The sequence below is a fragment of the Mytilus edulis genome, chromosome 11, assembly GCF_963676685.1.
Source record: "Mytilus edulis chromosome 11, xbMytEdul2.2, whole genome shotgun sequence".
Classification (NCBI taxonomy): Eukaryota; Metazoa; Mollusca; class Bivalvia; order Mytilida; family Mytilidae; genus Mytilus; species Mytilus edulis.
Genome location: NC_092354.1, coordinates 54,152,417 through 54,216,485, shown reverse-complemented (window position 1 = coordinate 54,216,485; position 64,069 = coordinate 54,152,417). Strand labels below are relative to the sequence as shown.

Here is a 64,069-nt window from a genome sequence, read left to right as displayed (position 1 = left end):
ATAAAAAGTAAGTTTATTCAAATTCACACATTTAAATCACATTCTTATCATAATCGATATTCCGTAACCAAGGTTTATAACATACATGCCATACATATATGAAGGATTGTGCCTGATATTCATACGATGAAGACATAATCTTTCAATCAGTTTAATTGAAGTCTGGAGCAAGCTGGCATGTCAGTTAAGGGAGCTACCATTTGATTTTTAAGGGGGGGGGGGGGGGGGGGGGGGGGGGGGGCTAGGATGAAATTTGAAAAAAATAGGCAGGACAGGAGTTTTGAGTAAAAAAAAAGGGCAGGATGTGTCACTTGCAAAAAAAAAAAGAAGTCAGGACGAAAATTTAGGTAAAAAAGTCAGGATATAATTAAAAAAAAAGGCAGGACCGATTAGAGTGAAAAATAAAAAGGCAGGACAGTAATACAGCTAAAACAAAATGCAGGACGAAATTTTTCATCTTAGTCCCCCCCCCCCCCCCCATCAAATGGTAGCTCCATAACTGCTAGTAGTCTGTTGTTATTTATGTATTGTTGAAATTTTGTGTACGTATTGTTATGCGTTTACTTTTCTACGTCTTCTACATTGGCTACAGGTATATGGCCATTGGGGAGGGTTGAGATCCCATAAACATGTTTAACCCCGCCGCATTTTTGCGCCTGTCCAAAGTCAGGAGCCTCTGGCCTTGTTAGTCTTGTATTATTTTTAATTTTAGTTTCTTTTGTTTAATTAGGAGTTTAGTATGGAGTTCATTATCACTGAACTAGTATATATATTTGTTTAGGAGCCAGCTGAAGGACGCATCCGGGTGCTGGGATTTCTCGCTGCATTATAGACCTGTTGGATTTGGTGACCTATACTGCTGTTGTCTGTTCTATGGTCGGGTTGTTGTCTCTTTGACATATTCCCCATTTCCATTCTCAATTTTACCATAACCAATAAATAAAAAAAACAATGCCAAATGTATAAAATTAAGGATTATATGTACCCTTGTACGTGTTGATTCAATGCTTAACATGTGGACTTTTTATAGAAAATCCACAGCTTTTTATCCTTGTACTTTCATATTTGTCAATTTGATGACTGATAGATATAGGAGACACGAAGATTAAGAAACTAGTCTCTTTGAGAACCTCTATACTTGCATTATTTTCAACAAAATAAATACTAAAAACGATGTATTATTTATACAAGAGTGTATACGCACTGACATGTAGCGACTGCCAATCTAATTAAAATATTGATCTCTGATTACGTTATACTACATATTATACTACATATGTAGTATAACGTAATCAGAGATCAATATTTTAATTAGATTGAGCGACTGCTTGAATGTTCGTAATTTTGAATCTATTTTGAAGATTTGTATGATAAATATTTTAATAAAAGTATCACATAAACTTTATATTGTTCATGGTCTCATGGAACCATAAAAAAAAGTCAAGGACTAACGAAACCTGACAGACGGACATGCACACAAATAAATACAATTATTAAAACCTACAAAAAAGTAAAAACTTAACATTTATCAAAGAATCATTAAAATAAGTTTTAGGTCACATAATAATCGTCTGGCCATATGAGCTAATGCAGTTGACCCATTATTTATGGTATTAGAGATACGGATTTGTGTTACATATTTATTTTTCTCGTTTGAATTGTTTTACATTTCAGATTTCGGGGCCCTTTATAGCTGAATATGCGGTATGTGCTTTGCTCATTGTTGAAGGCCGTATGGTGACCTGTATCTGTAAATTTCTGTGTTATTTGGTCTGTTGTGGAGAGTTGTCTGATTGCCTATCATACCACATCTACTTTTTTTCTGTATTGAACACGAACTATTAACCTTGATCATGGATATCAATCATTAGGGAACGATCATTTAACTTCCAGGAAAGGGGGGAGGGGGGGGGGGGGTACATGTATGTTTTATTGGTGTCTTTTTTAAATTCTGATCCCCAATTTGATGGGAAAAACATGTTTTGGTTAAGCAGATTACAAAACAAAAATATTCTGAAAGCAGATTTCACCCCTAACTTAAAGGGTTAAATTTAATATTAAAAATAAATAGTGTGATTGATAAATGTATTGTACGAATGATCCAGTTGTATCTTCCCAGCATAAAGGTGTAGTACAGAAAATTTATGTATCGCATTAGCGACGACATAAAAAGATCAATGTAGGATAAAAAAAATTAATTCATATAGCTGAATCACTGAAACCCCTACCCCTTCTTATCTTAATTTGGGGAAAAAATGATTGACCAATCAGCAATTTTGACCACCTCTCCCTTGATGTCGTCTCTTGTCTCATCTTATACATGATTCCTACATAAGAGTGTGCCGAAATAGAACGGCGATTCAGTATAAAAAAAGAAAATCATGATAACGTTAGTTTCATTTCCTCGACGTATATATTCTCCTGTCAGACGAAAAAGTAAGTTTATTCAAATTGACAAAACACATTATATACGATAGACGGGGGCAGAGCAAGCGTTTAGATCGTGCTAAATATCACAATACTTAAATTGTACTCGTTCAATAAAAATAGCAGCTGGAATCCTACAAGTTTACACATCTGTATCTCCTTTTCTGTTTTCAAGATTTGTTATTCTCAAAGTTAATCTCATGATTTGTTGAATTTATGATTTAAATATTATATTTAGGTCACATTCATATCCATAAAAGACATAGTTTTTTTACAAAAAAATTATTATGGGTAGTCCAAATAATTATGACGTCTTGCAAGGCTATTTTTTATTTGTTGGGACACCTACAACATCGTGTAAAACATTTTTGTAAAAGAGAAGAATATAGATGAGAATGAATGAACGCTTTGTTATATTGTAGCTGTAAACGCCTTTTATTATACATTTTATGAAGCTTATCTATAGTATTTAGTGTAAAACATGTTGTTGTAATGATAATGCATATAAATGTAGTAAGGCCTCACTGTAGTTCTGTTTATTTTACCCTTTTACAAAACTATATACTAGTACCGTTTTACGTCACTAGCACACAATGTAACACATTCATCTTACGGGCTATTTTAACGTGTGAAATTAAGACTAGTGACCTATCAAAATGAGCAAGTCTTCAATACTGTTAGCCTTAAGAAACTACTTCAAATGATCCTTCAACAACAGATGCCAACAATAAGAACTTGTTAGGTTTAAAATGTTAAATGTGTTTTATGAATTTATTTCAATCTTAATCATCAATTTCCTCGTCTGTTGAACCCTTTAAGATTTTTCTTTTCCCCGGGCGCTTTTAATCACCGGTGTCAACGTGATATCATGATCGTAACTGCCATATTGGGATGATCGTAACTGCAGTTACGATCATCCCAATATGGCGGACACAAATATACGGACATTTTATAAGGCTTATTTCTACACATTAACGGCTTATTTTCAGATTTGTTTTATATTTGTGTCCGCCATATTGGGATGATCGTAATTGCAGTTACGATCATCACGCTGACGCCATAAAGGGACGTAACACTACTACTAACCGTGTATGAAATAAGTCCCGCCTTCTTTTTAACCTAATATGGTACATACAGGGACGTAACACCACTACTAACAGTGCATAAAATAAGTCCCGACTCCCTACTACCCTAATATGAAATATACACGGTCTTCACGCGGACGCTTAAAATCCAATCCATATTCCTATAAATGTGTAGGAGGTAAGATAAAGTGTGTTACACCATTAACAACATAGACAGTTACAGTGATTTACACAGAGGTGCCTACAGTCTGCAGATTAAGTTTTAGTCTTAAATTTATTTGCTTTTAATTACAGAGTTGAAACCGGACTCAATTAATGGAGTTGAACCTTATTGAAAATGTTGAAAGGATGAATGTTTTGGAGGATTAATTGACGAATAATTGATAGACCAGTTAAGCAAGTCATTAACAAGAAGGTATGAAAACGCAAGCAGACGATATACATGATAAATCTCATGTCTGTGTCTGTGGTGTATGTGGTAAAGGGTTTAGACAGCCTGGTAATTATTTAAAGACTCACATGAGAACAAATACAGGTGAAAAACCTTATCACTGTGATTTATGTGGTAAAGGGTTTAGTCAGCGTCGTTATTTACAGAGGCACATGAGAACACATACAGGCGAACAACCTCATGAATGTGATTTATGTGGTAAAGGTTTTAGTCAGCGTCCTTATTTACAGAGGCATATGAGAACACATACAGGCGAACAACCTCATGAATGTGATTTATGTGGTAAAGGTTTTAGTCAGCGTCCTTATTTACAGAGGCATATGAGAACACATACAGGCGAACAACCTCATGAATGTGATTTATGTGGTAAAGGGTTTAGTCAGCGTCGTTATTTACAGAGGCACATGAGAACACATACAGGCGAACAATTAACTTCATGAATGTGATTTATGTGGTAAAGGGTTTAGTCAGCGTCGTTATTTACAGAGGCACATGAAAACACATACAGGCGAACAACCTCATGACTGTGATGTATGTGGTAAAGGGTTTAGTCAGCGTCCTTATTTACAGAGGCACATGAGAATACATACAGGTGAACAACCTCATGACTGTGATGTATGTGGTAAAGGGTTTAGTCAGCGTCGTTATTTACAGAGGCATATAAAAATACATACGGACGATAAACCACATGTCTGTGATGTATGTGGTAAAGGCTTTTGTCAGCGTCGTAATTTACAGAGACACATGAGAATACATACAGGTGAAAAACCTCATGACTGTGATGTATGTAGTAAAGGGTTTAGTCAGCGTCGTTATTTACAGAGGCATATAAAAATACATACGGACGATAAACCACATGTCTGTGATGTATGTGGTAAAGGCTTTTGTCAGCGTCGTAATTTACAGAGACACATGAGAATACATACAGGTGAAAAACCTCATGACTGTGATGTATGTAGTAAAGGGTTTAGTCAGCGTCGTAATTTACAGAGGCACATGAGAACACATACAGGTGAAAAAACCCATGACTGTGCCGTATGTGGTAAAAACTTTAGTCGGCTGGATGGTTTAAAGAGTCACATGAAAACACATACGGACGATAAACCTCATGCCTGTGATGTATGTGGTAAAGGCTTTAGTCAGCGTCGTGATTTACAGAGGCACATGAGAACACATACAGGTGAAAAACCTCATGGCAGTGTACATGTACCTCATGACTGTGACGTATGTTGCAAAAAGTTTATTCACCTTCATGATTTACAGAGACACATGAGAACACATACAGGTGATAAACCTCATGACTGTGACGTATGCGGTAAAAAGTTTAGTCGTCTTTGTAATTTACAGACACACATGAGAATACATACCGGTGATTACCCTCATGAATGTGGTGTATGCGGTAAAGGATTTGGTCGGCTTGATCATTTACAGAATCACACAAAAACACATAATGGCGATAAACCTCATATCGGTGATGTATCCGTTAAAAACTTTAATTAGCTTGGTATTTTACATGATACTAGTAATACATAATAGCGATAAAACTTATATCGGTGATGTATGCGTTATAAAGTTTAATGAGCCTGGTATTTTACATGAGAACAAATACAGGTGATAAACCTCTTGAAAGCGATATAATTATATAAGTGGTCAAGTGTTTAGCCACGGTAGTTTACAGATTAACATGAGAACTCATACCTATAGTAAGATCTGTGACGTATACATATATGGTAAAGAATTTATGCATTTTATTGATTTGCACATAATCATAATTGAAGCATATGAAAATATATATAGCAGATACACCTTATGTTTGTGATGTACGCGATAAAGGAGTTACCAATCCTAGTAGTTAACAGTTTCGCATGAAAACACATACAGTCGATAAATCTCATTATTGTGATATTGATAGTAAAATGTTTAGTTATCTTAGAAATGTACAGAGATACATGAGAACACATATACAGCCGATAAATCTCATTATTGTGATGTTGATGGTAAAATGTTTAGTTATCTTAGAAATGTACAGAGACACATGAGAACACATATAGGAAAATTACTGTGATGTTGGAAGTAAAGGCTTTATTTATATTTAAAAATGTGCAGAGACACATGAGAACACATACAGGAGATAAATCTTATTACTTTGATTTTAGTGGTAAACGTTTTAGTTATATAAAAAATGTGCAGAGACACATGCAAACCCATATGTGAGATACGTTTTATGTATGTGGTAAAAGTTTTAATCGGCTTTGTAATTTACAGAAACACATTACAAGACTTGTATACATTGTATACAGCCTGTAAAATCACAGGAATGTATTTACTGCATGTGTGTCAGAATTCATTGAAATTTGTGACTTACAAAGACACTTTAGAATACAAACTTGGGTAAAACTCGTTCAAAGGATTTTTGTGTTAACGAATTAATCCATTAAACATTGATAAAGATTGTGTAGATGTAAGAACATTTAAGCACATGTATATATCCATATATCTGTTTATTGAGATAAACCTTGAATTTTTCATTTATGTGGTGGGATGTTTAGAGCGAGTTGTAATTTTTAATTATATATATATATATATATATATTTATAGAAAGACACATTAGAACACAAAAGAAGATGTGGTATGCTTGCCAATGAGACAACTGTCCACAAGAGAACACATAGGAACACACGTAGGAGATAAACCCTCATATATATGATATTTGCTAAAGGGTTTAGTCGGCTTAGTTATTTTCAATGACACAAGTGAATACCTGCATGAGATACATGTAAACATTTATGTGATACATGTATTGCTAACGGGTTTAGTCGGCTTTCTAATTTGCCGAGAACACACATATTACATTAGAACACATTATGTATGATAATGTGATGTTTGGTGAAGGGTTTAGTCGGCTTTCTTATTTGCAGACACATTAGACAGTGGCGTAGCTAGGTCATTTTTAAATGTACGCCCGAACCTCGGTCCTATTTGATCCAGGCCAATGAACCAGCTGGTAGTAGATGAGCGGGTGCTAAGCCTCCGGAAGTTTTTAAGTTATCGAGAATGACATACCATTCCTGTCATTGAAAAATCATATCAATAACAACATTCTTTAGATTCAAAATGCTTATTTTTTATGTTTAATCTATTCATTGTTTATTTAGGGACGACATCAAAAGTTCAATGAAGGATAAAAAACTTAATTCAAATAGTTTTTTCACTGACCCCCCTACCCCCTATTAACTTAATTTGGGAAAAATTGATTGACCCATATGGATATATGTAAAAATCAATGTCGGATAACCAAATCTTGCAGCAGTTCAACCCCCCCCCCCACCCCCAAACTATTTGAATTAAGTTTTTTATCTTACATTGATCTTTTGATGTCGTCCCTTAGAATCGTAAAAAAACATGAAATGATTAATTTTCTGAGTTGTTCAGGTGCAATATTAAAATGTGTAAATAGAACCCTGGTTTTCGCCTGAAATTTCTCCCCGTAAAAGTTTATTCATTTATCAGTCCATTAAAGGATTTAAACAAATCAAATATTTTCATTTAATTTCTGCTCAAGTTTCATAACAAAATATGGAGGTTTATATCATGTAAATTAACTCGACATCATAGATACCAGGATGGAAATTTATTCTTGCGCTATACGCGTTTTCCTTCAAGAAAGTTTCATTAACTTTGACCACGGTTTTATAAATAATTTATATGTACCAAATGTTAACCTCAGAATGTAACTTCTTCGAGAAAAAATCCATAAATTACGGGAAAATTCATCATATATAATTTCGTCATGTCAGATGCGCTGGATACTCTTTTGACCATAAACAGTTTTTGTCCAGATATCGTAAAATCATACGACGGTTTGACAAAGTTATTTAAAATATATAAAAACTTTAACCACATACTGAACCTACATCGAGGGGGGATAGGAGGGGTCTTGATCCCGAAATCCCGGACTTGAAAAAACGAAATCCCGAGGTCCCGAATTTAAATAAAGCAAATCCCGACATCCCGAAATCCGAAAAAAAGGATTCCCGGATCCCGAAAGGGTCAATCCCGAAATCCCGAGCTTAAAAACACCCGATCCCGGAGTCCCGATAAAGGTCCTATTCCCCCTCTACATCTACACAGTTCAACAATGAACAAAGCCCATACCGCATAGTCAGCTATAAAAGGCCCCGATAAGACGATGTAAAACAATTCAAACGAGAAAACTAACGGCCTTATTTATTTAAAAAAAAATAAACGAAAAACAAATATGTAACACACAAACAAACGACACATATCCAGAAATCAACGCCACTTTGCTCATTTGAATATTATACTAATAAAATCGGATACGGGTCCGGTCACGGAAATTATATTGAAATGATAGGGATTTTTAAAACACAATGTCTATTTTAACTTTAATTTAAGTGATAGACAGGTTGCCGGGACAGAAAATAAATATACACAACAATATACACCATTTAAACGAAACATAATGACTGTCGTTGCAAAAATCAAGGTTCCTGAGCTATTTTGAAAATCGAAGCGAGAGGCTTTTAACATTGCAATATAAAATACAGGCTAAAATGACTGAAACGTCAAATTTGCAAACTTCATGTTGAAAATTGGCTTACAAGGTCACTAGACAAACAAGTTGCCGGGGTGAAACTTGAAACTTGGATGTCCAAAGAATAAGCAAGTCCAAACCTTGTATGTGTAGTCGTTGAACTCTAGGTTCCCACGTAAAGTTAAAATACCAATATTTTAAGAAGAATAAACTCACGAGAACACGAAAAATTCCGCGTTCATTGTTTTGATTTTGACCGCCTAGCAACTTTACGGAAATATCAGAATGATTATAAACAAGGACTTTGTGACGGGCAACTTATAATATCCGTGTTTTAAAGATTTTAACGATGTCAAGCCAGTCTAGTTCAAACTATAATCACGTGGTACAATTCTCATTTACATATTATGAATATTAATTAGCAAAAGCCCTACTAATTTCTGGCTATGAACCACTGAAATACAGGCTCCTGACATGGTACAGGCACATACATAATGTGGCGGGGTTAAACATGTTAGCGGGATCCCAACCCTCCCTCTAACCTGGGACTGTGGTGTAACAGTACAACATAAGAACGAACTATAAAAATCAGTTGAAAAAGGCTTAACTCATCAGATGGACAAAATTACAAGTGGACGTGGCCAAGTACTTAAACATCCCAACACAAAAAGACACAATGAACAGTTCTGAGAGTACTTGCAGTTATCTGACAGCTAGTTCAAAGCCACTAACAACTAATAAAAAAATCATACATCTAAGACTAAACTATCAATCCGTACACATCCAACAACCAATGGATTTAGTGTAAAGACGTCATAAACAGCCAGAGAAAAGCATGACCTTGTGCAATGCGAAGTTACAGGTATCGACAGATTGTAGATCCATGAATATGTGTATGTATATAACATACTAGTAATATTTAGTTGGCTTTTAATTTACTGATAACAAAATCAATGTTTATACCAATAAAGTATAACAGTACAACATAAGAAAGAACTATAAAAATCAGTTTACGTCTCGGGCTGATATGGAGCTATCAGAGTGATACCCTGGCCGATATGGAAAAGGCCATGTACAAAATGTATTAATCTCTATGTATCGCATTAGGGACGACATAAAAAGTTCAATGTATAGGATAAAAAAACTTCATTCATATAGTTTTTTCACTACCCCCTCCCTAGACTGGTTCGCCTGTCTAGATCAATGTGCATATTACATATTTCATATATCTATAGAACAAGGTTATTATATATAGCGGGATCCCCTCCCTACTCCCCTCTTAACTTAATTTGTGAAAAATTGATTGACCAATAAGGATATATACAAAACTTGCAGCAATTTTGACCCCCACCCCCCAAAAATTTGAATTAAGTTTTTTATCCTTTATTGATCGATTGTCTGGTGTCAACTCGTCCCTTATCCCATCTTATACGTTTATCTTTACCTATATAAATGTATTTGCCACCTCTGTCAGATGATCCACTGACACTGTTGTCTTTTGTCAAGTGTATATAGTGACAATTCATAGGGTTTTAACAAGTTTAATCCACACTGTGCTTGTCGCTAACAAGTTGAGATGGAAGGCATTTCTGTAAAGGCATAGTTTTATTTTGATGACTTAAATTCAATTCTAAAGTCATGAAAGTCTTCATTTATACGCTCTTCCATTGTGACTTGGAGATCGAAAATGCCGACCCAAGCTGACACATTCATCAAAAGTATGACAAAAAGATACATTGTCCTAATTAAATTACCTAGTTATTAACACCTTTGAAGTCTTTATCATTGTAATTGATTGTAAGGACATGATTAACCTGGGGGCAATCACACAGGTGTCATATATGTAATTAACTTGGAGATCAGAAATCGATGAAACAAAATTTTACCAAAACGGCACAAGATAATTTTGGAAAAAGACGTCAGGGCAGAAGGGCGCGGATGAAGGCACCCAGGGCGCGGCTGAGGGCACCCAGGGCGCAGCGCCCTTCTATTTTGGGCTAGCGAGACCACTGATACATATACACGATCAGAGGCGGATTTAGGGGGGGGCAGGGGGCCCGCCCCCCCCTTATTTGGAAAAAAATTGGTTGCTTATATAGGGAATCACTGAAGCGTGACTGGAGCGGGCCCCCTCTTAGGTCAGTCAGTGGGCCCCCACTTATGAAAATTTCTGGATCCGCCACTGAGTCACGGTCACAATAACAACGATGTACTAATAAAATTGGTTCGATAGAAATGTAAATATCCTACCAACAATATATCTACACAGTTACAGTTGTCATTTCTAATTTATATCACATATAATAATTTCCATATCATAGACATTTCTCTTCAGTATTATAACATTGATGAACGCTTTTATTTTGGTGTAAGCTAAATCATAGTCCAGCATTAATTTTCTCAATGTATACATGTTGTCACGTTGAGTTGTCAAGAAATGAAACTTCGAGCAGCCAATAATTATTTGTAGCAAGTTGTTACTCTGAAATAATTCATCAAAAACATGATCCTACATAGGAGTGCGCCGAAATAGAACGGCGATTCAGTGTAAAGAAAGAAAATCATGATAACTTTGGTTTCATTCCCTGGACGTATATTCTCTTGGCAGACGAAAAAGTAAGTTTATCTAAATGGACAAATAGGCCCATTATATATGATCATAGACAGGACCGGATCAAGCGATTTTTAAAGTGGGGTCGCAACCCACAATAAAGGTTCCAACTACATGTCCCCATACAAATGCATTGATCGTACACTAAAAGGGGATTCCAACCCTCCCCTTGGAGGGGGTCTCACTGGGGGGTTCCGATCCCGGATCCCGCTTACTGTTTTGTCAGATTCTCGTATCCCGCTTACACTATGTACGTAAGCAATTCTATTTTTTTTGTCATTTCCCGAGTCCCGCTAGACCTCATTTCCCGTTTTCATGACACAATAATTTGACTTGTACGTGTCACGCTTACAAAAAAATCGGCAATCCCTCGTCACGCTTAGACCCCAATACACCTTATCGCTATTTAGTCCAATCCGGGAAAAACAGTCATTTACACAACTTCCTGTTTGGGTCATGCTGTAAGACATAATAGTGTCCTGGGAAATAGTGTCCATATGGACACTTTTTCCTAGAATTTAGGTATTCAATAATGTCCATTGCCATGGAATATTGTCCCCTAAGTGGACAAATCGTCATAGCAATATCTATGAAATAGTGTCCACTCGACTACAAAATGTTATGAAATAGAGGACTCTATTTCATGGGGGACATTATTAAATCCTATACTATTATTAACAAATTGTGTCCTCCAAGGGAAGTAATACAATGGTCATTATAATGTTTTATTATGGTTGAATTTTAATAAAATAAGAAAGTTTAAAGACTTTAAATAGAAATTGATTAATATAAACAAAACAAAAATGAAAAAATGGATGGAAAGGAATACAGAGAAATGTATAATTATATAAGAAATATCTTGATACTAAATGCAAATCTAAGCTAGCATATATATGAATATTTCTAATGATATAAATGTTTGTAATTCAATTATTAATTGTTTGACATCATATGAAGTTTTGAAAATGAAATTATTTTGTTTACCTACATCTGTTACTTATTTCATTTTGAATAATTGTATATATATATATATATATATTGTAATAATCTAAATTAAAGAAGATCAGCATGGTATGAGTGCCAATGAGATAACTTAAGTAACTAATTCCTGTCAAAGAACAAAATTAGTGTATTAAAAATTAGCAAGAATTGATAAAAATACATTCAGTAATATAACTTAGCAATGGATGTGATTTAATCATACATTGTATATATAAAAAAAAGTTCAGGAGGATAAAATGTGGTGGACATCTAATCGCAGAAGTATAGTATTTAATTATGTTCACTTTCATGGACACTTTTTCATACCCGAGGACAGTTTTTCATAGAAAAATGTGTCAAGGACACATATAAATAAGCAAATATAGTCCAGGGACCATATTTACTAGGGAATAATGTCCGGTGGACACTATTTCATTTGGGACATTATTAAATCCTACAATGCCGCCGAAAATAGAGGTTACCAGTAGTGAGCTGAGGGAGGAAAAACTTTAGAAAGCGACCATTAAAAAACTTTGATAGAAGATGATCCACTTTTTCGAAATTAAAATTGAAGTAAAAAAATATTTTGATTGAAGTATTTACGGTGGTTTAAACAAATCTCATTAAAAAGTATCATGCATGGGGCATTATTTAAACAGGGTCCCAGATAGCTTCAACTCGATGAAAAAGTTGTGTAATTTTAGAACTTATCCGGAATGGAATAAATAGCAATTAGGTGTATGAGACCCACCTTGGATCCGCCACTGATAGATCATGATAAATTGTTGTGCCTTGTGGAATTAAAAAGAACAACATAACGTCACAGTACTTTTTAAAAATTGCACCCATTCAATAAAAACAGCAGCGAGAATCCTACAAGTTTCCAAAGATAGAACATTTGTGGGTATCTTCACCACCGAACATCATCGCACAGTGACACCATCGATTAAGTGGAAAACAGTAATATCATACAATAAAACGAGTTATTTTGAGTTATTGTCTGTTACTATTTAATTTTATAGAAGGCATAGAAAGACAAAAATTGAAAAAAATATATATATTTGAGATATCTTATGATTTGTTGAATTTATAATTTAAATATTATATTTAGGTCACATTTATATCGATAAATTATAAAGAAAAAAAAATAATTATATTTTGGATAGTCCAAAGAACTATGACGTCTTGCTAGGCTATTCTATTTTTTTTCTGGGACACCTACATCGTGTCAAACATTTTTGTAAAAGGGGGGGGGGGGATAAATGAGAATGAATGAATGATTTGTTACCGGAAGTCCATCAGTGTTAACTATACAAATTAAACCCCAAAGTCCTGGAATAATAACTTTAGGTACAATCTTGAAGTCCCTGAAAATATTCTTCCGCCTCTCATTATACATGTTATATAACTAATCTTTATTTATTATTAGTATTTACTGTAAAATATGTTGTCGTCCTGATAATGCATGACATATTTGCCACTGAAAGTAACGTCTCTTGTTTGATATTGTCTGCAAGTGATGTTCGAATCCCAAAATGCATGATATTAAACATGAATTCCAATTTATAATTTCATAAATTTGCTTTTAAAAAAAATAAAACCTGTTGAAAAAGATGGGAAAAAAATGCAAGAAGCTGGCAGTCTTGCAATATCCCCATACATGATAAATGAAGTAAGGGATCACTGTCAAATAGTTCTGTTCTGTTCTTTACAGGTAATTTCTTCCGTTATATATCGGAGCACTCCCACTTAGGATATACATTGTAGGTTTAAAGCTAAATCAAATATATACATCGATATTTACACATTGTGGTGGGGTGCTTAAGTTGAAGTGAGTCTACCTATGTAAAATGTATGAGTTAAAATACCGTTTGGATTACTTTTATTGAGACAATGAGATGTGTATACCATATGCATAATAATTAAGTTAAAAAAAATATATAAAAAGAGGAGTATAAATAAAAGGATCAATATGTAAAAATATCGTTACTTAAAACAAAACAAAAAAATTGGATTAAATTGTGTCAGTTAGGTATCAGCTTTAGACGAGATTACCAAAAAAGAAGATATTTCAGTGGTTATAAAATTTGGTGGGGTGCTTAGGTTGAAGATTTTATGAGTTAAAATACCGTTTGGATTCCTTTTAATGAGACAATGAGATGAATATACCATATGCATAATTAGTTAAAAAAAAATATAAAAGGATCAAAATGTAAAAATATCGTTACTTAAAACAAAACAAAAAAAATGAATTAAATTGTGTCAGTTTGGTATCAGCTTTAGACGAGATTACCAAAAAAGAAGATATCCGTGGTTATAAAATTTGGTGGGGTGCTTAGGTTGAAGATTTTATGAGTTAAAATACCGTTTGGATTCCTTTTAATGAGACAATGAGATGTGTATACCATATGCATAATTAGTTAAAAAAAATATAAAAGGATCAAAATGTAAAAATAAAATTACTTAAAACAAAACAAAAAAATGGGATTAAATTGTGTCAGTTTGGTATCAGTTTTAGACGAGATTACCAAAAAAAAAGATATTTCAGTGGTTATAAAATTTGTAAATGAGGTGATCCCCTGCCAAGGTATAAATATATATATATATAAGATGTAGCTAATCATGTGGTAGATGGAGGCAGTTAGCTTGGCATTCCATGTAGCCTGCTTGGTCCATCTTTCATGTTTTGTCAGTTAGCTTGGCATTCCATGTAGCCTGCTTGGTCCATCTTTCATGTTTTGTCAGTTAGCTTGGCATTCCATGCAGACTGCTTGGTCCATCTTTCATGTTTTGTCAGTTAGCTTGGCATTCCATGTAGCCTGCTTGGTCCATCTTTCATGTTTTGTCAGTTAGCTTGGCATTCCATGTAGCCTGCTTGGTCCATCTTTCATGTTTTGTCAGTTAGCTTGGCATTCCATGTAGCCTGCTTGGTCCATCTTTCATGTTTTGTCAGTTAGCTTGGCATTCCATGTAGCCTGCTTGGTCCATCTTTCATGTTTTGTCAGTTACCTTGGCATTCCATGTAGCCTGCTTGGTCCATCTTTCATGTTTTGTCAGTTAGCTTGGCATTCCATGTAGCCTGCTTGGTCCATCTTTCATGTTTTGTCAGTTACCTTGGCATTCCATGTAGCCTGCTTGGTCCATCTTTCATGTTTTGTCAGCTAGCTTGGCATTCCATGTAGACTGCTTGGTCCATCTTTCATGTTTTGTCAGTTACCTTGGCATTCCATGTAGCCTGCTTGGTCCATCTTTCATGTTTTGTCAGCTAGCTTGGCATTCCATGTAGACTGCTTAGTCCATCTTTCATGTTTTATATATATGATTAAATATGCAATATATTAGTTTGTCTAGCTGAATACAGTAAAATCGTAATGGTTCATTTAAAGTTAGTAGTTTTAATAATTTACTCAGTAAACGATTAGTTCAACTGGGTGACATCCCATTAGTCCGACAACCATTATTCCGACAGCCCATTTCTCCGACAGCCCATTTCTCCGACAGCCCATTATTCTGACAATGCATCTGTCTTGTGTGTATTGGTAAATTTTTCTCTAAAAAGACCTACCCTAGCTGTTCTCATTAATATTTGGGGTTGTCCGTTTTGATTCCAATCATTCTTTCCATGCGGTATATTTGTCTCATTATATTCGAGTTGAAACACATGCTTATTTCAACTGCTCAGTCCTTACCCTCGACACAGACGTCGGACACAGACGACGACATCATACCATTATTAGATTCCCAAAACAAGTTTTGCGGTCGTCTTAAGACAAATATGACGGACAAGAACATTTCGGTAACTGAGTCTTCTACTTAAATAGTCAGGAGGAAAAGTGATATCGGGTCAGTGACTGTATATGAAATAGAAATATACAGTCAACGCAGTTTGACTGGTAAGAAATCTAAGACAATGTGTGACATTCTTGTCCTGCATGTGTCTTTGTCAAATTGTCTAATTGTAAAAACTTAGTACATTATGTGTTTTATGGCAAACTTGACACTTATTTAACACAAGAAAACGTTACTATTAAGGGGGGAAAATGATGATTATATTGTTATTTCTTTTAAATTACATGTATATAGTGCATGTCTTGATAAGGACTGTAATTTGATATCAATGTGTGAGGTAAGGGTTTTTTTTTCTATTTTGTTTTGGCTCCGATTGTGACTGAGGCTTATGTTGCTATTAAGATAATTATATCATATTAGTATTGTAAAGTCTTAATGTTGACCCAATCATTATACCACCGCTTCGAAAAAGCGGGGGCTTACTGTTTTGCCTCTGTCTGTCCACATGTCCAACCGTCCGGCCGTCAGTTAGTCAGACAGTTCATCCGTCCGTCCCATGAATATTTTCGTTGCATTTTTTTCATGAACTATAATACAAGGATTTCTGAAAGGTTTATTGAAGTCGGCTATATCGTTTGATGCGTTTTCAGATTCATTGTCAACAACTTCCTGTTTACCGAACACTTTTCACATGACAGCCAAGTTAAAAATGTTCGTCACATTGTTCTCAGGAACTACAGTACAATGATTTCTGAAATTTGGTTTCAAGGTTTATATAAGTCAGCTATATTGCGTGATGCTTTTTCAGATTCATAACTCAACAGCGAAATTTTTGAATCATCAGTAGCTCGCACCATCACTGGTTGTTCTTGATTTATATGCTCTTTATAGACCCTTTAATTTGGAAAATGAAATAGTCTTTCTGTTTTATTCTATATACAGATTTCGAATTGAGTATATAGAAAGTATTCGAAATACCTAAGCCTTATTTTATATATATCCGGAGTGATTTTTGGTGGAAGAAGACGTCAAGTCTTCTGAAGACCTATGGAACCGACTTTAAACTCATTGAGCCTCCGTATGCCGCATTCGTTTCTGTGTATTACAAGTCATAACAACTTAAGATTCCTGACACCGATTTTTACACATGATTAAGCATCTGAATCATTTAATTTGTAAATTAGGATTTAAAAACAATCACTATCGTAAATATGACCTTTTTATTTATTTAAATTAATAGATTTCATCTTATCCACATGAAATCCATGAACGTTATTTGTTTACTTGTAACCGGATGTTTTTACTGTAGATATTTGTAATACGCATGCGTTGATTCGGTATCGGGACAACTCGCCCTGCTTACAACTTCGCCCTTGAAGTTACGAATTTGCAATCTTGCAGACAAGAAGATTTTGTTTTTAATAAATAAAAAGGATCTATTTCTTATTAAATTGGTGTCTTTATTCATTGTTTTCCTTGTCATGCGAATTAGATGCCTTTCTACTTCAAATGGTTTGAATCTATTTATAAAATTATTCAAGACTCAGTTGACAAGAGCAGTACGTTACTGTTGGGAGAAATTGATTAAACTCTAAATGCTCATAGAATAAGAAATATAATTGAAACTGAACGTACCTCCTTCTGAATAATTTATTGCAATATAAATATAAATCCCTTTTGACAAGAGAAATCTGACTTTTGTCAGAAATATTTTTTTCACATGTGCAAAGGTAATCACGTGTGGCGGCCATATTGGTTTGTTTACAAATATGTGAAGAAGCCTGTAGAACCATGACCTAAACATAAATAGTCTCCGAGAGCGTAAACTTTATGCAATACTATTTTATCAATCATGATTATTTTCATAAATTTAAATTTGATTATTTAAAGAAATAAAATTATAACAATTACGATTTTAGATAAGAGATTCTACTCAGACATGCTGTGATATATTTATAGCCAAATTAGTTTACCTGTGTGAAAATGTAAATAATTTGTTTACTAAACAAGTAAAGAGAAACTATGGATGGAAGATAATAATTTACATGAATATTTCAGGACATTTGATTGATTTTAATAAATATAGGATTTAAAAAAAAAACTGCAAGTGGAAACAAATTTAATCATTAGCTACATAATCAGCTGATAATTTTTCTCGCAAACATCGTGGTGATGTAACCGATAAAAATCACTCCATCAATCCTCCAGCCCTTTCACATATTAAGCAATAGATCTACTTATTATTGTAGAATATTCATTGAATATACATTCATCGTCTAATTGAATATATCGGGTAATCGGATATTTTTAGCTGAAATTTTTGGTATCCGATTGTCCGGAGTCTACTGTACTACCATAAACATGATAAAAATAGTAAATAGTATTTTTTTCACTAATTTATTGACATAATACTGGTTGTAACATATTTTATTTTTGTATTCAGGTTGGGACCCCCCCCCCCCCCCCCCCCCCCCAATTATGAGTGGTATCCCTTAAATAAGGGACTGTTCCTAAAACAAGGGGTCATTTTACTGTTGAAAAAAAAAGAACATTTTTAAGATTTTTATTAAACTCAAAAGTGGGAAAATTCTTATATTTGGAACAACTTTTCTAAATGAAGGGTCAAGTTAATAAAGAAGATATAAGTTTAGAAACAACAGAAAATTCTTTTGTTTTGACATATTTTGACCATTTAGTACTTATAATTAATAGATGCATAGTCTTGGGGGAAAGTTTCGTCAAATAATATGAATAAAAATGTGCTCATTTTTTACAGTGGGTTGTAATGTTCTTCCAATAAGGTTACCCCTCATTTGGAGTGTTGTTCCCAACCTGTTAAAGGTCCATCTTTGTGTGCATAATTTAAAATTGGAAATTTCAACAAGCATCTAATATTCTTACGCAAGAAAATAAACACTGATCTGCTAGCTTCATCTCTTCTACCGATTTAATAACTAGAATCATGCAAACAGACTTAAGAAAAAGGCATGTAAGTTCATCATACAAATATGACACTTTTTCTAGACAATCCAGATCGTGCAAAATACTTCGCTTAAAATTGTAACCTTAAAATTGTTGTTGTGCACTAAAAACCCCTATGGGAACTTTCAAAAGTTGGCGGGTATGTAACAAGCCTTACTATTTTTATGATCCATTTATGGGCATTATGTTTTCTGGTCTGTCCGTTCGTCCTGCTTCTGGTTATAAAGTTTATGGTCGAGGTAGTTTTTGATGAAGTTGAAATCCAATCAACTTGAAACTTAGTGCACATGTGTTCCTTATGATATGATCTTCTTAATTTTACTGCCAATTTACAGATTTTACCTAATTTTCACAGTCCACTGAACATAGAAAATGATTGTACGGATGGGAAATCCATGTGCTTATGACCTTTTCTTGTTTGAAGAAAAAAAAAATACATCATAACGATAATGGATCAAAGCAGCCTTGGTAAGTGGGGCTGCTTTTGTGGTAATTCAGGTTACCTTTTATTCACCTTCTTCCACCTCATAGCTATCAGCTCTTTGATTTAAAATATGGGATTACATATTTAAACGTAATAATACAGACAGACAAATTTTATTTTACCCTAATACCCTGATACTTGACTTGATAAGTGTCGGGCTTATGGGTTGTCGGAGTATTGGGCTGTCGGAGCAATGGGTTTTCGGACTATTGGGTTGTCGGATTAATGGGTTGTCGGACCAATGGGCTGTCGGACTAATGGGCTGTCTGAATAATGGCGTGTAACCATATTTTTATTTGGCCTAAGCAACATTTAAATAACGTTTGACTGTTGCTTCCTTAATGTCATTAATGTCTAGTGGCAAGCCGCAAGCATGTCATGCAGATTTAAATAATGGCGTGTAACCGTTCAACTGATTACAGAAGTAAACTAGTTTGCATGTTCCCTCTAAATCTGCATGACATGCTTGCGGCTTGCCACTAGACGGTTACACGCCATTATTTAAACTAGTTTACTTCTGTAATCAGTTGAACGGTTACACGCCATTATTTAAATTTGCATGACATGCTTGCGGCTTGCCACTAGACATTAATGACATTAAGGAAGCAACAGTCAAACGTTATTTAAATGTTGCTTAGGCCAAATAAAAATATATGTGTGGTTCCAGTAACCCTACCGTCCCTACTTTTTCGGCTTAATAAAAAGCCTACCCTAAAGATTTTATCGTCATTTTTCATTAAGCACTGCTAAAGTCAGAATGTTGCTCCCATAGAGTCAGACTCAATGTAAAAAAAAAACATAAAATAAAAAAAAAAATCCTACCTAGTACCTACCCTAACTTTTTTTCAGATGTAACTGGAACCAGTGTCCACACATACTTTTTTATTTGGCCTTATCAATCATGTTTTAATTCTGCTAAATATCAACAAGTGGCGTTGAACTAACTAAATTAATGATAAAACGTTTTGAATTTCCATCTATCAACTTTTTTTTAATTCAGGTGCAATGTAAATAACAGGATTTAAGTCTTGGATGTGGCTTTTACATGGCAGCGTTTTAAAAGGAAACTATCTATAGCTACGTTGTAATTGTCAAGTGTGTTACACTAAAAACAACATAGACTGTTAGTGGTGATTTACAGGTTTTAATCTTAAATATCTTTTTTTTTCATTGCAGAGTTGAACAAGGACACAATTACTGGAGTTGAACCTTATTGAACATGTTGAAAGGATGAATGTCTTGGAGGATTAATTGGTAAATTGTTGAAGTTTCAGTTAATTCAGTAATTAACAAAAAGGCATGGCAACATACACAGACGATACACATGATAAACCTCATGCCTGTGGTGTATGTGGTAAAAGGTTTAGTCAGCGTCCTTATTTACAGATTCACATGAGAATACATACCGGTGAAAGACCTCATGACTGTGGTGTATGTGGAAAAGGGTTTAGACAGCCTGGTAGTTTACAGAATCATAAAAGAATACATACAGGTGAAAGACCTCATGAGTGTGGTGTATGTGGTAAAGGGTTTAGTCGGCTTGGTAGTTTAAATACTCACAAGAGAACACATACAGGTGAAAAACCTCACTTCTGTGGAGTATGTGGTAAAGAGTTTAATCAGCTTGGTAATTTAAATACTCACAAGAGAATACATACCGGTGAAAGACCTCATGAGTGTGGTGTATGTGGTAAAGGGTTTAGTCGGCTTGGTAGTTTAAATACTCACAAGAGAATACATACAGGTGAAAAACCTTATGACTGTGGTGTATGTTGTAAAGGGTTTAGTCAGTCGGGTAGTTTAAAGACTCACATGAGAACACATACGGACGATAAACCTTATGCCTGCGGTATATGTGGTAAAGATTTTAGTCAGCGTCCTTATTTAAACATGCACATGAGAATACATACAGGTGAAAAACCTCATTGTTGTGGTGTATGCGATAAAGGTTTTAGTCGGCGTCCTGAATTACAGATTCACATGAGAATACATACAGGTGAAAAACCTCACTACTGTGGAGTATGTGGTAAGGGTTTTAATAAGCTTGGTAATTTACAGACTCACAGGAGAATACACACAGGTGATAAACCTCACGTCTGTGATGTATGTGGTAAAAGGTTTAGTCAGTCGGGTGGTTTAAAGAATCACATGAGAACACACACAGGTGATAAACCTCATGCCTGTGGTATATGCGGTAAAGGTTTTAGTCAGCGTCCTTATTTAAAGATTCACACGAGGATACATACAGGTGAAAAACCTCATGAATGTGGTGTATGCGGTAAAGGATTCAGTCAGCCTTGTAGTTTAAAGAATCACATAAAAACACATACAGGTGATAAACCTTATAAATGCGATGTATGTGGTAAAGGCTTCAGTCGGCAGGGTAGTCTAAAGACTCACCGGAAAACACATACGGAAGATAAGCATTATGCTTGTGATGTATGTGGTAGAGGCTTTAGTAAATATTTGTATTTACAGAGACACGAAAGAACACATACAGGTTATTAACCTTAGTACTGTGTCGTATGTGGTAAATACTTTAGTCAACTGGGTAGTTTACAGAATCACATGAAAACACATACGGGCGATTAACCTCATGACTGCAGTGTATGTGGTTAAACGCTTATTCATAATTTACAGACACACATTAGAATACATACGGGCGATAAACCTCATGACTGTGACGCATGTGGTAAAAGTTAAGTCCTCACATGAGAACACATACCGGTGAATACCCTCATAAATTTGGTGTATGCGGTAAAGGATTTAGTCGGCTTGATCATTTACAGAATCACACAAAAACACATGCATAGTGGCGGTAAACCTCATATTGGTGATAAAATTGAGAATGGCAATGATGTATACGTTAAAAAGTTTAGTAAGCTTGGTATTTTAAAGGATCACATGAGAACACATACAGGCGATACACCTCATATCGGCGATGTAAGTGAGTAAGGGTTTAGCCCACTTGGTAATTCACAGATTGATATGAGAACTCATACCTATTGTAAACTCTGTTCTCATATACATGTATGGTAAAGAATGTATGCATCTTATAGGTTTGCAGAACCACAAAAATACATACAGGTGATACACCTTATGTTTGTGATGTATGCAGTAAAGGAGTTACCCATCTAAGTAGTTAAAACTTTCACATGAGAACACATACAGTCGATAAATCTCATGACTGTGATGTTGATGGTAAAAGGTTTAGTTATCTTAGAAATGTACAGAGACACATGAGAACACATACAGTAGATAAATCTCATTACTGTGATGTTGGTGGTAAAAGTTTTAGTTATCTTAGAAATGTACAGAGACTCATGAGAACACATACAGGACATACATCTTATTACTGTGATGTTGATTGTAAAAGTTTTAGTTATCTTAGAAATGTGCAGAGACACATAAAAACTCATTACTGTGATGTTGGTGGTAAAAGGTTTAGTTATCTTAGAAATGTACAGAGACACATGAGAACACATACAGTCGATAAATCTCATTACTGTGGTGTTGGTGGTAAAAGGTTTAGTTATCTTAGAAATGTACAGAGACACATGAGAATACATACAGGAGATACATCTCATTACTGTGATGTTGGTGGTAAAAGGTTTAGTTATCTTAGCAATGTACATATACACATGAGAACATATACAGGAGTAAAATCTCATTACTGTGATGTTGGTGGTAAAAGTTTTAGTTATATTAGAAATATACAGAGTCACATGAGAACACACACAGGAGATAAATCTTATTACTGTGATGTTGGTGGTAAAAGTTTTTCATTTAGTTATCTTAGAAATGTACAGAGACTCATGAGAACACATACAGGTCATACATCTTATTACTGTGATGTTGATGGTAAAGATTTTTAAGATTTTCGAATTTTCATTTCAGGGACTTTTATGTCTTACTATGCGGTATGGGTTTTTCTCATTGTTAAAGGTCGTACGGCGATCTATAGTTGTTAATTTCTGTGTCATTTGGTCTCTTGTTGATAGTTGTCTCATTGGCAATCATACCACATCTTCTTTTATTTATATTTACGTTCAGGGACACATGTTTCATGTCTGTTCAGAATTACAATTCACGTTCACGAGGACATGTTACAGGTTTGTTCTGGTCTACACTTTAGGCGCAGTGGCACATTTTTTTAATATGTTTGTCCCGGAATATATTTTACATTCAGGGGCACATATTTCATGTTTGTTTTAACGTACTATAATTTTACATTCAGTGGCACATATTTCATGTTTGTTTTAACGTACTATAATTTTACATTCAGGGGCACATATTTCATGTTTGTTTTAACGTACTATAATTTTACATTCAGGGGCACATATTTCATGTTTGTTAAGTACTATGATTTACGTTCACAGAGACATGTTACAGGTTTGTTCGTGTCTACACTTTAGGTTCAGTGGCATATGTTTCATATTTGTTCAAGACGATGCTTAACGTTCTGTGAGACACGTTCTACGTCTGTTCTGTAGTATACCTATCGTTCACGGGCACATATTACAAGTGTTTGTTAGGACGATACTTAACGTTCAGTGGCACATAGTTTATGTACGTTGACCACCATACTTAATTTTCAGTGGCACAAGCTTCTTTAAGACGATCCTTCACATTTGGTGACCCGTCTTTCGTGTATGATCATGACTATACTTTACGTTCAGTGGTACTTGTTTCATGTTTGCTATCATGTATCACTGTAGATGACCAACCTACCTGTTACCTGTTACCTAATCTGTAAGTTCCGCCTCTGTCAGGCGCACCACCATACGGTGTAACTTGGGAGTTGCTATATACAGGGGCTCAATCACACCTTAACTACATGGTTTATTATGGGTTTCATCATGAATTTTATGTTAACCAGGTATATACAAATAGTGACCATAAATGGGAAGTTAATATATACTTTAATGGGAAGTTAATATATATTTTAATGGGAATTTAAATTTACTTTAATTCATGGGAAATTTAATATATAAACTTTAAGGTAAATATGTACATGACTCCACTCCTAGCTTATTCATACTTCTACTTTCATAGTTCAAAACAGTTCTTCACATGGAATTAATCACAGTTTCAAGATTATTGTCAATTGAATAATGATGATAACTAGGTTATTTGAAGTAGCGAAGCTCTTCTTTGAAGTAGTCTATAACAATAACCTCTAGATACACATTCAATATTAGAGATGTTGGATTCGTCTAGGAATTCAAAGGATGAACAGTCAATAATAACTTTGAGTTGTAAGTCTTCTGATGATAATATTTCATTATACACTTCCATATCAACACAGTCATATAACTTTTACTAGTATAATATTTAGGAAATGTTCCTGTATGTCTCTCAATTTTTCACAATATAGAAGGAAATGTTTAATGTCCTCACTTCCTTTGCCACATAATTTACATGCTGAATTAGTTCCACCAGATCTGTCGAACTTAGCTCTGTCATGCTGTAAGGTATAAGTTCCACACATGCTTTTTGCTTTTATACTGGCCATAGTTGAAGTAAATGGCTCTGTTCCACAGCTATCCCAGACATTGTGGGTTTTTCCTTGAGTGATATTATTGACATTTAAAAACTTTAGAGATGACTTTGATTTTACATCAGATTTTAGAAGATCAATCCAATACAAAGAGATAGATTTTCTTACAATATTTTTCCACTCGATTTTCCCCGGAGGCACATTAATAAGATCATGTGGTGATGGTAAGCCATACTGTTCTGTTAAGTCAATAATTTTGACAAACCAACTATTTGAATCCCTTGGCATTACAGCCAGTTGTCTTATAGCAACATCACGCTCGACAGAACCATGGTTTCTGATGATATTACCGAAAAAATTCAGCATACGCTTATGCAATTCAGCCTCAACTGGAATTTGACCGAGAAGTAAGTAGACAGCACTAGTGGAAGTGCGCTCTGGCAAATGCTGGATCTGCTTTAGAAGCTTGGTGTAATATACGGAGAGTAATTTCATATCTGAGACAGAAAGTATTATGGAGTCTAATCCATACAAAAGTCTGGGTAGCACATAAATTTTCACCAGGTGCATAGAGACTTTAGGGTTAAGTCCATTCAAACCATGGAGCCCAGCTCCCATGAGGGCATACACTGTTTTCCTAGCTGTCTGAATTCTATTAGGTACACAATCTTTCACACCATATTTAGAATTGACATCATGATCTATACCAAGATGAGTCGCTTTAACAGAATTTTGAAGAGGTTGACCATTCAGTGTAAATAAATGTTTAGTTTTACTTCCATATTGTAGAGTACATGACTTCTGGCTACTAATTATGTAGCGATGTTTATTTGCATAATCAGACAAGACATTTAACATTGTTTGCATCTCATACGGGTTGTTGGAAATCAGAGTAACATCGTCGGCAAAAGTGGGTATTCCACAGTAAATAGAACCCAAGTGAGCACCAAGACCATTCATTTCAAACGTTTTCAGTAGTGTGTTTATGAAGACCTTATAGGCAGTCGGGGACCAAACTCCACCCTGACGTACACCCTGGAATTCGTGAACTGGTTTTGATTTGATACTTTGCCACATTACAGAGGACTCCAAGTTCTTATACCACTCATTGAATAGTAACCAATTGTCACCGGTCATTCCACCTTTATACATCTCTCTCATTAGCCCAGAGTGCCACACAATATCAAAAGCTTTTTGAGCATCACTAAACGTTATAATTAATTGTTTTTTAATTTCTTAGCTTCAGCCTTGAGTTCAGTTAAGATTAATGCTGCTACAGAAGGACATTCCCCAACTGTGAAGCCTTTTTGCAACCGACTTTGTTTATCTTTAATAATGTTCACATTTTTTGATAGATGAAGTTTTTCCACAACTTTTCCAATAGTACTTGTTACGGTAATTTTACGATAAGAGTTAGGCATTTCTCTAGGTTTGCCCCCGTTTTTGAATACAGGATAACATATACCACTTTTTAAATTAGATGGGAGGTTAATATATTATATAAAGTTTACTAATTTCACAATAATTTTAATAACAGGTTGACCACCATATTTTAAATGTTCAATGGTAATACCTTGTTCATCAGCTGCTTTTCCATTTTTGAAAGACATTATACACTTTCCCACAACATCCTCAGATAAAAATTCTAGGGGTTCTTTATTAGTGTTAAAAAGATCCTGTAGTATTTTTACATCATCTTCGACCAATTGTTTATAGCTGTTATAAAAAAATTCATTATCAAAAGGGGTAGACAGCTCCTGGAAATAGTCAGCCCATGTTTCACAAATGGCTATAGAATCACTAAAAATCTTGTCATTATATCTAAGAACAGATGTTGAGATATAGTTGTGGTCCCGTTGGCGTTTGATAAGTTTATAAAATTGTTTTTGATCAGTTTCACGAAGTTCCATTATATTGATAAGGTTGTCTTGACGTTTAGATGCTTCAAGCTGTCGCTGAGCAGACCTGAGATCTTTTTTCGTTTGTTTCAATTCATTAAAATATTTGTTATCTTTGCTTTTTGGTTGACCAGCTTGTTTCCATTTCCAAAAACAATGTTTCTCTTTTCTAATAATATCCACAATATGTGGAGGCCAAACTCTGCCTTTCCTACGAGTACGTGATCCAGAATTTTGTTTAGATGGGACAAGCTCCCTAGCTGTGTCAGTAACAATTTCACACAGATTATCTATAAAATTATCAAGCGATTCCAAATCTAAATTTTGGAGTTCAGAGTCTAGTTTATGGCTCAATTTTCTTTTATATTCATTAGTGTCAATTTTATTCCAGTCAATTTTCCGCACACACTTGTTATCTGAGTTAGTCGACTCATCAATAGACTTTTCCATTCAATTTGGAACAGTTATAGTAATTGGATCATGTGTAGAGGTGTTACACAGCTCTCTTGTCAGTACGTTATAGGATGTCACAATATCAGTATTAATTTATTAAATTATCAATTTGTGAAGAGTCTTTCCCATTAAAATGAAAAAAAGTATCTTGTTCTTTACAAAGTTTATGTAAAGAGAGATTATGTTCATTGGCAAATTGTTTAAAGTCAATATCTCTAGTGTTACTACTGTTACGATGAAACGAGGCGTTCATATCTCCTCCAAGAATAATTATTATTATATATGAGTCATTATATTTTTGAATAATTTCCGAGAGTTCATCCAATATCGCTTGGTAGTCATCACGGGAATATCCATTTCCTCTTGTTGGAAGGTATACACATAACAGAAGTATTGGTTTTGCTAGTTTTATTAAAACCCCAATAATTCTGTTTCCACCATCCGGAATTTCTTTAATAATTGTTTGCAATGTTTTTCTATACATAATTGAAACACCAGCATGACCCCGACTTCTTTGAATAGGAATATCGAATTTATCATCATCAAAGCATTTAGTATATGAATTAAAAAGGTTAAAATCATCATGAATTCTATATTTCCAACATAAAATAAGAAGATGTGGTATAAATCATTGCGAAACTTCGTCCGTAGAGACCGAATGACGCCGGTAGAAGTTAGCAACAACAGGTCACCGTACGGCCTTCAACAATTTGCAATACCAATTTCCCATAGCCAGCTATACAAGGGCCCGGAGGGACAAATGTTTATTCAAGCGATAATTCTAACGGCCCTATTTATTTGACAAAAGTGCACACGCTGAAATGTCTCGCCTGCTTTACAAAAAAATTGTTTTATTGAAAGTGTTGAAGGTAAAGATAAAGTTGTGTTTAATACAAGTAGATTCATATCAACTTAACATTATAGATTACAATTAAGCTGCATTATCCCTCCGTCTACATATGAGTGCGCCGATATCACGAAAACGGCGATTTAAACAGGTGTCGTCTGTAGAAAGAAAGAAAACCATGATAACGTTAGTTTCTTTCCCTCGACTCATATTTCCTTGCAAAAAAACATGATAAAAAAGTAAGTTTATTCAAATTCATATATTAAAATGGATGAAGCACATTCATATCTTTATCGACATTGCGTAATCCAGTGCTATAACATACATGACATTTATGTATAACATATAACAAATAATGTAAATAAAACAATGCCTAAATCAAAATGTATAAAATTTACAATATTATAGTTTCTACAAAATCATCCAATATGTTGTTTTTGTGACTGAGTATGTTTTTGTTCGACGAATCTTTGCGAATCACATGTGAAGTTATAATATGATTTCATTACCGTCCAATAGGAAGCTATCATTTGACTTTTATTAGGGTAGCTTGGATGAAATTTGAAAAAGGCAGGACAGGAGTTTTGAGTTAAAAAAAAAGGCTGGATGAGCAACTTGACAAAAAAAAAAGCAGGATGACAATTTATGTAAAATAAGTCAGGATAAACTAAGAAAAAAAAGGCTGGACCGAAAAGAGTGAAAAATAAAAAGGCAGGACAGAGATTACAATTTAAAAAAAATGCAGGACAAAATTTTCATCCTTGTTAGCAAAAAATAAATAAACAAACTAGCTTCATTTGATACGGTCCACTTAGTTACACAGTTTAAAGCACCTATTGCTTACAGGTGTCTATTGCCCATCTGGGCAAATTTCCGCTAAAATTTTCAAAGTCCCATGGCCAACTTACAGGTGTCTATTGCCCATCTGGGCAAATTTCCGCTAATTTTCAAAGTCCCATGTCCAACCCTACGTTTCCGCCAATTTAAAGTATACGTTTCCGCAATTTGTATTTATTACTTTTCCTACATGGTAAATTATAAAAAATCGAATATATTATATTAGATAAATTATTTATTATATTTCTTTAATAAAGAAAATGTTCTGATCTTATATCTATACTATACAATATACAATATACTAGATACAACTCTTGTCAACGAATGGTGCCGAGTCTTTTCATGCCCACCTGAGCGAGCAGTTTTATGCTAGCCATTCTAACATTTTTTTTCTTATTCGATGTGTTATTGGATCTTCAAACAACATCAAACATAACTTAGATGAGAACTCTAACTTACTGTAAAGGTATTTTTTAATTATTTGCGGAAAAGTAATAATTTAATTTTTCCGGAATAGTTATTTTTCTCCGGAAAAGTAAGATATTTATTTGCTGAAACGTAAACCTTTTTTCCGCAAACGTCATCTGTTTTTCCCCCGGAAAAGTAATGTCTATTTGCGGAAACGTAAAACGTCGGTCCATCTTTTGTCCATTTAAATCAATTTTACTCACAACATCGATAATATGAGGGGAACTTCTCAAACGTTTTTCTAACTTCTTTTTTTGGCACCTTCCTCAGGAATGAAAACAAAATGAATAGCAAAATCCAGAAAAGTTTATAATTTTCTGAACCATAAAATGCATTTAAAAATTTAATTATCTAGGCCCCTCCATGCCTTAAAACTTTTGCAGGTGCACAGGTTTTTCTGTACTCGGAGTATAATTTTTTGGTGTTAATACGGCGAGTTCAGCCAAAATGTAATGATGAACCTTTATGACAATAATCATCATTAAAGGACGTATGTTAGTAATACAACCATGCAATGATGATTGAATGATATGCATCTATACTATTAAACAGCCTATTCTGTGTATGGCACTGGCTACGGTTACATGGAAATGTAACAATAATAAAAAAAAAAGTTATGGTGTAAACCCCCCCCCCCCCCCCCCCCCCCCCCCCCACCCGATACATTGGAGACTAATTGCGGCAATACAGGGTTGGCCAAGGATCCGATTAATTATAGATGTAAAATGATATTTGTGTTCACGGTTACATTGCAGTATTGTTACATTCATGACATTAATGTACTACAATGTACGCTAAATTTATTTAACTTAAACCTTCTGCAAAATGTATAGTTTTGTTGATTATTTTTTTTTCGCTTATAAAAACGAATTAAGGATGATATATTGTATGAACATTTCCACCATATCCATTGAAATCAGCACATGCATCTCAATTTGTGGACTGATTTGGGGTCCCTAGTTCATGGTTCAGTGACTTCGAATTAATAAGCAATATACATGTAGCTATTAATCAGATTTATTTTTTCTTAAAAAAAAAGTTGAACAACCCAAATCTAATGGAAGAAAACAACCGAAGGCCACCAATCATGCCAATGAGTCTTCAACACAGGTAGAAAAATCTCTCACCCAAAGGTGGGCATTAGCTGCCCCCTATCCAAACATACAGATACATAAATGTAAAGTATGCCATAACAACATAGACAGTTTATAGAGGGGGCTTTATATGTAATTTTCAGAGAGGTATCAAAAGGTTTAGGTCACTACATATGTAGTCTTAGATTTGTTTGCTTTTTCCTTACAGTTTAAGAGTTGAACAAGAACACAATTACTGGAGATAACCTTATTGAAAAGATGATTTTGTTGACCGAGGATTAAGTGAGAAATTGACACATTAAACACAGGTTAGTGATGAATGGTACCGTATAGAGACGCATTAAACACAGGCTAGTGATAAATGGTACCGTCAAAAGACACATTAAACACAGGCTAGTGATAAATGGTACCGTACAGAGACGCATTAAACACAAGACTAGTGATAAATGGTACTGTACAGAGACGCATTAAACACAGGCTAGTGATAAATGGTACCGTACAGAGACGCTTTAAATACAGGCTAGTGATAAATGGTACCGTTAAGAGACGCATTAAACTCAGGCTAGTGATATATGGTACTGTATGGAGAAACATTAAACACAGATTAGTGATGAATGGTACCATATATAAACACATTAAACACAGGATAGTGATAAATGGTACCGTACAGAGACGCTTTAAACAGAGGCTAGTGATAAATGGTACCGCAAAGAGACGCATTAAACTCAGGCTAGTGATATATGGTACTGTATAGAGACACATTAAAAACAGGCTAGTGATAAATGGTACCATATAGAAACACATTAAACACAGACTAGTGATAAATGGTACCATATAGAGAGACACATTAAACACAGGCTGGTGATAAATGTTACCGTATAGAGACACATTAAACATAGGCTAGTGATAAATGGTACCGTAAAGAGACGCATTAAACACAGGCTAGTGATAAATGATACCGTACAGAGACACATTAAATTCAGTATAGTGATAAATGGTACCGTATAGATACACATTAAACACATGCTGGTGATATATGGTACTGTATGGAGACACATTAAACACAGGCTAGTGATGAATGGTACCATATATAAACACTTTAAACACAGGCTAGTGATAAATGGTACCGTACAGAGACGCTTTAAACAGAGGCTAGTGATAAATGGTACCGCAAAGAGACGCATTAAACTCAGGCTAGTGATATATGGTACCGTACAGATAAACATTAAGCACACGCTGGCATTAAATGGTACTGTATAGAGACACATTAAGCACACGCTGGCATTAAATAGTACTGTATAGAGACACATGAAACACTGATTGGTGATAAACGTCATACATGTGATTTTGCAAGATAATTTGTCGAGGTGGTACCTTAGAGACCTTAAAAAGCCTCTTTGAGAAAACAGACTCGTGAAAAGTATCGTAAATGTGATGTTTGAGCTAGCGAATTAAGTCAAGATAGTTAATTAAAGGGACACATGACAAAACGTACTGGTGAAATGGTGTAAACTTAAATTTTGTGATATTTATGTACTTGTGGTAGTAATCTGAAGAGACACACGACTGGAGTTATATGTATGGTTGAAGGTTCAGTTAATTCAGTAGATATTAAAAAAGTATGACATCACAAACAGACGATACAGGTGATAAACCGTACGACTGTGGTGTATGTGGTAGAGGATTTAGTCAGTCGGGTACCTTAACGAATCACATGAGAACACATACGGACAATAAACACAATGACTGTGATGTTTGTGGTAAAAGCTTTAGTCAGCGTAGTTATTTACAGATTCACAAGAGAATACATACAGGTGAAAAACCTCATGACTGTGATGTATGTGGTAAAGGGTTTAGTCAGTCGGGTAGTTTAAAAAATCATATGATAACACATACAGGTGATAAACCTCATAACTGTGACGTATGTGGTAAAATGTTTAGTCGTCTTGGTAATTTACAGGCACACATGAGAACACATACAGGTGATAAACCTCATAACTGTGACGTATGTGGTAAAAGGTTTAGTCGTCTTGGTAATTTACAGTCACACATGAAAACGCATACGGGCGATAAACCTCAAGGCTGCAGTGAATGTGGTAAACATTTTATTCATCTTCAAAATTTACAGACACACATGAGAATACATACAGGTGAAAAACCGCATTGTTGTGGTGTATGTGGTAAAAGGTTTAGTCAGGCTGGTAGTTTAAAGACTCACATGAAAACACATTCAGGTGATAAACCTCATTACTGTGATTTATGCGGTAAAGTGTTTAGTCGTCTTGGTAGTTTACAGAGACACATGAGAATACATACAGGTGATAAACCTTATGGCTGTGATATATGTGTTAAAGTGTTTAGTCAGCTTGGAAATTTACAGATTCACATGAGAACACATACAGGTGATAAACATGATGACTGTGAGGTATGTGATAAAAAGTTTAGTCATCATGGTAATTTACAGACACACATGAGAATACATACCGGTGATAAACCTCATGAATGCGGTGTATGCGGTAAAAGATTTAATCGCACTGATCATTTACAGAGACATACAAAAACACATAACGGCGATAAACATCATATCGAAGATGTCAATGGTTAAGGGTTTGATCAACTTGGTAATTTACAGATTAACATGAGAACACATACTGATGGTAAAATCTCGTGACTGTGAAACTTGTATATTGTTAAGAATTGATGCATTAATATGCAGAAACATGAAAATACACACATGCGATATACCATATGTTTCTGATGTATGCGGTAATTGAGTAAAGCATCTTAGTAATTTATATATGCACATGAGAACATATATAGTCGATAAATTTCATTACTGCAATGTTGGTGGTAAAAGTTTTAGTTACCATAGAAATGTACAGAGACACATGAGAACACATTTAGGAGATAATCCCATTACTGTGATGTTGGTGGTAAAAGTTTTTGTTATATCGACAGTGTGCAATTACACCTAAGAACACATATATAGGAGATGCATATCATTACTGTGTTGTTGGAAGAAAAGTTTTAGTTATCTTAGAGATGTACAGAGACACATGAGAACACATATAGGAGAAAAATCTCATGACTGTGATGTTGGTGGTAAAAGTTTTAGTTATATCGACAATGTGCAGCGACACATAAGAACGCATATAAAAGATACATATCAATACTGTGTTGTTGGAAGAAAAGTTTTTGTTATCTTGGAAATGTACAGAGACACATGAAACACATACAGTTGATAAATCTCATTACTGTGATGTTAGTGGTAAAGGTTTAAGTTATCTTAGAAATGAACAAAGACACATGAGAACCCATTTAGGATATAAATCATATTACTGTGTTTGTGGTAAAAGTTTTATTTATGTTGAAAATGTGCAAAGGCACATGCAAACACATACTGCGATTTTGGAAGTAAAGGTTTTAGTTGTATTAAAAATATACAGACACATATGAGAACACATACATGAGATGCATCTCATTAAATACTGTGATGTTGGTTATAAAGGTTTTAGTTCTATTGAAAATGTGCAGAGACACATGAGAACACTTAAATGAGATACATCTTTTTTATTTGGTAAAGGTTTTAATTTGCTTTACAATCTACAGAAAAACATCCCAAGACATGCATACATGGTATATACAATCTGTAAATAGACAGGAATGTAATGTATGCGTTGCAGAATTAATTTGAATGTGTGACTTAAAAAGACACTTTAAAATACAAAATTGGATTAAACTTGTTAGAGGGATTTTTGTATTGAAGAATTTATTTGAATTAATAAAGTAAAAATTGTTAAATGATTGTGTAAATGTTAGAAGATACATGTAAGTGTAAATGCTCTTTTGTTCCGACGTTGGAAAGTTCCGGGCGGAAAAAAACTAACTAGCCGAAAAGTTCTGGAGGAACTAATTAACTATAGTTACTTTGTTCTTCCTCTGGTTTAAAAGTTCCACCGGAACAAAGTGACTAGTTGAAAAGTTCCAACGGAACTTATCAACTAGTTAGAAAGCTCTTTTTTGCCAAATTAGTCAAAACCGGAACTAACAAACTAGCTCAAAAGTGCCAACGGAACTAATCAACCAGTCACAAAGTTCCATTTTGAGAATTGATGCAAAGTAAATGCGCAACATATTATGTCTGAACCTTTCAAAGGGGAACCAAGTCAGTCACAATGATAACAAAAGTCAAAAGAAACTTATCAACTAGTCACAAAGTTCTTCTTTGGTAAATTAGTCAAAACCGGAACTAATAAACTAGCCTAAAAGTTCCTCCCCATGTGGGTACTTTTAAGAATATCAATTTCAGATTAATACATTACAACTTATACCGTTAAGAAGGTAACCTTCTGACCTAATTAACAAGTTGTTCTGTTCCGCCAGAACTATTTAACTAGCTACGTTGATCCGGGACTTTTCAACAAGCTACTTTTTCCAGAACTTTTCGACTGCACTCGGAATAAAACAACTAGTTGGAAAGTTCAATCGGTTATTAACTATTTGAAAAGTTCCGCAAGAACAAAGTAACCAACGGAACATAGTGGCTGCTCCATATATATAATTCGTTTTTTGAGCTAAACCTTGAAATATTTATTAATATGGTGGGATGTTTAGTGCAAGTTGTAATTTATATGGATACATCTGTTGTAGAGTTGTCACTGACTCAGACGTACTTATAAATATAATTATTTTCTGTGACTGTATATTACATTAATTTGTAGGATCCTTTACTATAGATAATTTAGCTGATCTGTCTTCATGCCTTGTATATCATGTACTGTAGTACGCCGCTAGATTAAAACTGACGAGGAAAGGTAACACACGGCCAGCGAAAGCTCTTTTTTTGAGAGCCCAGGTGGTCGTGTGGTCTAGCGGGACGGCTGCAGTGCAGTCGATTTGGTGTCACGATATCACAGTAGCATGGGTTCGAATCCCGGCGAGGGAAGAACCAATACTTTGCGAAAGCAAATTTACAGATCTAACATTGTGTTGATGTTTAGACGAGTTGTATATATATATATATATATACAATATATAGACACCTAAGAACACATACTGACGGAAACCTTGTAACTCACTTATTTTGAGTAATAGGACCCCGATATTTTGTGGATGGGTTCTTTGCTAGACAACGTCTATACATGTAAGTCATGTTCATTCGTATGAGTTGGTCTGACCTTATTTCATGATCAGTGGTCAATGTTACCATTACATGATTAGGCTCGTTTCTCAGATACCATAACAAGAAGGTCAACTTCGTGTGGTGTATTGAATGAATCAATTTGTAAGGGGTACATGTCAGTCTTACAGGTTTCATGAACCTTATTTTTATGGCTTTCGTCAATCCTGAGTTTTTGTGTTTTGGTCTGATTTAAATAACTATAAGCAATAGGTCAACTATGTTGATGTATGAATAGATTGAAATATGTACATATAAAAAAGAAGATGTGGTATGATTGCCAATGAGACAACTGTCCACAAGAGACCAAAATGACGCAGACATTAACAACTATAGGTCACCGTACAACCTTCAACAATGAATAAAGTCCATACCGCATAGTCAGCTATAAAAGGCCCCGATAAGACAATGTAAAACAATTAAAACGAGAAAACTAACGACCTTATTTATATAAAAAATAATAAACGAAAAACAAGTACAAAATGTATGTAACACATACACAAACGAAAACATGTGAATAACAGGCTCCTGACTTGGGATAGGCATATACATAAATAATGTGGCGGGTTTACCGTTAAACATATTAGCGGGATCCAAACCCTCCCCTTAACTTTGGACAGTGGTATAACAGTACAACATAAGAAAGAACTATAAAAATCAGTTTACGTCTCGGGCTGATATGGAGGTCTCAGAGTGATACCCGGGCCGCTATGGAAAAGGCCATGTATTAATCTCTATGTATCGCATTAAGGACGACATATACAGTTCAATGTATAGGATAAAAAACTTAATTCATATAGTTTTTTCACTACCGGGTACCCCCTCCCTACCCCCCTCTTAACTTAATTTGTGAAAAATTGATTGACCCATAAGGATATATATATACAAAACTTGTAGCAATTTGGATCCGAAACAATTTGAATTCAGTTTTTTTTTTATCCTTTATTGATCGATTTTCTGATGTCGACTCGTCCTTTATCCCATCTTATACCTTTATCTTTACCTATCCTGTATTTGCCACCTCTGTCAGATGAACCACTGGCACTGTTGTCTTTTGTCAGTGTTGATAAAACTTTTTAAAATCCTATGAATTGTCACTATATATACATATACACGGTCACAATAACAACGATGTACTAATAAAATTGGTTCGATAGAAATGTTCAACCAATACTTTGTACACTGTAAATATCCTACCAACAATATTATATATCTACACAGTTACAGTTGTCATTTCTGATTTATCACATATAATAATTTCCATATCATAGACATTTCTCTTCTGTTCAGTATTATAACATTGATGAACACTTTTGATGTATGCTAAATCATACTCCAGCATTAATTTTCTCAATGTGTACATGTTGTCACGTTGAGTTGTCAAGAAATGAAACTTCGAGCAGTTAATAATTATTTGTAGCAAGTTGTTACTCTGAAATAATTCATCAAACACATGATCCTACATAGGAGTGCGCCGAAATAGAACGGCGATTCAGTGTAAAGAAAGAAAATCATGATAACTTTGGTTTCATTCCCTGGACGTATATTCTCTTGCAGACGAAAAAGTAAGTTTATTTAAATGGACAAAGCACATTATATATGATCATAGACAGGAGCGGATCAAGCGATTCTTAAAGGGGGGTCGCAACCCACAATAAAGGTTCCAACTACATGTCCCCATACAAATGCATTGATCGTACACTAAAAAGGGATTCCAACCCTTCCCTTGGAGGGGGTCTCATTGGGGGTTCTGATCCCGGATCCTGCTTACTGTTTTGTCAGATTCCCGTATCCCGCTTACTGTTTTGTCAGCTTCCCGTATCCCCTTTACTGTTTTGTCAGATTCCCGTATCCCGCTTACACTATGTACGTCGGCAATTCTAGTTTTTTTTGTCATTTCCCGGGTCCCGCTAGACCTCATTTCCCGTTTTCATGACACAATAATTTGACTTGCACGTGTCACGCTTACAAAAAATCGGCAATCCCGCGTCACGCTTAGACCCCAATGAGACTCACCTTGGATCCGCCACTGATAGATCATGATAAATTGATGTGCCTTGTGGAATCAAAAAGAACAACATAACGTCACAGTACTTTTTAAAAATTTCACCCATTCAATAAAAACAGCAGCGAGAATCCTACAAGTTTCCAAAGATAGAACATTTGTGGGTATCTTCACCACCGAACATCATCGCACAGTGACACCATCGATTAAGTGGAAAACAGTAATATCATACAATAAAACGAGTTATTTTGAGTTAAATGTCTGTTACTATTTAATTTTATAGAAGACATAGAAAGACAAAAATTGAAAAAAAAAAATTATTTGAGATGTTTTGAAGACTTGTGGTGTTATAGACTCTCCTTTTCTGTTTGATTTAGTTATTCGGTCTTTTAGTTAATCTTATGATTTGGTGAATTTGTAATTTAAATATTATGTTTAGGTCACATTTATATCGATTAAAGAAAAAAATAATTGTATTTTGGAAAGTCCAACTGAGAACTATGACGGCTTGCAAGGCTATTTTAATTTATTTTTTCTGGGACACCAACATCGTTTTAAACATTTTTTTTTAAAGGGGAAACTAATTGAGAAGGAATGAATGATTTGTTAGCTGTAAACGCCTCACATTATACATGTTATAGAACTTACCTATAGTATTTATTGTAAAATATGTTGTTGTCCTGATAATGCATGACATATTTGCCACTGGACTTAATGTCTCTTGTTTGATTGACTGCAAGTGATGCTCGAATCCAAAAATGTATGATATTAAACCTCAATTCCAGTTTGTAATTTCATTTGCTTTTTAAAAATCAAACCTGTTGAAAAAAATGGAAAACATCTTTGCAAGAAGCCGGCAGTCTTGTAATATTCTCATACATGATAAATATATAGTAAGGGATCACTGTCAAATAGTTCTGTTCTGTTCTTTACAGTTAATTTCTTCCGTTATATATCGGAGCACTCCCACTTAGGATATAGGTTTAAAGCTAAATCAAATATTTATATCGATATTTACACATTGTGGTGGGGTGCTTAGGTTGAAGATTTTATGAGTTAAAATACCGTTTGGATTCCTTTTAATGAGACAATGAGATGTGTATACCATATGCATAATTATTTTTAAAAAAATATAAAAGGATCAAAATGTAAAAATAAAGTTGCTTAAAACAAAAGAAAAAATTGGGCTTAAATTGTGTCAGTTTGGTATTAGCTTTAGAAGAGATTACCAAAAAAGAAGATATTTCAGTGGTTTTAAAATTTGGAAATAAGGTGATCCCCTGCCAAGGTCTAAACATATATATAAGATGTAGCTAATCAAGTCTTAAATGGAGGCAGTTAGCTTGGCATTCCATGCAGACTGCTTAGTCCATCTTTCATGTTTTGTATTATTAGATATGCAATATATTAGTTTGTATAGCTGAATACAGTAAAATTGTAGTGGTTCATTTAAAGTTAGTATTTTTAATAATTTACTCAGTAAACAATTAGTTCAACTGTAGTAAACTAATTTGTATGTTCCCTCTAAATATGCATGACATACTTGCCACTAGACATTAATTACATTAAGGAAGCTTATCAATGTTGCAATTATGCTAAATATCAACAACTGGCGTTGAACTAACTAATGCTAAAACGTTTTAAATTTCCATCTATCAACTTTTTTTTAAATTCTGGTGCAATGTAAATAACAGGATTTAAGTCTTGGATGTGGCTTTTACATGATAGCGTTTTAAAGGGACACTAGCTATAGCTACGTTATATACATATAATCAAAGAGCGCTGATAGCTCTGAGGTGGAAGAAGATGAATAAAAGGTAACTTGAATTACCATAAAAGCACACTAACCCAGCCTGCTTTGCTCCATTATCGTTATGACATTTTTTTTCTCCAAACAAGAATGTGTCATAAGTACATGGATTTCCAATCCGTAAAATCATTTTCTATGTTCAGTGGACCGTGAAAATTAGGTAAAATCTTTAATTTGGCAGTAAAATTAGAAAGATCATATCATAAGGAATACATGTGTACTGAGTTTCAAGTTGATTGGATTTCAACTTCATCAAAAACTATACCTCGACATCAAACTTTAACCTGAAGTAGGACGGACTGTCAGACCAGAAAACATAATGCCCATAAATGGGGCTTAAAAATAGTAAGACTTGTTACATACCTGCCAACTTTTGAAAGTTCCCATGGTTTTTTTTTAGTGCACGACAACAATTTTAAAGGTTACAATTTTTAGCAAAGTATTTTGCACGATCTGGATTGTCTAGAAAAAGTGTCATATTTTTATGATGATCTTACATGCCTTGTTCTTAAGTCTGTTAGCATGATTATAGTTATTTAATCAGTAGAAAAGATGAACATGTAGCTAGCAGACCAGGGTTTATTTTCTTGTGTAAGAATATATGATGCTTGTTGAAATATCCAATTTTGAATTATGCACGAAGATGGACCTTTTACAGGTTAGGAACAACACTCCAAATGAGGTGTAACCCTTGTCCAAATAATTATGACAGGCTTGCCAGACAGTAACCCTCATTGGAAGAACATAACAACCCACTGTAAAAATATGAGTGCGGGGGCAACCTGTTTGTTGGTCTTTGTGAAAAAAAAAGAATAGTACAGTGTGCTTTAAATGATTTAATTGAATACAAAAATAACGTATTATGTTAATAAATTAGTGAAAAAACTACTATTCAGTACTATCTTTATTGTGGTACTGCATCATTGAATTTTGTTAATCAGCCATGCTTTTATCTTTAAGCTGTGTAAGAACACTCTTTGCAGATGAAAATTCACCTGCGGCAGTGCCATGATCACGATTTTTACAACTAGATGAAAACAACAAAGTTCAAAATCTAGCATGTTAGAATAATCTTCAAAGAAAACGTTTTTGATTGGCTTATTAATTTGATCATGAGAAACACATGATTGATGATTTGATTGGCTGAACACGATTGTTTTACCTTGGGAACAAAATAAGGAACAGACGATTTTCACTAAATCGTGTTTTAGAGGGTTTTTATGCAGTTAATCTGCATTATGCGAGCACCCTAGATTTGTGGTCTACCCAAAAAAATGCTGAAATACTTGCCATTGTTATTATCTAGCTGGCTACTATGTTATATATAACTAATTAAACACTTTTTTAATACTTTTTATTCTAGAATATAAAAAATATTACCATAAAAACGTTAAATGGTCGTCGATTTTCCCAAAAGTTTTGAAGTTGCACATAGGAAGTAGTGCTCATTAGGAATTCTTATGTAGTTTATTATCGCCTGTGCTTTTGGCTAAGATGTCAAAAAACAATTGTACGAAATATTTAATCGTCGAAAATCTTTTAAGACAAGTAGTTATGATTTCCCAAATGGCAAAAGTCGTAGGAATATTGTTTGTCGTCAATACGTAGTACAACTACGTCAGTAGTCTATTATATAATAAGTTCAACTGTTCATGCTGTTGGCGGCAATTTCAAATTAGAAGACGAAATTCGTATCTTTTCAATTTGGAGGCAGGGGTTCAAATTAGTCCGAGGTCCGCGACCTTCCACTTTCGAATTGGTTACTAGCCACGCCCGACGGGCCTTCCACTCTGAGACAACTATATCACAGTTATAGTAGTCTCAGTTCCACTTGAAAGAAAATAAAAAATAGCTTTGCAAACCTTTTCGCCAAAGTCTCCAAATCAACGATCTCAAAACTTATTTTAATCATTATTATTCATGACAGCGATGTCAATTTTGTTCAATAGCTAGCTATATACAGAAAATCGCAGACAAAAAATGTGTTAATACGAGTAAAATCGTATCTGACTGACAAAAACAACATTGGAACACAATGACAACGGCTGCCGTGAAAAGACAATTACAATTTCGGATCCGATTCCGGAAGCGGATAAGGGTAATTCCGGGTTTTTGGCGAATCCAGGCAGGTGACAAAATACATCTATGCATGGTAAATGAATATAAACACTAGAATTGAAAACCAAAAGATATATGTAAAAGAAAAAAAAAGCAGAAAATATTTTAAACAGAAACTCAAAATTACTTTTAACAAATTTTAATGTCAAAATCCAATACAATGTGACAGCTGGGAACAGTATATCTAACAATATATATGTTCCTGGTCACAGTTTAAATTTTCTTTATCAGTGATAAATGTTGATAATGCATGTAAGATGCTTTTAAAGTGTAAACATATTACTGCAATTTTGAAGGGGTATTTTTTTTTCTCAATTTTGAAGGATCAGTTAAAGTAGCTGGAAGATTCTTACTTTATTTTCACAAATAACTACCTGAATGTAGGCAAATCGTATGATATATAGGTGGCGTCCTTTGGTCACTCTACCCCCCCCCCCCCCCCCCTGTTTGATAACTTTGAAACGGATGACCTCTCAACCATATACATTCATGTATGGGACTATATATATAACTAATCAAATGAAATATAAGGGGAGTCCATGGGGTGACCCACCCCTTCCTGTTTGGGAACTTACGAAAATTTCGAGATCCCCACCCCTAAACAATATATATTCATGTATGTGTCAATATAACTAATTAAATGAAATATAGGGGGAGTTCCCCTACCCCCTCCTGTTTGAGAACTTGGAAACCGATGAGATCCCCACCCCTAAACCATATATATTCATGTACATGTATGGGACAATATAACAAATCAAATGAAATATTGGAGAAGTCCCTGGGGTCATCCTATATATATCCCTTCCTGTTTGAGAACTTGAAAACCCTCGAGATCCCCACCTCTAAACCATATATATTCATCTATGGAACAATATAACAAATCAAATGAAATATAGGGGAAGTCCCTGGGGTCACCCTACCCCTTCCTGTTTGAGAACTTGAAAACCCTCGAGATCCCCACCGCTAAACCATATATATTCATGTATGGGACAATATAACAAATCATTTACATTTACTATGGGCAGGTCAGTCAGACCTCACCTTTGATCCTTGTAGTAGTGAACATTTGTCTGATTTGTGTCGCATAACTATTGTACTATAGAACACATACTCAGTTTTCTTTACAGGGAAACCATTCATACTATTACTTGTTCGTACTAAGTCAACACGTACTACTAACAGTCAACTAAAACCAACGTTAACTACCAACTAGAACAACTACAATCATTGCGAACTTGTACCACTGCAGACTCATAAATATATAAATTATTTGCCTTAATAATTAATTCATTAGATAAACATAAATGTACAATATATATATATATATATATATGAATGTTCAATGCCACATCAGAGGCGGATTTAGAGGGTTTTTCAGTGCCCCCCCTTTCCATTTTTGAGAAAACATTTGGTTGATTATATAGGGAATCACTGAAGCATGACTGGAGCAGGTCCCCTGTTAGGCAGGCAGTGGGCCCCCACTTATAAAAATTTCTGGATCCGCTACTGCACATAATTACGTTTGCCTGGTTTTTGGTTAACTGCCTTCAGCGCTTACAGCGCTTTGATTTTTAACGATACCCTTAATATCAATATTTTTTTTATAAATGCAAGAACGTATTATAAAACGTCCTTGATAAGAGTAAAGAGAATGAACACGGCGAACGTACTATATGGTTGAAAGAAATCAGGACGAACAGATCAAAGGCGAACATGTAAACAGGGCGAGTCGACCCGATACCAAATTCACACATGCGTACTACAAATGTCTGCATTAAAAACATCCGGTTACAAGTAAACAAACAACTTTCATGTAGATGAGATGAAATATAATAATTTACATAAATAGAAGGGTACATATTTCCGATAGTGATTGTTTTTCTATCCTAATTTACAAATTAAATGATTCAGATGCTTTAAAATCATGTGTAAAAATCAATGTCAAGAGTCGGAAGTTGTTATGAAATTGTAATGCACAGAAACGGATGCAGCATACGGTGGTTCAATGATTTTAAAGTCGGCACGATAGGTCTTCAGAAGACTTGAAGTCTTCTTCCACCAAAAATAACATGCAGATACATAAATATAAAGTGTGTTACACTAAAAACAACATATATATATTGTAAGTGGTGATTTACAGAGAGGTGCCCACAGTCTACTACAGATTTTAATCTTAAATATACTTGCTTTTCATTGCAGAGTTGAACAAGGACACAATTACTGGAGTTGAACCTTATTGTACATGTTAAAAGGATGAATGTCTTGGAGGATTAATTGGTGAATTGTTGAAGTTTCAGTTAATTCAGTAATTAACAAAAAGGCATGGCAACACACACATACGATACACATGATAAAACTCATGTCTGTGATGTATGCGGTAAAAGGTTTAGTCAGCGTCCTTATTTACAGATTCACATGAGAATACATACCGGTGAAAGACCTCATGACTGTGGTGTATGTGGAAAAGGGTTTAGACAGCCTGGTAGTTTACAGAATCATAAAAGAATACATACCGGTGAAAGACCTCATGAGTGTGGTGTATGTGGTAAAGGGTTTAGTCGGCTTGGTAGTTTAAATACTCACAAGAGAACACATACAGGTGAAAAACCTCACTTCTGTGGAGTATGTGGTAAAGGGTTTAATCAGCTTGGTAATTTAAATACTCACAAGAGAACACATACCGGTGAAAGACCTCATGAGTGTGGTGTATGTGGTAAAGGGTTTAGTCGGCTTGGTAGTTTAAATACTCACAAGAGAATACATACAGGTGAAAAACCTTATGACTGTGGTGTATGTTGTAAAGGGTTTAGTCAGTCGGGTAGTTTAAAGACTCACATGAGAACACATACGGACGATAAACCTTATGCCTGCGGTATATGTGGTAAAGATTTTAGTCAGCGTCCTTATTTAAACATTCACATGAGAATACATACAGGTGAAAAACCTCATTGCTGTGGTGTATGCGATAAAGGTTTTAGTCGGCGTCCTGAATTACAGATTCACATGAGAATACATACAGGTGAAAAACCTCACTACTGTGGAGTATGTGGTAAGGGTTTTAATAAGCTTGGTAATTTACAGACTCACAGGAGAATACACACAGGTGATAAACCTCACGTCTGTGATGTATGTGGTAAAAGGTTTAGTCAGTCGGGTGGTTTAAAGAATCACATGAGAACACACACAGGTGATAAACCTCATGCCTGTGGTATATGCGGTAAAGGTTTTATAGTCAGCGTCCTTATTTAAAGATTCACACGAGGATACATACGGGTGAAAAACCTCATGAATGTGGTGTATGCGGTAAAGGATTCAGTCAGCCTTGTAGTTTAAAAAATCACATAAAAACACATACAGGTGATAAACCTTATAAATGCTATGCATGTGGTAAAGGCTTCAGTCGGGTTGGTAGTCTAAAGACTCACCGGAAAACACATACGGAAGATAAGCATTATGCTTGTGATGTATGTGGTAGAGGCTTTAATAAATATTTGTATTTACAGAGACACGAAAGAACACATACAGGTTATTAACCTTAGTACTGTGTCGTATGTGGTAAATACTTTAGTCAGCTGGGTAGTTTACAGAATCACCCGAAAACACATACGGACGATTAACCTCATGACTGCAGTGTATGTGGTCAAACGCTTATTCATAGTTTACATACACACATGAGAATACATACGGACGATAAACCTCATGACTGTGACGCATGTGGTAAAAGTTAAGTCCTCACATGAGAACACATACCTGTGATTACCCTCATAAATTTGGTGTATGCGATAAAGGATTTAGTCGGCTTGATCATTTACAGAATCACACAAAAACACATAGTGGAGATAAATCTCATATTGGTGATAAAGTTGAAAATGGCAATGATGTATGCGTTAAAAAGTTTATTAAGCTTGGTATTTTAAAGGTTCACATGAGAACACATACAGACGATGCACCTCATATCGGCGATGCAAGTGAGTAAGGGTTTAGCACACTTAGTAATTTACAGATTAACATGAGAACACATACATTTTTTTTGTACCTATGGTAAGATCAGTGACGTATACATGGAAAAGAATGTATGAATTTTATTTATTTGCAGAAACATATTATGAAAATATAGATATAGCTGATACACCTTATATTTGTGATATATGCGGTAAATGAGTTACTCATCCTAGGTAGTTAACAGTTTCACATGAGAACACATACAGTCGATAAATCTCATTATTGTGATGTTATTGGTAAAAGTCTTAGTAATATTAGAAATGTACAGAGACACATGATAACACATACTGTGATGTTGGAAGTAAATGTTTTAGTAATGTTAATAATGTGCAGAGACACATGATAACACATACTGTGATGTTGGAAGTAAATGTTTTAGTTATATTAGAAATGTACAGAGACACATGAGAACACATACTGTGATGTTGGAAGTAAATGTTTTAGTAATATTAGAAATGCACAGAGACACATGATAACATATACTGTGATGTTGGAAGTAAATGTTTTAGTAATATTAGAAATGTACAGAGACACATGATAACATATACTGTGATGTTGGAAGTAAATGTTTTAGTTATATTAGAAATGCACAGAGACACATGATAACACATACTGTGATGTTGGAAGTAAATGTTTTAGTAATATTAGAAATGTACCGAGACACATGATAACACATACTGTGATGTTGGAAGTAAATGTTTTAGTAATATTAGAAATGTGCAGAGACACATGATAACACATACTATGATGTTGGAAGTAAATGTTTTAGTAATATTAGAAATGCACAGAGACACATGATAACACATACTATGGTGTTGGAAGTAAATGTTTTAGTAATATTAGAAATGCACAGAGACACATGATAACACATACTGTGATGTTGGAAGTAAATGTTTTAGTTATATTAGAAATGCACAGAGACACATGATAACACATACTGTGATGTTGGAAGTAAATGTTTTAGTTATATTAGAAATGCACAGAAACACATGATAACACATACTGTGATGTTGGAAGTAAATGTTTTAGTAATATTAGAAATGTACAGAGACACATGAGAACACATACTGTGATGTTGGAAGTAAATGTTTTAGTAATATTAGAAATGTGCAGAAACACATGATAACACATACTGTGATGTTGGAAGTAAATGTTTTAGTAATATTAGAAATGTGCAGAGACACATGATAACACATACTATGATGTTGGAAGTAAATGTTTTAGTAATATTAGAAATGCACAGAGACACATGATAACACATACTATGGTGTTGGAAGTAAATGTTTTAGTAATATTAGAAATGCACAGAGACACATGATAACACATACTGTGATGTTGGAAGTAAATGTTTTAGTTATATTAGAAATGCACAGAGACACATGATAACACATACTGTGATGTTGGAAGTAAATGTTTTAGTAATATTAGAAATGTGCAGAGACACATGATAACACATACTATGATGTTGGAAGTAAATGTTTTAGTAATATTAGAAATGCACAGAGACACATGATAACACATACTATGGTGTTGGAAGTAAATGTTTTAGTAATATTAGAAATGCACAGAGACACATGATAACACATACTGTGATGTTGGAAGTAAATGTTTTAGTAATATTAGAAATGTACAGAGACACATGATAACATATACTGTGATGTTGGAAGTAAATGTTTTAGTAATATTAGAAATGTGCAGAAACACATGATAACATATACTGTGATGTTGGAAGTAAATGTTTTAGTAATATTAGAAATGCACAGAGACACATGATAACACATACTGTGATGTTGGAAGTAAATGTTTTAGTTATATTAGAAATGCACAGAGACACATGATAACACATACTGTGATGTTGGAAGTAAATGTTTTAGTAATATTAGAAATGTACCGAGACACATGATAACACATACTGTGATGTTGGAAGTAAATGTTTTAGTAATATTAGAAATGTGCAGAAACACATGATAACACATACTGTGATGTTGGAAGTAAATGTTTTAGTAATATTAGAAATGTGCAGAGACACATGATAACACATACTGTGATGTTGGAAGTAAATGTTTTAGTAATATTAGAAATGCACAGAGACACATGATAACACATACTGTGATGTTGGAAGTAAATGTTTTAGTAATATTAGAAATGTGCAGAGACACATGATAACACATACTGTGATGTTGGAAGTAAATGTTTTAGTTATATTAGAAATGTACAGAGACACATGATAACACATACTGTGATGTTGGAAGTAAATGTTTTAGTAATATTAGAAATGTACAGAGACACATGATAACACATACTGCGATGTTGGAAGTAAATGTTTTAGTAATATTAGAAATGTACAGAGACACATGATAACACATACTGTGATGTTGGAAGTAAATGTTTTAGTAATATTAGAAATGTACAGAAACACATGATAACACATACTGTGATGTTGGAAGTAAATGTTTTAGTAATATTAGAAATGTGCAGAGACACATGATAACACATACTGTGATGTGGGAAGTAAATGTTTTAGTAATATTAGAAATGTGCAGAGACACATGATAACACATACTATGGTGTTGGAAGTAAATGTTTTAGTAATATTAGAAATGTACCGAGACACATGATAACACATACTGTGATGTTGGAAGTAAATGTTTTAGTAATATTAGAAATGTGCAGAAACACATGATAACACATACTGTGATGTTGGAAGTAAATGTTTTAGTAATATTAGAAATGTGCAGAGACACATGATAACACATACTGTGATGTGGGAAGTAAATGTTTTAGTAATATTAGAAATGTGCAGAGACACATGATAACACATACTGTGAGATTGGAAGTAAATGTTTTAGTAATATTAGAAATGTGCAGAAACACATGATAACACATACTGTGAGATTGGAAGTAAATGTTTTAGTAATATTAGAAATGTGCAGAGACACATGATAACACATACTGTGATGTTGGAAGTAAATGTTTTAGTTATATTAGAAATGTACAGAGACACATGATAACACATACTGTGATGTTGGTGGTAAATGTTTTAGTTATATTTAGAATGTACAGATACATGAGAACACATAAATGAGATACGTCTTATGTATTTGGTAAAAGTTTTAATCGGCTTTGAAATTCACAGAAACACATTACAAGACATGTATACATGGTATACAACCTGTAAAACCATTATGAATGTTATGCATGTGTTGCAGAATTTAATGGAATTTGTGACTTAAATAGACACTTTAGAATACAAACTTGGGTAAAACTCGTTAAAAGGATTTTTGTATTGAAGAATTTATTTGAATTAAAAATTAAACGTTATTACAGATTAAAGATTCACGTGTAAATGTAAGAACATACATGTTAGCACATACATCCATATATATATAACAGAAGATGTGGTATGATTGCCAATGAGACAATTGCCTACAAGAGACCAAAATGACACAGACATTAACAACTATAGGTCACTGTACGGCCTTCAACAATGAGCAAAGCCCATAATGCATAGTCAGCTATAAAACACCCCGAAATAATGTATATTTGAGATAAACCTTGAAATTGTGATTAATGTGGTAGGATGTTTAGTGTGAGTTGTAATTTGTATATTATATATAAATAGACACCTAATAAAATTGAGAATGGAAATTAGGAGTATCAAAGCAGAAGGTCACCAACATGTCTTCAATGCAGCGAGAAATTTCCGCACTCGTAGGCGTCCTTCAACTGGCCCTTTAACAAATATATACACTAGTTCGGTGATAATGAACACCATACTAAACTCCAAATTGTACACAAGAAACTGAAATTAAAAATAATACAAGACTAAAAAGACCAGAGGCTCCTGACTTGGGACAGGCCTAAGAATACATACTGATTTAAACCTCAAATTCTCACTTATTTTGAGTTATATTTTGTGTATCTGTTCTTTGCTAGCCAACAATTTTAAGGGGTGCATGTCAGTGATTTGGTCTTGCATTTAGCTCATTTTTATTGTGGTTCATTCTTCAATTCTGAGTTTTTGTGTTTTGGTCTGTATTTGATTTCCATGCATAAGCAATAGGTCAGATATATATTGGTGTATGTAATGATTGAAAGACGTAAATGTCTGTCAGGTTTATCTGACCTTGGCCTTATTGGTATGGATCTTTAGAAATGTTAGCTAATGTGGTGCTGATAGTTAAACTTTATCTTTTGTACTTTCAACATAAGTTAATGGTCAGTAAAGCAGGCGAGATATTTCAGAGTGTGAATTCTTGTCAGATAAATCGAGCTGTTAGTCCTTCGCTTGGATTGATTTACATTTGTCATTCTGATGCCTTTTAAAGCTTGCTATGCGAATTTGGTATTGGACACTGTTCAAGACCGTACGTTGACCTGATTGCTAGCTTCTAAGTCATTAAGTCTATGGTGAGACTTGTATTTGCTAGCTTCTAAGTCATTTGGTCTTTGGTGGAGAGTTGTATTTGCTAGCTTCTAAGTCATTAAGTCTATGGTTGAGACTTGTATTTGCTAGCTTCTGAGTCATTAAGTCTATGGCGGAGAGTTGTATCTGCCAGCTTCTAAGTCATTAAGTCTATGGTGGAGAGTTGTATTTGCTAGCTTCTAAGTCATTAAGTCTTTGGTGGAGAGTTGTATTTGCTCGCTTCTAAGTCATTAAGTCTATGGTTGAGACTTGTATTTGCTCGCTTCTAAGTCATTAGGTCTATGGTTGAGACTTGTATTTGCTCGCTTCTAAGTCATTAAGTCTATGGTTGAGACTTGTATTTGCTCGCTTCTAAGTCATTAAGTCTATGGTTGAGACTTGTATTTGCTCGCTTCTAAGTCATTAAGTCTATGGTTGAGACTTGTATTTGCTCGCTTCTAAGTCATTAAGTCTATGGTGGAGAGTTGTATTTGCTAGCTTCTAAGTCATTAAGTCTATGGTGGAGAGTTGTATTTGCCAGCTTCTAAGTCATTAAGTCTTTGGTGGAGAGTTGTATTTGCTAGCTTCTAAGTCATTAAGTTTATGGTGGAGAGTTGTATTTGCTCGCTTCTAAGTCATTTGGTCTTTGGTGGAGAGTTGTATTTGCTAGCTTCTAAGTCATTAAGTCTATGGTTGAGACTTGTATTTGCTCGCTTCTAAGTCATTTGGTCTTTGGTGGAGAGTTGTATTTGCTAGCTTCTATTAAGTCATTAAGTCTATGGTTGAGACTTGTATTTGCTAGCTTCTCAGTCATTAAGTCTATGGCGGAGAGTTGTATCTGCCAGCTACTAAGTCATTAGGTCTATGGTGGAGAGTTGTATTTGCCAGCTTCTAAGTCATTAAGTCTATGGTAGAGATTTGTATTTGCTAGCTTCTAAGTCATTAAGTCTATGGTGAAGAGTTGTATTTGCTAGCTTCTAAGTCATTTGGTCTATGGTGGAGATTTGTATTTTGTATTGTACACGGTTTAAGACCGTACGTTGACTTGTATTTAGCAGCTTCTAAGTCATTAATGGTGAAGACCGTACGTTGACATGTATTTGCCAGCTTCTAAGTCATTTGGTCTATGACGGAGATTTGTATTTTAATGTTGGTCGTTTACAGAGGCACTTTGAACAAAAATAAAACAAATTCCTCTGAACGTAAAGTATAGCCCTGAACAAGCATGAAAAATATGCCACTAAACGCAAAGTATGGTCGTGAACAAACATAAAACATAAGCCACTGAGCGTAACGTATGATCCTGAACAAAAATGAAACGTGCCTGCATGTAAACATAACGTATAGTCAAGAACATACAAGAAAATGTACCACTAAAATTGATGGTTAGTATCGTACATTTAAAAACACAAATATTCCACCGAACGTGAAGTATGATAGTCCAGAACATATATGGAACATGTGCCACTGTGCATCAAGTATAGTCCTAAAAACATGAAAAACGTGTAACCAAACGTAATGTTAAGTCCTGAACATACATATACATGGCAAATATGCCACTGAACGTAAAGTATATATAATAGGCATGAACAAAGCTGAAATATGTACCCGTTCACGTAAAGTATACTCCTGTTGAATAAACATGAAACATGTGCAACTGTAGGTAAATTATCGTCTTGAATAAACCAACAACCTGCACCCGTGAACCAAAAGTATAGTCCTTAGAAAGCATGAAACACTGCTAACTGAACATACAAGAAACATGTGCCATTTTATCAGAAAAATTACACTGGTAACATAGCAGTTTGACAAACACTAGTTTTGATCATTGAGAAGCTTAATATTCCCTTAACAACACAACGTGATTGAAACGTATAGCTGATTTTACAGAATTATCTCCCTGTAGTGTTAGGTACCACCTTTACGGAAAGTATATAGTCTTCGACAAAAAACAAGAAATATAAAAATGAACGTCGAGTGAACAGCAACCCAAAAGTATTTGAAAGCCATAAACACAAAAAAAGTTTATAACACGAAAAACCAATTGGACATTAACAGAGAAACTTAAACCAATAGTGAGAGAACTGCAACCTGAGTCTTAGAACAATGTCATAACTTTTACCTACTGCAAATTTACAAACAAAATGTATCATTTAACGCGTCGTTATCACATATTAATTTTTCAGTTCAGAAGAATTAAGACGGACTTCTTTTATGATTAAATCTGTTCTATCGTCTTCTTTGATAGTATATTTGTCTAGATCTTTTGGGGTACTCTCGCTTCATTGTTATCTGAATTAGAGGGTGTTCCTTCATTCGTTAATTTTATTGCCCCTGTGTCAATACGCCTTTATACGTTTTATTCTCTATTCTTTATATTATAGCACACCGTTATGCTCTTTACATTTTAGCTAAATTTCTCTTCTTTTTTGTTGGCTATCTATTCTGCCAACTCAGACTACATGGTGTACAAATTTTAATTTACTAACATCTAAGGCATACACAAAGATGTTTACCAGCCTGGATTTATGTTCAGAAGTTCCCTTAGCGCAAAATCCGAATGTGTATATTGCTTAATTGTTTGTCATTAAAACATTTACCACAATTACGTCCATCTTAACCAAACTATGACAAAATCAATGTACTTAACGCTCATCGATATGACAATCTTAGGCAGCAACCATTTGATTTTCTGGGGGGGGGGCTATGGTTTTTTTTTCTGGACAAATTTTTTCGTGACAAGTCGAAAACATTTTTTTTCTTTCAATTTTAGCATTACATATAGTGGCAGCTGAGGGTGAAACAAACATTTTTTTTTCTCAGAATCATAAACAAATTATTTTTTTCTCCAAAAACTGGAAACAAACTTTTTTTTTCCAAAAAAAAACCATAGAACTGTTCTAAGTAGAACTGTCAGAATCAGTTCTAGGTAGAACCATGGAAGTAATATTTAAACAATATTACTTCCATGGTAGAACTGACTAAATCAGTTCTAGGTAGAACTGTTAGGATCAGTTCTAGGGTAGAACTGTCTAAATCAGTTCTAGGTAGAACTGTCCAAATCAGTTCTAACCGTAGAACTGTCAGCAGAACTGACTTAATCAGTCAGGACTGTAGAACAGTTCTAAATGCCGTCACTGCAGTAAGGGCACTTTAGAATTTAGAAGAAATAAATCACTTCCAATTTCTTTGCTATAGCAGATTTTCGATATTTTTTAGGCAGCAACCATTTGATTTTCTGGGGGGGCTATGGTTTTTTTTGGAAAAAAAAGTTTGTTTCCAGTTTTTGGAGAAAAAAATAATTTGTTTTTGATTCTGAGAAAAAAAAAATTGTTTGTTTCACCCTCAGCTGCCACTATATGTAATGCTAATATTGAAAGAAAAAAATTGTTTTCGACTTGTCGCGAAAAAAAAAGTTTGCACAGAAAAAAAAAACCATAGCCCCCACCCCCCCCCCCCCCCCCCCCCCCAGAAAATCAAATGGTTGCTGCCTTACTGATCAAAAGTTACATGTACAAATATCGAAGTGAATAGAAGGTTATCCAACTCATCGGAGAAATATTTTTATGAGATTGCATAGGAAACATCACTGTTTACGTTTCTTCGTTCCCCGTTTTTAACAGTCTCTTCATAAATATAACTCTGCATTTAATTCATGGAATTTTAATCGTAATTTACCTTGTTTGCCTTGGATTTACATTCATTTAAGATTCTGTTTTGACAAATGTTCAAACGAAAATTGTACAGTGGATGAATTATGGGATATTAATGAAAAAAGTGTTGTATTATTATAACGTAAAAAAACTATGTACATTTGCACCATCTCGTCAATTTAGCTAGACTTATCCATAACGATTATAAATGATATGAGGGAGTCTGGAACTCAGAAAAATATACTCTTCTGAACATGAATGAAACATTTGCCCCTGGACGTTCGGCTACAAACAAAATCATGCATTTTTCTTTGCCTTCTTCAAATTATATTAACAGTATACTATTCCAAGAAGAGAACTTCCCATACATGTACTTTTTATTTCAAAATTAAGTATATGAATCAGTCATGTGAGTGTTGGATGATGCTGTAAAATAGTTTTGTTTAAAAAAAAAACCATGATTACAAACCTGAGACTACTATATACTACCAGAGACATGTAATACTAAAAGGTTCATTATTATTGATACAGAGAGGAAATAACGGCGCGCTAATTTTTTAGATATGGTATAAATACACCTTATCGCTATTTGTCTGCCATTACTGGATATCACACAGGTTCCCGTAAAAATTTGACGCCATAAAACAAAATATCTGACGCCACAGTGGAAAAGTGATTGTTGTATGCTTCAAAAGTTCAAGAGGCCGGGTCAGCCAGGATTAGCAATAAGGTGTATTGTGTTCCAAAGTTGGTGTCATTGTTATCATACGATCCGTCCTGACATAGAAATATTATTAGTTTACAATGACTGAGGCCATATATATTTACATGATAAGTGTAAATAAGTTCAGTTTTGGTTGATGTGGTCAAATAATTTTGTTAAAACGACTCGGTCTGACACATGTATATCGAAACTACTGAAATTTGTTTACAATTCAATATTTTGAATAAAAAGAGGACTTGCAGAAAATTGCTGGTACTCTAAATTGATGTGGAAATGTTTTTGTAGCCAATGTGTTACAATATTGCTGTCATTTGAATTATACAATCCATCGTGATATGTAACTATAAGTGATTTACTATGCGGCTATATATATATATTAAGATTTACATTATAAAGTGTAAATATGGTCAGTTTTGGTTGATGCTGTCACATATGGTCAGTTTTGGTTGATGCTGTCAAATATAAAAAAGAAGATGTGGTATGATTGCCAATGAGACAACTATCCACAAAATGACACAGACATTAACAACTATAGGTCACCGTACGGCCTTCAACAATGAGCAAAGCCCATACCGCATAGTAAGCTATAAATATGGTCAGTTTTCATGGTTTTGGGTGATTCGGACAAATGATTTTGTTCCATGAGTCAGTCTGAGATATCAAAACTACTGAAATTAGTTTACGATTCAAAATTTTGATTAAAAAGAGGACATGCTGGCACTATAAACTGATGCGTCGAGCATAATTTTGTTTTCCAATATTGCTTTCATTTATATTAAACAATCCATTCTGCTATAAAAATATAAGCTCGTGCAATATAAAATTCTATACACTCCATCCTTACATAAAAATATTACAGATTTACTATGCGACTATAAGAGTTACATAATTTTGGTTGATGTGGTCAAATATGGTCAGTTTTGGTTGATGCTGTCAAATATGGTCAGTTTTGATTGATGCAGACAAATAATTTTGTTACATGAGTCAGTCTGAGGTATGAAAACTACTGATATTTGTTTCTGATGCGATAATTTGAATAAGAATAGGAAATGCTGGCACCCTCAATTGATGCGAAAAAAAATTTGTGGTCATTGATTTCCAATATTGCAGTTATTTATATACTACAGTCCCTCTCGACCTAAAATTATAACTGAATTGCTGTGCAGCTATATAGATTTACATACTAAAAAGCAAATAAGGTAAGTTTTGGTTGATGCAGTCAAAAGATTTTATTACACGACTCAGTCTGAAGTATAAAATTACTGATATTTGTTTACGACTCAATATTTAGGATCAAGGGGAGGGGGTCCAGGGTTGGAACCCCACTTTTTTTTAAACATCAATGCATTTGAATGGGAGCATATAGTTGGAACCCCCCCCCCCCCCCCCCCCCGGGCCCTTTAAAAATGTCTGGATCTGCCCCTTCATGCTGGCACTATAAATTGATGTGAACAAATTTGTTTTCCAAAATTGCTGTAACTTGTATATTACAGTCCCTCTAGACCTAAAATTAAAACTGAAGTACTGTGCAGCTATATAGATTTGCAGAAAGAAAAAGCAAATAATGGCAGTTTAGATTGATGCGGTCAAAAGATTTTTGTTAAATACTCGTAAACTGATATTATACTGGTTAATGAGGTCCGATAATTTTGTTATGTGATAACGAGCCATCCTGATTCCCGGAATAACAAATGTAAAACAATTCAAATACTAATGCCCCCCCCCCCCCCCCCCGTAATACTAACGGCCTAATTTATGTACAAAAAATGAAAGAATAACAAATAATTTATGTGGCACATCAACAAAAGAAAACCACTGAATTACATGCTCCTGACTTGGAACAGGCACATACATGCAGAATATGGCGTGGTTAACAGGTTAAACATGTTCTCTTGCCGATTATAAATCTGAAATAAAACCGGCAAAATAGCAAAACCCCTATATAATTTAAATCGCTTTTTTACCCAAGCCTTTATATTAAGGCAAAGAGTTCTTAATTAACTCTAGCCGTAGAATTTATAAATCAATTTTAGCCGTAGAATTTATAAATCAATTTTAGCCGTAGAACTTATAAATCAATTCTGGCCGTAGAATTTATAAAAATCAATTCTAGCCGTAGAATTAGAAATCAATTCTAACCGTAGAACTGACCAAATATTTGGTCAGTTCTAGCTAGAACTGTCTAAAACTGTTCTAGGGTAGAACTGTCATGATCAGTTCTAGGTAGAACTGTCCAAATCAGTTCTAGGTAGAACTGACCAAATCAGTTCTAGCTAGAACAGTTCTAACCTATAACGCAGGTACTTCTGATTTGAACAACAGGGTAAATCTGTCCTTCTATTATAATTGTTTCTTCCTTTTTTTTCAAAACAAACTTTCAATAAGGGTTCTACAGTGATATCAAGCCCCCAAGCTTTCATTTAATACCAAACCTACCCATTGGCAATTATTTCACTTTCTGACAAAAATATTGCAGCTTCTAGTAGGAACTATTTAATTTGAAATATGTACTGCTTTCTTGTAAAGGAGAATGCTCTTTCCGACCGGGCCCGAATAATTGGTTCTATACAGGTGCACGTGGAGCAGGAGCAACTGAGATAACCCCTAGTTTTTGATGGGGTTCGTGTTGTTTATTCTTTAGTTTTCTATGTTGTGTCATGTGTACTATAATTGTTTGTCTGTTTGTCTTTTTAATTTTTAGCCATGGCGTTGTCTATTTATTTTTGATTTATGAGTTTGGCTGTCCCTCTGGTATCTTTCGTCCCTCTTTTCTTTATCTAAAACAACTACTGTTAAGTACCACACTCTGATAAATGTTCCATTGTGTGTACCCTGTAAAATCTGTTTTGTGTAACATGATAGTCTTATTATAATCAAGTAAGTAAAAGATGGTGCATTGTTTTTATTATAACAATTTTAAATATAATATCCGATACAGAGACACTATGTTTCTGATAAGTGTTGTCGATCAAAATCACTGGTAAGTGATTGTCCTGCATTCAGACTGTCTGAAAATTATAAATTGGAATTATAATCATACACATGAAATTCTCTAAATCATCATTTTTACAGCCTGAATAAAATATATTGACAGCCTTAATAAAATATCATTATATATGTATATTCAATATTTATTGTTTATTATTTGAGTGGATTTAAGTATACACGCTGTAAGTTCTCAATTGTACTATTTACCCAGACGAAGGTCCTTCGTTACTGACATGGGTTATACATATTTTTTTCTTTAGACTATATTCAGAAGTTAAGGCTAAGTTTACAATAAATGGACTTTGGGATATGGGTGTTGTTCATTGTTGAAGGCCGTATGTTGAGTTATAGTTGTTAATTTTGGCGTCATTTGTTCTATGGCGGAGAGTCTCATCTGGTTATTATACCACATCTTCTTATTTTTTTTATATCAACTACGGTATTAATTTTAGTTTCTTGTGTATATTTCGGAGTTTAGTATGACGTTCATTATCACTGAACTAGTATAGATACACCTTATGTTTGTGATGTATGCGGTAAAGAAGTTACCCATCTAGGTAGTTAAAAGTTTCACATGAGAACACAGTCATACAGTCAATAAATCTCATCACTGTGATGTTGGTGGTAAAAATTTTAGTTATCTTAGAAATGTACAGAGACACCGTGATAACACATATAGGAGATAAATCTCATAACTGTGACGTTGATAGTAAAAGGTTTAGTTATCTTAGAAATGAACAGAGACACATGAGAACACATACAGTCGATAAATCTCATCAATGATGTTGTTGGTATCAGTTTTAGTTATCTTATAAATGTACAGAGACACACGAGAACACCTACAGTCGATAAATCTCATCACTGATGTTGGTGGTAAAAGTTTTAGTTATCTTAGAAATGTGCAGAGACATGCACATGAGAACACATACAGTCGATAAATCTCATTACCGTGATGTTGGTGGTAAAAGGTTATTAAGTTATCTTAGAAATGTGCAGAGACACATGAGAACACATACAGTCGATACATTTCATTACTGTGATGTTGTTGGTAAAAGTTTTAGTTATCTTAGAAATGTGCAGACACACATGAGAACACATACAGTCGATAAATCTCATTACCGTGATGTTGGTGGTAAAAGGTTATTAAGTTATCTTAGAAATGTACAGAGACACATGAGAACACATTCAGGAGATACATCTCATTACTGTGATGTTGGTGGTAAATGTTTTAGTTATCTTAGAAATGTACAGAGACACACGAGAACACACACAGGAGATAAATCTCATGACTGTGATGTTGGTGGTTAAAGTTTTAGTTATCTTAAAAATGCGCAGAGACACATGAGAACAAATACAGTCGATAAATCTCATTACCGTGATGTTGGTGGTAAAAGGTTAAGTTATCTTAGAAATGTACAGAGACTCATGAGAACACATGCAGGAGATACATCTCATTACTGTGATGTTGGTGGTATCAGTTTTAGTTATCGTAGAAATGTACAGAGACACATGAGAACACATACAGGAGTAAAATCTCATTACAGTGATGTTGGTTGTAAAAGTTTTAGTTATCTTAGAAATGTACAGAGACTCACGAGAACACATACAGGACATACATCTTATTACTGTGATGTTGATGGTAAAAGATTTTTAAAATTTTCGAATTTTCATTTCGGGGACTTTTATGTATGACTAACATGCGGTATGGGTTTTGCTCATTATTAAAGGTCGTACAGCGATCTATAATTGTTAATTTCTGTGTCATTTGGTCTCTTCTTGATAGTTGTCTCATTGTCACTCATACCACATCTTTTTTTTTTATATTTACGTTCAGGGACACATGTTTCATGTTTGTTCAGAACTACAATTCACGTTCACGAGGACATGTTACAGGCTTGTTCTGGTCTACACTTTAGGCGCAGTGACACATGTTTTTGATATATTTGTCCCTGAATATATTTTACATTCAGGGGCGCATATTATATGCTTGTTAAGTACTATAATTTTACGTTCAGTTGCACATGTTTCATGTTTGTTAAGTACTATATTACATTCAGGGGCGAATACTTCATGTTTGTTTTAACGTACTATAATTTAACTGACATTCAGGGGCACATATTTCATGTTTGTTAAGTACTATGATTTACGTTCACAGAGACATGTTACAGGTTTGTTCGTGTCTACACTTTAGGTTCAATGGCATATGTTTCATATTTGTTCACGACGATGCTAAACGTTCTGTGAGACACGTTCTACGTGTGTTCTGTAGTATACCTATCGTTCACGGGCACATGTTACAAGTGTTTGTCAGGACGATACTTTACGTTCAGTGGCACATAATTTATGTACGTTCACGACCATACTTAATTTTCAGTGGCACATGTTTCATCAAGACGATCCATCACATTTGGTGACACGTCTTTCGTGTATGATCAGGACTATACTTTACGTTCAGTGGTACTTGTTTCATGTTTGCTATCATGTATCACTGTAGATGACCAACATAAAATAAGAAGATGTGGTATAAATATTGCGAAACTTCGTCCGTAGAGACCGAATGACGCCGGTAAAAGTTAGCAACAACAGGTCAACGTACGGCCTTCAACAATTTGCAATACCAATTTCCCATAGCCAGCTATACAAGGCCCCGGAGGGACAAATGTTTATTCAAGCGAAAATTCTAACGGCCCTATTTATTTGACAAAAGTGCACACGATGAAATGTATCGCCTGCTTTACAAAAAATTTGTTTTATTGAAAGTGTTGAAGGTAAAGATAAAGTTGTGTTTAATACAAGTAGATTCATATCAACTTAACATTATAGATTACAATTAAGCTGAATTATCCCTCCGTCTACATATGAGTGCGCCGATATCACGAAAACGGCGATTTAAACAGGTGTCGTCTGTAGAAAGAAAGAAAACCATGATAACGTTAGTTTCTTTCCCTCGACTCATATTCTCCTTGCAAAAAAAACCTGATAAAAAAGTAAGTTTATTCAAATTCATATATTAAAATGGATAAAGCACATTCATATCTTTATCGACATTGCGTAATCCAAGGCTATAACATACATGACATTTATGTATAACATATAACAAATAATGTAAATAAAACAATGCCTAAATCAAAATGTATAAAATTTACAATATTACAGTTTCTACGAATCATCCAATATGTTGTTTTTGTGAGTTTGTTTTTGTCCGACGAATCTTTGCGAATCACATGTGAGGTTGTAATATGATTTCATTACCGGCCATTAGGGAGCTATCATTTGATTTTTATTAGGGGAGCTTGGATGAAATTTGAAAAAAGGCAGGACAGGAGTTTTGAGCAACTTGACAAAAAAAATGGCAGGATGACAATTTATGTAAAAGTAGTCAAAATAAACTAAGAAAAAAAAAAGAAAAAAAATCATCCTAGCCCTATCCCCCCCCCCCCCCCCCCCCCCCCCCAATTTCCATGTAACAGTAGCCATTGCCTAAAAGTTCAATGCATTTGTTATTACCAATGAGGGAGCATCTCAAAGTTGTATCCCAACTTCGTTTATTTTTACACCTGCTCAGGTAAGTCTGTAGAGTAGTTTTTGAGGTGAGAATATGGCCATATTTGTCCATTTGTTATGATGAACCTTAACTACTTACCCGGATATTTACAGGCATTTTTTTCCAGCAAAAATAAATGAACAAACTAGCTTCATTTGATACGTTCCACTTTTTAACACAGTTTAAAGCACCTATTGTTTACAGGTGTCTATTGCCCATCTGGGCAAATTTCCGCTAATTTTCAAAGTCCCAACCCTACGTTTCCGCCAATTTAAAGTATACGTTTCCGCAATTTGTATTTATTACTTTTCCGGAAATTTACGTGGTAAATTATAAAAAATGGAATATATATTAGATAAATTATTTATTTCATTTCTTTAATAAAGAAAAGGTTCTGATCTTATATCTATACACTATACTAGATACAACTAGTTGACTCACGGGGGGTCAACTTCCTATTATTGGGTATACGGGGATGTGCCAAAAATATGGGTCATAATTTTGCGAGATTTTATATAAAAATGACCCTCCTTTTTAATGACATCCTATATTAAAATGCATTTACGTTTGATAACTATATATTCAATTTGATTCGGGATATGATCTACATATCATATATAAATATGCTATTGAGAATCATACATTATTAATGGTCAATTATTATATTAAATTAAATCAATTCATTTGAAAGTTCACCTTTCAAACAAAGTGCTTTCAAATAAGTTCCCAAATGAACCCCGGTGAGTTAGTGCTTATATAAGCAGTGCTCATGGCTCATGGCTCATATTTTAAATATTGTATATAAGTATAGGTCATTCTTTCTTAAATATTTATATAACTATAGGTACTGAATTTCAGTGAATGTTATATTTAAATGGGTACGTTTTTTGAGGCAAAAATGGCACACCCCTACTAAGAAAATATTGAAGTTACCCCCCCCCCCCCCCCCCCCCGTGAGTTGACTTTTGTCAACGAATGGTGCCGAGTCTTTTCATGCCCACCTGAGCGAGCAGTTTTACGCTAGCAATTCTAACATTTTTTTCTTCTTATTCGATGTGTTATTGGATCTTCAAACAACATCAAACATAACTTAGATGAGAACTCTAACTTACTGTAAAGATATTTCTTAATTATTTGCGGAAAAGTAATAAAAAAAAATTCCGGAATAGTTATTTTTCTCCGGAAAAAAAAGATATTTATTTGCTGAAACGTAAACCTTTTTTTCCGGAAACGTCATATTTTTTTCCCCCGGAAAAGTTATGTCTATTTGCGGAAACGTAAAACGTCGGTCCATCTATTGTCCATTTAAATCAATTTTACTCACAACATCGATAATATGAGGGGAACTTCTCAAACGTTTTTCTAACTTGGTTTATGGTTGCACCTTCCTCAGGAATGAAAACAAAATGAATAGAAAAATCCAGAAAAGTTTATAATTTTCTGAACCATAAAATGCATTTTAAAAATTTCATTATATAGGTCCCATCATGCCTTAAAACTTTCACAGGTTTTTCTGTACTCAGAGTATAATTTTTTTGGTGTAAATACGTCCAGTTCAGCTAAAATGTTACGACGAACCTTAATGACAATGACCAGCCTTGAAGGACGTATGTTAGTAATACATCCATGCAATGATGATTGAATGATATGCATATACTATTAAACAGTGAGAGGGGGTAGGAGGGGGTCCTGATTCCGAAATCCCGGGCTTTAAAGCACGAGAAATCCCGAGGTCCTGAATCAAAATAATTTTAAATCCCGACATCCCGAAATTCTAAGAAAAAAATTCCCGGATCCCGAAAGGGTCAATCCCGAAAACAGTCTATCCTGTGTACGGCACTGGCTACGGTAACATGGAAATGTAACAATAATAAAAAAAAGTTATGGTGTTATTACGCTAAATTTATTTTAAACCTTCTACAAAATGTACATAGTTTTGTTGCTTTTTTTTTCGCTTATAAAAACGAATTAAGGATGATATATTGTACGATAATATCCACCATATCAATTGATATCAGCACATGCATCTCAATTTGTGGACTGATTTGGGGTCCCTAGTTCATGGTTCAGTGACTTCGAATTAATCAGCAATAAAGCTATTAATCAAATTAACTTTTTCTTAAAAAAAAAAAAGTTGAACAACCCAAATCAAATGACAGAAAACAACCGAAGGCCAACAATCATGCCAATGAGTCTTCAACACAGGTAGAAAAATCTCGCACCCAGAGTTGGCATTAGCTGCCCCCTATCCAAACATACAGATACATTAATGTGAAGTATACCAAAACAACATATACTGACCTACTTTAGAAACGCAACACTAGATTAATTTTGTGTTATTTTTGAATGAATGTGTCACCGTCAAAAGCGATGACTGCCTGTTACAAACGCCAAAATGATTGTCAGAAAGGTCAACGAATTCTGTCTGACATGTTTTTGGTTCTGATTTACACCTTCTGATTTTGCATTTGTTCAACCCATTTATTGGTTTTGGCAATTATGCGGATGGAATTTGAGGGCTTTAAAGGTTTTTCTTCAGTTGATTCCTTGGCAATTCAGTTGATGGGAAACATTTATGGCATGAATCTGTACTCAATGTCACTCGGCAATTTGAATAGCATTTGACGTTGCGGCCGCAAACATGTCTGGCAAATGACGTTGCGAAATCAAATTCGGTTGACGTTTCATTGTCACTACACGTTGATCTGTTCATTGATGGCCAGCAACAAATCTTGTCTACTTGTATCGTTGTCGGAAGGACAGTAAGAGGAGTTTCTGAAGTCATACAGTATGGTTGCAGCACGTTTATGTTTTCATGTTTGCAGTATTCTTAAGGGCTAATTCAGTTCTTTATTTCTCAGTCTTGGCAAAATGGAGATGCAACATTTTAAAACTGAATTAAGTGAGGCAAAGGATTGAAAGAACTGTTTCACAAAGCAAACAAAAATGAAAAAATCTTTCAGGGGTCCAAAATTTCGCCACAGTTAAGTCAGATTTTGATTTTTTCTAAAGTCGTTCAGAATATATACAGTTTATATAGAGGGTGGGGTGGGGGTGGGGGGTCTTTATGTGTCATTTTCAGAGAGGTTTCAAAACGTTTTGGTCACTAGCCTTAGATTTGTTTACTTTTTCCTTACAGTTTTAGAGTTGAACAAGAAGACAATTACTGGAGATAACCT

At 34.4% G+C, this 64,069-nt stretch overlaps 6 protein-coding genes and 1 pseudogene across 6 annotated transcripts in view; all 7 read left to right on the top strand.

Moving 5' to 3' along the window:
* Window positions 1–3,805: 3,805 nt before the first annotated feature.
* LOC139494384 (zinc finger protein 721-like) lies at window positions 3,806–33,805 on the top strand. Its single transcript, XM_071282547.1, has 5 exons — window positions 3,806–4,386; window positions 20,657–21,865; window positions 22,537–23,226; window positions 23,964–24,117; window positions 32,083–33,805. Exons 1-5 carry the CDS (start codon window positions 3,930–3,932, stop codon window positions 33,065–33,067), a joined length of 3,495 nt encoding a protein of 1,164 aa, XP_071138648.1. The 5' UTR covers window positions 3,806–3,929; the 3' UTR covers window positions 33,068–33,805.
* LOC139495829 (zinc finger protein 235-like) lies at window positions 4,363–6,170 on the top strand. Its single transcript, XM_071284216.1, has one exon. The coding sequence runs from the start codon at window positions 4,456–4,458 to the stop codon at window positions 5,461–5,463; it is 1,008 nt and encodes a 335-aa protein (XP_071140317.1). The 5' UTR covers window positions 4,363–4,455; the 3' UTR covers window positions 5,464–6,170.
* A 9,974-nt stretch (window positions 33,806–43,779) lies between the features above and the next one.
* LOC139495825 (zinc finger protein 227-like) lies at window positions 43,780–45,708 on the top strand (annotated as a pseudogene).
* LOC139494383 (zinc finger protein 596-like) lies at window positions 45,311–46,049 on the top strand. The gene is made up of 2 exons (XM_071282546.1): window positions 45,311–45,542; window positions 45,910–46,049. The coding sequence occupies exons 1-2, from the start codon at window positions 45,311–45,313 to the stop codon at window positions 46,047–46,049; spliced, it is 372 nt and encodes a 123-aa protein (XP_071138647.1).
* A 12,194-nt stretch (window positions 46,050–58,243) lies between these two features.
* Window positions 58,244–58,654, top strand: LOC139494382 (zinc finger protein 564-like). The gene has a single exon (XM_071282545.1). It carries the CDS (start codon window positions 58,244–58,246, stop codon window positions 58,652–58,654), a length of 411 nt encoding a protein of 136 aa, XP_071138646.1.
* A 33-nt stretch (window positions 58,655–58,687) lies between these two features.
* The window catches only part of LOC139494381 (zinc finger protein 441-like), a 5,416-nt gene continuing 34 nt past the window's right edge, over window positions 58,688–64,069 (top strand). The window contains exons 1-2 of the mRNA XM_071282544.1: window positions 58,688–58,985; window positions 64,030–64,069. The exon at window positions 64,030–64,069 is cut by the window's right edge and continues 34 nt beyond it. Of these exons, the coding sequence (XP_071138645.1) occupies window positions 58,688–58,985; window positions 64,030–64,069 (338 nt within the window). The remainder of the gene's footprint in view (window positions 58,986–64,029) is intronic.
* Window positions 60,177–64,069, top strand: part of LOC139494380 (zinc finger protein 585A-like) — a 24,976-nt gene continuing 21,083 nt past the window's right edge. The window contains exons 1-2 of the mRNA XM_071282542.1: window positions 60,177–60,333; window positions 64,030–64,069. The exon at window positions 64,030–64,069 is cut by the window's right edge and continues 1,559 nt beyond it. The gene's annotated coding sequence lies outside the window, so the exon portion shown is untranslated. The remainder of the gene's footprint in view (window positions 60,334–64,029) is intronic.

Bases quoted from the DNA above. Each gene is read 5' to 3' on its own strand.
- LOC139495829 (XM_071284216.1), top strand. From the start codon at position 4,456: ATGAAAACACATACAGGCGAACAACCTCATGACTGTGATGTATGTGGT.
- LOC139494384 (XM_071282547.1), top strand. From the start codon at position 3,930: ATGAAAACGCAAGCAGACGATATACATGATAAATCTCATGTCTGTGTC. The intron at 21,866-22,536 runs GTTATTAACCTT...GAACACATACAG, and splicing joins ACACGAAAGAACACATACAG to TCGATAAATCTCATGACTGT. The intron at 23,227-23,963 runs GTAAAGATTTTT...CTTAATTTTCAG, and splicing joins TTATTACTGTGATGTTGATG to TGGCACAAGCTTCTTTAAGA.
- LOC139494382 (XM_071282545.1), top strand. From the start codon at position 58,244: ATGTGCAGAGACATGCACATGAGAACACATACAGTCGATAAATCTCAT.
- LOC139494383 (XM_071282546.1), top strand. From the start codon at position 45,311: ATGAGAACACATACCTGTGATTACCCTCATAAATTTGGTGTATGCGAT. The intron at 45,543-45,909 runs GTGAGTAAGGGT...AATAATGTGCAG, and splicing joins ACCTCATATCGGCGATGCAA to AGACACATGATAACACATAC.